Raw genomic sequence first — 72,089 nt, forward strand, 5'->3', positions numbered from 1 at the left:
TACTTATATACCTAAGTTCCAACCCCTGATCCAAGTGTATAAATACCACTCTATGCACTATATTACCTAGTTAAAAAAAAAAACAAAAAAACCCCAAAAAACAAAAAAACTGTTCTCCTCTCTATCCTTTTGTCATTGTTTGCGTGAATGTTGATTATTGTGAATTTTTATGCTTTTTAGGGAAATTGATATGCATATCCCTGTGTTGTTATTGTTCCTTTGTATTTTTTTTTTAAAAATCCTTTGTTTTTGTTTGTTTTTTACTTCTGTATATCATAGCCTTACTTAATAATAGTGAATATTGTAGTTTGTATTAATCTCCAAGTATTGTTGCTGGCATTGGCTGGGATTAGTGGTTGTTCTATGGCAATTTTCTCCATATATATATATATATATGGTTTGTTTCCCATTTCTCTCTTAGTCTGCTCTTTCTCTCTCTCTCTCTCTCTCTCTCTCTCTCTCTCTCTCTCTCTCTCTCTCTCTCTTCTTTTTTCCCTGTTTTCCAACTTCATTTTGCCATTACTTTTTTTCTTCTTTTTCTATCTCTTTATCCCTCTTTTTTTATTTATTTTTTTAAAAATTTTTCTTATTTTATTTTTACCTTTCTTTCTTCTCTCCTATCCCCTAACTTGCCTTTCTATGGTGGTCATCTTTATTAGAGGTTATTAATATCGTAAATACATTCCTGTTAAGTGCCTCTTGTGTTGTACCTGGTAGTGTTGTATTTTGTGCCTTTAAATTAACGCAGGAGATAGCCTACTTAAAATTAAGGACTACCACATAACCAGACATCCTGAAAAGAGAGACCATGGGGAGACAAAGAAATAACCCTCACATGAAAGAAAAGCAGGCATCACTAGAAAAGGAAGTAAATGAGTTAGAGGCAAGCAACCTACCAGAGAAGAATTCAGAGTAATGATCATAGGATGGCTAAAAAGAATGGAAGAGAAATTTGACAATAACCAAGAAGAAATGAGGAAGAACCATGAGGAATTGAAGAAGAACCAAGAGGAATTTAAGAAGAACCAAGAAGAAAAGAAAAATGACATCGCTACCATGAAGAACTCAATAGAAAGCATCAAGAGTAGACTAGAGGAAGCAGAGGACCACATCAGTGAGCTAGAAGACAAGATGGAAAAAAATACCCAATTAGAGCAGCTTCTAGAAAAAAAAAAATTAAAAAGCAGGAGGAGAGCCTATGGGAGCTTTGGGAAAATACAAAACAAAATAATATTTGAATAATAGGGGTTCCAGAAGGAAAGGAAAATGAGGTGGACATGGAAAAAGTATTTCAAGAAATAATGACAGAAAACTTTCCCGAGATAGAGAAGAAAAAACCCACACAAATCCAAGATGCTCACAGAGTCCCAAGCAAAATGAATCCCAGAAGACAGACGCCTAGGCACATTATAATTAAATTGGCAAACAACAACGACAAAGTAAGAATCTTAAAAGCAGCCAGAAAGGCAGAAAGTTACATACAAAGGAACCCCCATCAGACAAGCAACTGATTTCTCAACAGAAACTTATCAGGCCAGAAGGGAATGGGATGAAATATACAAAGTCATGCAAAAGAAGGGTCTGAATCCAAGAATACTGTACCCAGCAAGGCTATCAATCAAAATTGAAGGCGAAATCAGGAGCTTCACAGACAAAAAAAGACTGAAGAAATTTATCTCCACCAAACCAGCAATGCAAGAAATGCTAAAGGGTCTAATGTAAAAATAAAGAAATATCGATAGGAAGCAAAGAAGGAACACAGGGGTATAGAATAAAAATGGTGTCAAATGAGCACCTATCAATAATAACCTTAAATGTAAATGGATTAAATGCTCCAATCAAAAGACATAGGGTAACAGATTGGATAAGAAAACAAGACTGATACATCTGTTGTCTACAAGAAACCCACCTCAGAAAAATAAGACACATACAGACTGAGGGTGAAGGGATGGAAAAAGGTTTTCCAGGCGAACGTAAATGAAAAAAAAGCTGGAGTAGCAATACTTATATCTGACAAATTAGATCTCAGAGTGAAGGACATAACAAGAGATAATGAAGGCCACTTCATAATACTAAAGGGAGCAATTCAACAAGAAGAAATAACCCTGGTAAATATATATGCACCCATTACGGGAGCACCCAAATACATAAAAAAAACCTGCTGGAGGACATTAAGGGAGAGATTAATAGCAATACAATCATAGTAGGAGATTTTAATACCCCACTGTCACCCTTCAACAAATCAACTAAACAAAAAATCAGCAAAGAAATATCAATCCTAAATGACTCACTAGACCAGGTGGAATTAATCAACATCTTCAGAACATTCCACCCCAAAGCCACAGAATATACATTTTTAAATGTTAGTTTCTCATTTGTGGATGTGTCTCTGCACAGGTTTTCCAGCAATGTGAATCACCCCTGACCTCACTGTCAAGCTGTTGTGGATGTGCCTATGGTTCCAGCTCTTGTGGCATGGGTTGCCTGAACTCTCACTGATGTGTGGCTCACTGTGGGATTCCAGAGTTTCTTGGCTTCTCCTAATGTGCTGTGTTCTTTATTAGTGTTGTGTCATTCTTTATTTCTGACTGGTCTTTTTTTATAATTACTATATCTTTTCTATGCTATTGAGCTTCCTTTCCATCATTATTCTGAAATATATATATGATGAATTTCTTATCTCCATTTCATTTACCTTTTCTTCTGTAGAATTCTCTTATTATTTCTTTTGGGGCTTGTTTAGATATCTTCTAATTTTTGCTGCCTGTTTGGCTTTGTGTCTGTGTGTTATGTATATCTTCTATGACTCCCAATCTCTTGTGCAAGACAATCTACAAGCTTTTGTGACTGGCTTAGCTTACTTTGTTTGGAGTTATCAGTAATCCACAGCTTGTGGCTCCTTCTGCTGCAGCTGGGTGACTTTCTATTTTTAAAATATATTTATATTTATTTCAGAGAGGGAGGGAGAGGGAAAAGGAGATAGAAACATCAATGATGGGAGAAAATCATTGATCTGCTGCTTCCTTCATGCTCCCCACTGGTGATTGAGCCCACAATATGGGCATGGGCCCTTGACTGGAATCAAACCCAGAACCCTTCATTCCTCAGGCCAATACTCTATCCACTGAGCCAAACCAGCTAAGCTTGTGTGCCTTTTTAAAGAACCAAGATGTGCACTTGGTTCATAAAGGAGATCAGGCCAAGACTCAAAGCCTCCAGAGGTCTTTCTCTACCTTCAATGGGATTATCACTCAGTCTTGATTAGCCTCAGGCTATTTACCACAACTGCCTTCCCCCTCAGCAAAAACTTCCTGGGAAGTAGTGTGCTTCCAGAGAAAGATGTCTTCAACAACATGAAGAAATAGTTCAGGACAGGAAACTGGGTGGCTGCCCTTTGAGCTCCAATCTCAGAACTCTCAACCCTGGACTATCCTCACACAACTTCAGTCCACTCTGGCAGAGCCTAAGGCTGCACACAAACTTTCGTGCATTAGCACTTTAAGACAGTGCTTGCATTTCCAACCATCTTTCCCTGGCAGACAATAATTCTGTTGCTTTTCACAACCAGATGTTATGTGGGAACTTTTCTCAGTTCTCGTGCTCTGGGTTGGAGAGCTCAGCTTAGGGTTTAGACCCCAGAGTTCTAATTGGGAACCCCCCACAGCTGAGATATCCCTCTGGAACTTCAGTTGCTGTCTGTGGGAGCCCAGCTAGCCCTTTTGCATCTCCACACTTTCTACTGGTCTCTAAGCAGTCTCTACTTTCTGTCCTGGATTATAAGGGTTCTTTCCAGCTAGTCATCTGTTGATTTTACAGGGTGGTTTTCTGTATTTTAGTTGTATTTCTAGTTTGGTCCTGGAAGAGTGTCAGTGTAGCTTCCATTTCCTATGCTGTCATTTTGGACATACTCTCCCAAAGACTTTTAATGCTGGCTTGCTTTGCTTGTTTCCTCTTTGCCTCCTACAAATATTTGACTTTTCAACCTTTGTGTTAGTTCAAGCTCCCTTTTTTAATTATCTTTATAGTTGAATTTATTACAAATGTTCCTCCCCCTCCCCCACCCCTCTGATTAAGTCCCCTTTATCACAACAGTGAAAGTGACGTTGGCTGCAAAATGCATCATTTTATACATAATTGACAATAGAAATCAACAAAACCAGACAATTAATCTGGGAATTCCTTAAGATTTGCAGACCTTTTATTTTTTTTTAAATCAATCTTTATTGTTCATATTATTACAAAGGTTCCTCATTTCTTCCCCCCTCCACCAGGTTCCCACCCCACCCTCCGTCCCCTCCCCATCCCCCATTGTCCTCATCCATAGGTACACAGTTTATGTTCAGTCTCTTCCTCCCTCCCTTTCCCCGATAGTAAATCCCTTTTCAGATAGTAAATCAGTTACTTAGCATTTTCTCATATCAATAATACCTCCACATGCCCAATGATACACTTCACACAAAAGACATTTCCAAATAGGTCAACCAGCCTCATCCAGGCCCCACCCAAGGCACTCACAGATCAACACCCCAGTGCTATACTAACTAACACATCCAGATCTAAGACTTCATCACTTGATTAAGCAGACCTTCAAGTTCCCACAAAAGTTTCCAGCCACATCTGAGAGGCAGCTGTGGGGCAGGGGCAGGCGAGGAGTGAGCTGTTCCGGGCCTGGCTGCTCCGGGCCTGGCCTCTGTTGCTCTGGTTCGTTCCACAACCAACTGCTCCAGGTCTGGTCACTGCCGCTCCCGACCTAGTTGCTCTGGACTTGGCTGCTGCTGCTCCGGGCCTGGCTGCACCAGACCCGGCTGCTCCAGGCCTGGCCACTCCCAGCCTGGCAGCCGCTGCTCCGGGCCTGGCAGCACAAGACCCGGCTGCTCCGGGCCTGGCTGCTCCCAGGATTTGCAGACCTTTTAATAGGCCCAATGGAAAATGATAATTCTATTTTGAAAAATTACTTTATTTTTTCTACCTTTCAGACAATTTCATATTTCCCAAAGTAATTTAACCTGAAATATATCAGTAGTGCTCCCATATATTCTCTTACTAAAAAAAAAGACAATAGCATTCTCCAGCCTGCTGGCCAAGTGCACATTTAAAGAACATAGCCCAATGATTGCTACCCACCCTGTTTCTTTCAACAAGCTGGGGAAAACACTAAGTATGTGACTGTTAACAAAATCTTCATTAATTATAACTTTCAGAAACAGCTGTGCAATGTGGGAGGTTGGGGAGAGAGCACCTCTCTTCATAAGAAAGAGCTATAAACTAAAAGGGGTTTATAGATACAAAAGCATTCAAAAATAGAATGAGTTGTTTTTAAAGTAGAAAAATAGCATCAGAAAGAAGGATGCTTTTCCTGGAGATTGACTCCCAAACAACAACTAAAATAAACTGTCACCCTTTTAACACATATGAAATGGAGAGCTATAGTGGGCTTCATAACCAACTTATAGGGATATATGTTTTGATGAAGATAACTGGCTAAAGTATCTATAGTCTCAATTATTATCCTTTTGTGGCAAAGACCTGTTTGCCTGCTTAATGTAGGTCCTAATCTAAGGAAAAGAGCTATCAGAAACCACTTTTGGAGACTTTATTTTCTATTGGTGTTCATTATAACATCTAAACTCCAGCCTGAATGATATATGTTCTTTTAAAATATATATTTCAGAGAGGAAGGGAGAGGGAGGGATAGAAACATCAATAATGAGAATCATTAATCAGCTGTCTCCTTTATACCCTTGATTGGGGATCCAGCCTGCAACCCTGGCATGTGCCCTGACTGGGAATTAAACCATGACCTCCTGGTTCAAAGGTCAATGCTCAACCACTGAGAAATACCAGCTGGGCATGATGTCTATTATTATTCCACATAGACTATTCAAAATGCTTTGGTATCTCCCACCATTTCTAGATTTCCACAGAACATTTCTTCTATATTAGTGTTTTAGGATGGGGATGACATATAGTATCAGTACTAAAACAGAAGATTTAATATCTATTTAGAGAACTATCCTAAACTTTTTATGGTCATTCATATAATTTAAAATTAAACAATGATTAAGAGAAATAAACCAGAGCTATAAAGAATAATGTGACTCCCTAGCAAATACTGCTCCATTAAAATGTTGCAGATACAATAATGAGGTACCATCTCACACCTTCCAGAATGACGATCATCAACAAATCAACAAACAGCAAGTGCTGGAGAGGATGTGGAGAAAAAGGAACCTTCATGCACTGCTGGTGGTGAAACCATTGTGGAAAACAGTATGGCATTTCCTCAAAAAAAAAAAAAAATGGAACTGTCATTTGACCCAATAATACCACTTCTAGAAATATATCCCAAGAAAACATAAACACCAATCAGAAAGGACATGTGCACTCTATGTTCATAGCAGCACAATTTACAATAGCTAAAGATTTGGAAACAGCCTAAATGCCCATCAGCAGATGAATAGATTAGAAAACTGTGGTACATCTACACACTGGAATACTATGTTGCTATAAAAAAGAAGGGATTCTCACCATTTGCAACAGCATGGATGGAACTGAAGAGCATTATGCTAAGCAAAATAAACCAGTCAGTGGAAGATAAATACTACATGATCTCACTCATTTGTGGAATATAAAGACTATTATAGGGGAAAAACCAAATTGGCGGCATAGGTAAATACCTAAACTGCTGCCTCGCACAACAATATCAAAACTGCAACTAAAATACAAAATGGACACCATCCAGAACCACAGGAAATCTTGCTGAGTGGAAATTCTACAGCTAAAAGGAAAGAGGAAAGCACATTGAGACTCAGAGGAGCTGCAAAAGGCTGAGTGAAGTACAGAGATGCGCACACGGAGAGGGCGGGTGGATGACTGCATGGGCGGCTGAGTGTGCAGCTGGATTTATAAAGTGGGAGGGAGCTCTCAACTGTGCTGAACTCCAGTCCAAGGTGAGACTCTGGGAACCCAAACTCATTCAGGAGGAATCTGGACTATCAGGAAAAGAGAGAGTACATGGAGACTCAGGGGAGCTGTGGAAGGCAGAGATATGGAAACACACGAATGCAGAGAGTACTGACTGTTGAGTACATAGGTGGCTGAGTGTGTGGCTGACTTTCTAAAGTTGGAGGGAGACAGAAACTTCCAACTATGCTGAACTCCAGTTCCAGGCGAGTTTCTGGGAAACCAGACTCATTCAGGGAGAAAATGGACTTTCTGGCAGTGAGTGAAACTTGAGGGCAGCTTTCTCTCAGAGGTTCTTACAGCAATTACCTCATGAAACTGAGACACAGGGGCTTTATAGGGCAGGACTGACTGGAAGCCAGTGCTGTATGCCCCGCCCTGAGACTCTGTGACATCCAAGCTGAGCATAGAGGGTTTTGCAAGTCTTCTCCCATAAGGGTGTCTCCAGCACAGAAGTTGTCCCATCATAGACCCAGCTGGTCCTCACAGCCAATTGGCCTGAAGGTCAATTCCTCCCAGTGATACCAACAACAATCAAGACTTAATTACAACAAGGCTGTGCAAACAGTCCACAAAGGGGTGCACCAAAATTGTCCACCTCAGGTAACTGGGGGAGGCTGAGCCACTGGGCTCTATAGTACACCTACCACACAAAGCTACTCTACTAACACAGGGAAGCAACAAAAGTGTGGAGACAAAGAAACAGATCACAAATAAAAGAAATGGAGGAAAGCAAATGACTGGATATAGAGTTCAAAACCACAGTTATAAGGTTTTCAAGAATTTTCTAGAAAAAGCGGGTAAATTTAACAAGACCCTCGAGGATATGAAAAAGGACCAACTAGAAATTAAACATACACTGACTGAAATAAAAAATATATTATACAGAGACCTAACAGCAGACTAGAGGACCACAAAAATCAAGTCAAAGATTTGAAATACAAAAAAGCAAAAAACACTCAACCAGAAAAGCGAAAAGAAAAATGAATCCAAAAATTTGAAGATAGTGTAAGGAACCTCTGGGACAACCTCAAGCATACCAATATCCGAATTACGGGGATGCCAGAAGAAGAGAGAGAGCAAGATACTGAAAACCTATTTGAAGAAATGTTAACTGAAAACTTACCCCACCTGGTGAAAGAAATAGACTTACAAGTCTAGAAAGCGCACAGAACTCCAAATGAAAGGAATCCAAAGAGGACCACATCAAGACACATCATAATAAAAATGCCAAGAGCAAAAGACAAAGAGAGAACATTAAAAACAGCAAGAGAAAACAGTTAGTTACCTACAAGGGAGTCCCCATATGACTGCCAGCTGCTTTCTCAACAGAAACTATGCAGGTCAGAAGGGAGTGGCAAGAAATATTCAAAGTTATGAATAGCAAGAACCTACAATCAAGATCACTCTACCCAGCAAAGCTATCATTCAGAATTGAAGTTCAGATAAAGAGCTTCACAGAAAAAGAAAAAGCTAAAGGAGTTCATTACCACCAAACTAGTATTATATGAAATGTTGAAGGGTATTTTTTTAGAAGAGGAAGAAGAAGAAAAAAGGTAAAGATAAAAATTATAAAGAACAAATACATGTCTATCAACAAGTGAATCTGGACAAAAATTGTATACTTATGGATGAGGCTGGGGTGGGGGAGGGTAAGGGCAGAGGATGGGGTGGGAACCGGGTGGAGAGGAGCTATGAGGGGAAAAAAGCAGAAAAGTTGTGATAATCTGAACAATAAAGATTTATTAAATTTAAAAAAGAATATTATAAAATGATTAACAAAAATAGATACAGAGGCAAAGAAGCATAGAACAGATTGCCTTGGGATAGTTGGAGGGGAAGGGTTAAGAGATCAACCAAAGGACTTGTATGCATGCTTATAAGCGTAACCAATGGACACAAGACACTGGGGTGGGGAGGTGAAGGCATGTGAGGGCATGTAGGGGAGGCCAGAGGAGGTCAATAGAGAAAAAAGGAGACATATGTACTATTACTTGTAATGTTTTAAACAATAAAATAAAAATTTTAAAAGATTTTAACGAATAAAAAATGTTGCAGAATATATAACGTTACCATTTTATTCATTCTATAAATCATTAACTCCAATTCCTCCCCTGCTATTGTCTTCTTCAAACTCAGTCCAAGTAGCTCTTTAAATTCCCTGATTGCTCATATCAAATTACTAATAACTTCTATATTACTGAATTAAGTAATAACTTCTGTTCTCATCTGACTTAACCTATCAGCAATCTTTGATAAAGCTGATCACTCCTTCCTTCTTGAAACATTTTCTTCACTTGATTTCCTGGATACTATCCCCTCCTGAATTTCCTCCTTCCTCACTCATTGCTTCTCTTTTGTAGGTTCTCCCTTGTCTCTATGATCTCTAAACATAGGCATGTCCAAAGTTTGGATCTTATACTTATTCTCTATGATATTTACATTAAATTATAGGCAATCTCATTCATTCTCAAGCTTTTAAATATTATTATTATTATGATAACTCAAATCCAACTGTTTACTCAACCACTTAATGAAAATGTCTAAAGCTATCTTTAATTTAACATTTCCAAAACTGTTGTTTTGATTTTCACAGACAACACACACCATAAATAACTTCCCCTTCTACAATCTTCTTTACTCAGTTAATGAAAACTCCATTTTTCCAATTATTCAAGGTCAAAAGCTTGTCAACCTTGATTTCTCTTTTGCTCATATCAACATTTGATCCAGAAGAAATCTCTGGGTCAACCTTCAGAATCATTCAAGAATCTTGACCACTCACTACTTTTTGTCCTAGTTCTTGGCCCAAATAACTTGATCAATTGCCTGAATCAGAACCACACCATCCTAGCATCTGACTACTGCCAGCCTACTTCAGACTAATCTCAACACAGAAACTATAATGAACCTCATAAAATATGTAACATCAAGTTATTTTTTTCAAAACCTTACTATGTCTTCTACTTGTTGAAAGCATTAAACTTGTTAACAAGAACCTGAATAGTCATTCAACTCACAGCATCTCTTAAACTCTAATCTCAGCTCCTCTTCTTCTTCTTGTTTATTCTCCTTCAGACTCACAGAGCACCTTCATGTTCTTTGAATGTGCAGGTCACTTGCAGTTACCCCTGTTTATAATATAACTAGAGGCCTGGTACACGAAATTCATGCATGGAGGGTTGTGCTCAGTAGGATCAGCCTAAAGGGGCAGTAGGACATCCCTCTCACCCTCCCTTGCTGGCCTGATTGCCACAATTGCCCTCCCTTGCAGGCATGGTCCCTCCCAACTGCCCTGCCCTGCTGGCCATCTTGTGTGTTGGAGTGATGGTCAATTTGCATATTACTCTTTTATTAGATAGGATAGAGGCCTGGTGCATGGCGGGGGAGGCACGGGAGACCAGCTGGTTTGTCCTGAAAGGTGTCCTGGATCAGGGTGGAGGTTTCCTTGGAAAATACAAGAAAATATGCTCATTGTTAAATCCACTGCTTTTATTTTTAAAGTACAAGAAAGCTAAGATCAAAGCTGATCTACTTTTTTAAGAATATGTTTTACTGATTTTTTACAGAGAGGAGGGGAGAGGGATAGAGAGTTAGAAACATCAATGAGAGAGAAACATCAATCAGTCGCCTCCTGCACAGTCCTTACTGGGGATGTGCCTGCAACAAAGATACATGCCTTTAACCAGAATCAAACCTGGGACCCATCAGTCTGCAGGCTGGTGCTTTATTCACTGAGCCAAACCAGTGAAGGCAAAGCTGATCTACTTTTTCAGAATTGTTAAAATCTATATTAATTTTCATGCCCTCATAATTTGATTCTAAGTGTTATTGCTGTTAAAACTATTCATTGATATTTATTTAGCAAAAGCTCCTTAATTCTGCTATACATTCTCCTCAATTGAAACAGCTGTTTTTAGCCTGAGTATCCCAAATTCTTGGTGAGGAGAGTTGCATGAATATGCTACTATAATAAAACACATAAATTTATGAATCATTTCTCTTTTTCATTTCATTTTTGCTTCCTTGCATTCATCCGTGGAAGAGAAGTTGGTGGGGTTACAAGTGGATTTACAGGAATCATTTTCTGCAGCCTCTTTCACTATGTTCCAACCCATAATTTAAAATATCCAAGGGGAGTATGTAACACAAGTTTGAGCTTCATGTTGCCACCTTCCTATTATACAGGTCCTTACTTAGACATTCTCTGGCCCATCACTGAGCTAAGATGTACACACACACACACACACACACACACATACACACATACACAATCACATTATCACATTGCTCCATCTCATTTAGTATTAATTCATTTATTATTATCTGGTATTTTCTCCTCCTTATCCTTCTCCTTCTGCTCCTGCTCCTGCTTCTGCTTTTATATTTCTTACCCCCTCTAGAACATAATTCTATGAGAACTGCAAATGAAGATTTCTGTTTTGTTCATCACAATTTCCCCAACACCTTAGAATATGTTGTATCTGGCACAAAACAGGCACTCAGCAAATACTTGTGGAGAGAAATAGGTGGATGGTTTAATTAACATACCAAGCTAGTTCCCACTCTAACCCCTTTATATTTTCTTTCATCGGCCAAAAATCCCCTCCCCTTGTCTTCTAATGGGTGATTCCTTCACATCATTTAGGTCTCAGCTTAGAGTTAATTCTTCATAAAGGCCATTGATTACACCAGCCTCTCCACCTCTCAAGATTCTTTCTAACTCATCAAGCAATTTTAACTTAAGCACAATACAATGATATCAGAATTTCTCTTTTATGTGTATTTTTCCTTATTTATTATTGTCACTCATTCCCCCACTAGAATGTACATTCCATGAGGAACTTTGGCTTGCCTATCACTGCAACTTCAGAACCTAGATGAGGCCCTTAGAAGGCATTTAATAAATCTTTGTTAAGTGGGTGAATGGAATGTTAAAAATTGCATTTTAAAAATATATGTTCACTATTCTTCAGTGTTAGAGTACAGACACACTAGATTGCTAAATGTAAAAGTACTTTTTAACATTTAAAAATTCACAAAGAATATTGATCAAAAGATAGTCAAATTATATTTCCAGATGTAATTAGAATTCTGGTTGAGTGCAAATGCCTAATAAATAGGAGCTGGTTAAACTTTAACTATCCTCACTTGGTTTTCAAGAAAAAAATATCTCTTTTCTCATAAAGAATGGAAATAAAATTGCAAAGGAAACTTTACTACGATTAAACCACAACTATTCAGAGTTGGCAAATGTGTGCCACTGTTCAATGTACTTGTGTATGCAAACAGACACAATTCCTAAAGGAATAAAATTTTCAATTCCAAAAACTATTATATTTCCCATTCATAATAGTTTCTATAAAAAACTAGACTCTTGACTAAAGTGTAGGCATCAGGAAGTTTACAATTACAGCAATAGGTCTCTCCACTGTGCTGTATATCTAAAACTAATACAAAATAGTGTTAAATGCAAACTGTAACAGACAAAATAAGATAATTTCTTTTTTAAAACACAGTAATGGAAGCAAGAGGGGAAAAAAGAAAACTTGGGCCTAGAGAAAAACTTGAATCCAAGTGTAAAGTCAAGGGCTTCAGTCAATGATTTTTAAACTTCACTTTGATAAAATGCAGATTCCTAACTCAGACATTCTGATTTGTTAGACCTGAAGCAAAGCCTGAGAATATAATTTTTTATAATCATCCCCCTATTGATTATGATACAAGTCCTCTGAAAAACACTGGCCCAAAGAGAGCTTATATCACTGCACAGGTTGAGCAAGGATTGTCAATGAGTTCAATGAATGGCATCTACAGTTTGGCCTGTTCAGGAATGGTTTGGTTTCAGAGGTGTGTTATCATAGGCATACCACAGTGATAAGAAAAGCCATCATTGCTGAATGCTATCAGAAGAACCATTACTGCTGGAGTTGTACAGTTACATGGAGGAAAAAACTCTAGTTTCTCATGTCCTAGTCTCATGGTACAGTCTGGTTTGTACCTAGGGGAGACTTGGGGTCAGGCAGAAACATCTGGCATTAACAATAAATGAAAAATAAAAGAAAACAAAAAACTAAGACAGAATTCCAATCTGTAGGAAGGACAGGCTGAAAAGAAGACAATTTTGCCACATTGAAGATTATACTTGTTTTCCTTCCTAATATTCCAGATATGGTTAGAATATAGGAAAGGGTAATAAGCTAAAAATAAAGGCTTACTATAATAAAGCCCAAGTCTGAAAATCATGATTTAATCTCAAGTTCCATAATGAATTACAGCTAAGGATGTTGATTTGTTTTCTACCTCCAGCTGGAATGGTCCAGAAATGATGTCTGAAGGGCAGATATGTTATGAAAGAAGAAACAGTAAGTCAAGAATTAACCCTGGGTTTGGGAAGGTAATGGGGGGATGAAGACAAATATGTAATACCTTAATCAATTAAGAAATTAAAAAAAAAAAGTTAACCCTGAACTTCAAGAGTACATCTCTCACCAGGAAAATATATGACCCAGCATTATCCTTGTTCATTTTAAAACTTAATGCCAGCATTGTTTTCCCCACATCCTGAGAGAGGTTCTATCATAATCAACACACTTAACAACTACAAATAGAATATAACAACTAGATCTTCTCATAGATGGAAAGCATTCAATTAACTGCAAGTTTTTGCTTGCAAGGTGATAGGTACTAATATCTAATATATAAAAGTATCTGGAAAATATTGTCTACTTTATTTCAACCAAAGGAATAACTTCTTTCTTTTTTATTTTAAAGTTCATTTTCCAGAGGTGGGTGAGGATGGGCAATGAGGGGTGTGTGGAAGGACACATATGTAATACCTTCATCAATAAAGCAATTAAAATAAATTAAGTTCATTTTCATTCTGCCTTTTGACTTCTCTGCTGATAGATAAATGAATAGGTAGACATTTTAGTTAGATTTTTCCTAACTTTTATAAAATGTTATTAAGAAAAAATTAAAAATATATACAGAGTAAAATATTAGCATGAACCCAAGTACCAATTGCCCAGCAATGAAAATATTCATTCTTCTTTCATTCATTCATCCCTGCCTCAAGGTTATATGGAGCAAATTACAGACATCATATCATATATATCATATCATATCAATAATAGTTTGGTTCAGATCTCTAAAAGATCAATACTCTTTTTTTTAAAATTAACCACAACATATGGTTTCATATAACTTAATTAGATAAGAAAACATAGATATAAATCACAGTGCATTACTTCATGTTTATTATTTTATCAATAATTGGGGGATTTCCTTGGGTGGTATGAAGCTGAAATCCAAGGTGTTTTAGTGATAGTTTTTCAAGTGCAATTTTTATATTAGTTTAAGATCATGTGATTTTTTTTAAAATAAAAGGAATTCTTAGTCATCACATTTTCCAAAATTCAGAAACTTTTGAGTGAATTGTTCTGATTCCACTATGATTAGTGGGCTCTGGGAATTGTGAAAATCCTACTCTTCATTGATTGTGATGATAATTGACTGAACTATTGTTTCCCTTTTGAGAACTACAGAGCTTCTTGACTTCAGTGGCTAATAAAGGTTCTCGTATTGGAAGAATACTATTAAAAGATCGAGAACAGAAACCCAAACCTCAAACCAGGCAGTGTTTCAGAAAAATACACTAATTGCTTTGAAGAAAGTTACTCTGCTTTGTAGGAAACATAAACTATATATTAGTTAAACAATAAATATTCACATATTAATCTTGGGGGAGAAAAGTGAGTGAAAGTATAGATAAAACCAAATTGGCTCTAAGTTGATAAATGTTGAAGTTCAGTGATGGAAGTTTATTAAAGTCTCTCAATTTTTGTATCTTTAAAATTGTTCAGAATGAAAACTTTTAATAAAGAGGATAAGAATCATGTGGAAATGACAAAACAAAGTCCTCAAACACACGTTGCAACCTCTCCTGTCTGCATCAACTTACCCAAACAGCCAGCAAGTACTAATAAGACTAGTCTGTGTTGGATCACTTTACAATCGACCCAAAGAGCAACAACAAAGAAGAACAAACAAGAATCTAATAATATATAAACTGGTCAGTTATTCCTACATCTTTGATTAATTACAGATCAGCCCTATTTAGAGTTTCTAAAGAACTTGAATGTAACCCATTTCAGAGAACATGAATTATTTATTCTTTGGTTTTATAGGGTGACTACCAAATATTATAAGAAGAACTTAAATTTCCTAGGAAAATAATACCAGAAAATCAAGTCAGCCTCAGGGAAAAGAGAAACACGGCTTGCTATTTCAGAACAGTTAAAAAATCCACACACAAAAAAATGGTATTCTGATACTTTTAAAGTAAATAGTTTTAAAACTGGGTAAAAAAAAAAAATAAATGAACCCTATTAAAAACAATAAAAAGGATTACTTGTTAGTAACAAGGGAATCTGTATTTAAATAAAATAAATAATAAATGAGAGTGAAATTGTGCATAATTCTGCAAAGTATAAATGTCCTGCTGAACAATCACTGTCATCTTCCCTGCTGGAGGTGTCAGAACTTGGTTACTCGATGGTCTGACTCACCTCAACCATAAAAATGAACACCTGGTTGCTGAAAAGTTCTGACCAGCCTCAAGGCACAGAATTCACAGAGCTCTGAGAGCCCAGGCTAACTGACTGCAGGTGGGCATTCTGCGAAAACTACCCCCAAACAACAAAGGCCTAGCGAGCATTCAGGCAGCCAGCTCTTAACACCATTGCCATCACCCTGAGAAAGTCCTTTTGAAAATTTCATATTCCCTTAGGTTCCAAATCAAGGGAGAAGAGAAGAGAAAAGGATGGAACTGAGGGGAAGGAAAAGGAGGAAAGGAAAGCATAAAAAAGGAGAAGGAAACTTTGTGATATGATATTTTGTTCTGATTTTCTAAATCAGCAATTGACATCTAATATCTTTTTAAGAGAATAAAAAAGTTAAATATTGCCCAATCAAATTTTGTTTATGCCTCTCTTATGACCAAAACCATATTTTACCTTGTCTTTGAACTGTTTGTGTCTCTCCTTTTAAATTTCTGAAAGGAAGAAAGCACTTAGAATTCATCTTTAAAATACATAGTCTCTATAAAAATTACCGTATTTGTCTTAAATGTTTGTTGCATCAATTAATTAATCTGTCTACTCAAATGGTATCAGCTGATAGGTAAGTAACTAACATCAGCTGAAGAAAGAACCTGTAGTTGAATATTACATTCAATATATTTAGCTCTTCACATTGATCCAGCAATGAGAGAGTGTAGAAGGATTGTGTTTTCATCTTCTTGTTACTTTATATAATGGGTTTGTGTAGCTGTCAGTAAAGTAATACATATAACAAATATATTTTATATATATTTACATATGACCAGAACTTAGAGTTCATACTTCCCAAATGCATGCCCTTAAACAATTGAATTTAATGGTGTTTCCATCTCTTAAGCACCCTTTGCCCCAGTTTATGAAAATATTCTTTATATTCAATATAAATCAAACAATAGGAATGTACTTTATTTACTTTTCAAACTAAAATGCATGTTTCCTATATCTTTCCTTGTTTCAAAGGATGCATATTTTTTAATAGGACTTGAAGAAAAGAAAAAATTTTTAATTAAATTTTACAATGGAAATTGTTAGTCTAATCAGTGCATTCACAGCCAAATTAATTAAGTAGATTTCCCAATTTAATTTTTCACAAATAAAATCTACCTTTAAAGATTTTGATTTTTATCTATAGGCAATAAAAAGAAAACCACTGCTTTCAGAACTATATAAAACTTTAGTGAGCACTGTCTATGGTACTGATGCCCACAACTGAAAAAGTAAGGAGCCAAAGATGTCAACTTACCAGGTCAGTTGATGGAGTGAAATTATGACCAAAAATCACATAATTTCCATAGAATATTGTTTCAATTGTACAAATCACTTATTTTAAGATATATACATAAACATGATAATCTTGGAACTTGGCACTTCCATTTAATTATTGCCTTAATTCTGTAAATATTTAGTCAGAAACTATAATAATATTAGCTAAGTTTTAAATCTAATGAGTTTCCTGGGATTTTTTTCTCAGCCACAGCATTAATACATATTCTGGAATATATCTTAGAACCATAAATTTTACCCTGCTGTACCAAAAATAGAAGAGCCCTCTGTAAAGATTTATAGTATATAATAGAAGTAGCACATACAATAGAAACACAGCACTAAAATTGTTGAATACTGATTAACTGTTGTCCTTAACTCTAAATATTTTTATTGCAGTTAAGACACATTTTTGGAATTTTAAATAAATGTAGCTATTCCAAGTCATAAAAATAGGTAATAATCATCAAAGAAAAAAAAATGTGGAACCTATACCTCTGTTTGTTTTTATTTGAGGTTATTTTTCAAAGTATGAGGTTATTTTTCAATTATCTTTTGTGTATAGATAAATGGGGTTATTTTTCAATTATCTTTTTGCGTGTAGGTATCTCTTTTCTTATTTTTTTAAACAGACAATTTCTAGAAATATTTATTGGTGCATGTTTGTAGAATTTTGTATATTTATTCATGTGACCTTTTAAATTTCCAATTTCTCCTTCATTATTATTTCAATACTACAAATATATTTATACTTTGCATTAAAAGTGAACTCCGTTTTTACTCATACTTTACAAACTAATTACCACACACTTCTGGGGCATGGATACTTGTTTTTCATTGCTTACCATATAATTATTGGTTAAAATAAAATTTAATTTCAGAATGAAATCGTCACCATCACAGTTCTAAATCAAAAGCTTTCTAAAGGGCTCTAAAGTTCCAAAAGAAAAATTAAACTTCAGTTAGTTGGTTTTGTTGTTGTTGTGAAATATTGAAAAACTATTTAATGTACTCTTCAGGGTATTTCCATCTCCCATAGATATAACTAGAAAGGCTTTTTATTCTGATCTTGTAGGTATTGACAAACACATTTTACGTTCATATGTATGGAGAAAATTTTGTATTTTTGATAGCTGCTATTTACGGATTATGCTGTGATACATGTGTTTTATTTTTATATATGGATCTTCCAAATGGCTGATTTAATTAAGGAATTTCATGGAAATTACTCATGACAAATAATATTCAAGACATTTGAATTTGAGGATGATTGTTTCTACTCACATAAAAATTGCCTTAATTTGGATGCATTTTTAGTTTAATTCTATTTCATTTTCTTCTTTTTCCAAAAAACCACTTCACCTTTACCTGTGGAATTCTGTCTTATATGGCATGATTTCCCTCCCCACCTCTTGCAGGGAAGAGCCCAAGAGACAATTCTCACAATGACCTGCTGTGCCCTGTTTACTTCACAGTGATACTCAGAGAAAGGAGTTTAAAAACATATTAGAGCTAGAACCAAGAACTGGTGTGATTTTGAAGAAGTCATTGATGCTTAAAATTCTATTTTAAACCATATATAAAAATAATTCCTTTTCAAACAAAAGGAAAAAAAAAGAAAGCTACTTTTGATGTTACAAATGAAAGATTTTGTTCTTGACACCAGATTGCACTGTTCATTTATTTTGGCCCTATCTGTGTGAGAAGAGTTTTTTCCCCTTCCTTTTTACTCAACAACAATAACAATAATAGTAGATCTTTTGGATCTGAACAAACAGAAAGGTGGCATAAACACACTGGATCCAGCTTTATAAAGCAATGTCCATCCTCCTTAATTGATAAAGATGGTAAAGCTCCTCAAGCTTGAATCTCTAGGGAAGTTGTATCGATTTCGGTTCCTATATGAACAAATATTGACACTTCCACCAACGATCCCCCAGACTAGGTACACAGTGAGAAGCTCAGACTTACAAATGAGTGGACCCAGAAAGCAAACTTGGCCGAAGAAGGGTGCAAAGTTATAACTATGCTTTAAGAAACCTAATCGCTGTTTCTGATTCTACTTATACTTTTTTCCCCCTCTCCCTACTGAAATATATATATCAGCTCCTACCTAAATTTGAATAGCTTCAGCTTACTTTTCAGCATTTAGTGCCTAATAATAATGATGTCCACGCCAGGTGCCTTGTGGCCAGGGCTTGGGGTTCTGGTCTCACGAAGCACCAGACGTTAGCGCCACTCCCTGCTTCCGTCAGTCCGCCCCTCTCACACCCCTCCCCCACCCCCCAGCCCTAGTCCCCTCCTTCCTGTTGCCCCGGGTTGGCCAAGACCACATGACCAGGACAGTTGGGGCTGCGGGGAGGGAGCCCGGAGCAGGGCTGAATGAAACCCCAAAAGGTGAGAAAGGGGCTTCCTTCACGCCCGCCAGAGAGTCCAACCTCAGAACCGCAAAGTTCTCGCAGTCACTCCAGACTGGAGACCGAGTCTGAAGGTCCAAACCCAGGTGTAGTTCCCGGGGTTAGACAAAGGTGGGGTTCTAGAGAAGAGAGCCAAAAAATTCAGGGTAACCCTGAAAGCGGCGAGCGTTTTCTTCCTTCCACTCTTTTAAGAATCAACGTAGTATTGTTTCCACTGGCTCCAAAAGTGAACCATAAATAGAAAGAAACCTATGCTCTACCTCAGCCACAGCACTTGGAAGTCGGTGATCCTGGGAGTTCCCGCCCGTGCACTGGCCCCTGGTGATCACAACGTGGGGATAGAATGCTGGGACCTGCCCCAGCGGAAAATGAACGCGATCTCAGCACAATTTTTACTCTTTCCTTCCTCTCCCAAACTTTTCCTTCTTTCCCCACTCTCCTCCACACCCTCAGAACAGCTTTTGCAAACCCTTCAAGTCTGGGGAGTTCTCACAATTATGGAAAGGTGTGTTGTTGAATTTATTTTATTTTATTTTTTTTCCCAGAGGTGGCTGGCCACTTGTCTTCCAGAAAAGTGTTCAACCCTCCCACTTGACCTTGTCCTAAGGGTAAGGGACAGTATTTGGCAAGAGATGGTCCTATGCATAGGACAGAGTCTACAGAACTGGGTCTGGAACAAATCCTGTTGTTCTCCTGGGTCTGTCTGGATTTCTTCAACCCTTGAAGAAATATTTCTTTCCCCTAGAACCCTTGTTGTTGTTGTTGTTGTTGTTATTGTTGTTTGTTTTGTGTGTGTGTGTGCGCTTTTTGTTGTTGTTGTTGTTTGTTTGTTTTTAACTATCTTTTTCATTATATTAGACGCTGTCCTCCTGTAATTTTCCAGGTTTTCATCTATAATCAAAGGACAGAGGGGAGTCTCCTTGAAAAAGATTCGAGGCCAAAAACTGTTTCCTGTTCAAAAACTGTTTTCTGTTTTAGCCTGGAATAAATTCGGGTTCTGGTAACAGCCCCTGTGTAGCCCCAACAAAACCGGGCAGCGGATGCCAACACTCAGGTGCACAAAACTGTCACTGTCGCTGCTACCCTTCTCCAGGACAGAAGCAGAAAGAATCAGCAGTTACTGTGCTGCGGGACATAGGCCAATAACTTTGCTTTCTCTTCCCTTTTGCACTTTGAAAGTGGATGGGCACTCGATCAGGAGAGAATTTCTACCCATCTCCAATTGAGAACAGCTAGCGGGTTCAGTTATTGAAAGAAAAAGAAGAAAAGCAGTTTCTGGTTGGTTTGGGTTTTTGGTTGTTATTTTGTTTTTGGGGTTTTTGCTAGAACTTTAATATCAACTTAAATAAAATGACACCTTTCCAGAATCAGACAAATACCGAGGGAGCTGCCGCACCACCAGAGTGGCCTCCCAGGCCATGGCCACAGCGAAATCCCCAACTCCAGCCTCCTAGATGAGGTCTGAAAGCTGCATGTTCAGCCACCCACTCAGCAGGCCAGGGTCCTTGTGGCCAACCTGCCTTCCTTTCTGAGCTCCAAAGTCTGAAGACAAGCTGAAACGTTAAATTGAGAGGGGTAAAATTTGAACTGGCTTTAGTATCTGTGACACTTCCCTCTATATGCGCCCCACTGCCTAGCGGATATAAATTGTCACATTCTAGTGTCTACAGAAAGTGAGTTTGTGTGTGTGTGAGTGTGGTATGTTATTTTTTAAATTATATTATTATCATTATTATTATTTCCATATTGTGACACTGCCTTCATAGACTTTCCTGGCATTAGGAATTAAGACAATGTAATTCTTTAGAGAAGTGGTCAGCAAAATCATTAGTCAACAAAGCCAAATATCAACAGCACAAGGACTGAAATTTCTTTTGAGAGCCAATTTTTTTAAACTTAAACTTCTTCTAGCACCACTTCTTCAAAATAGACTCGCCCAGGCCATGGTATTTTATGGAAGAGTCACACTCAAGAGGCCAAAGAGCCGAATGTGGTGCAAGAGCCGCAGTTTGCCCACCACGCCTATAGAGCAAGATGATCAGCCTTATTTATAAGCCATTGCCTTGAAGTGGCAATTTGTAGGATTTCAGGATTTTTTTTGTTTGATTTGTTTGTTTGTTTGTTTGTTTGTTTTATAAGGAGCTAGGAATGTGCCTTTCCCAGTGTCCATCATCGCTACTCTTTACAGGTAGCCATTGGCTGGCCTGACACTTGGTTAAGCCTCAGGACTTAAAAAAGATCACTTCCTTGTACACTAATTTGAGCAAAATCTGGAGTCAGAGTGTGGGTTTACACACCCAGCTCGCATGTCTAATGTATCAAATCCTCGTTAAGGAGCGGCCAGCTCTGTGGCCGTGTCAGCCAAAGGTCAGCCCTGTGCAACAGGGCGTCCAGGTTCAAAGCACTCTTCCAGCGTCCTGCCTCACTCCCACCTAACCCTCAATCCATCTTTCACATTTCAATAATAGAGCACACGGAGTTTCAACAAGAAATCCCAAGGTTGTTTTTCTTTCCTTCATTACTCACATTAGTGACCTATAAACCACGTTGTCCTAAGGCAACTACTGAAAAATTAATTTTTTTTCCAGTGGGAAAGGAGTGGAGTTAGTGGACAAAGTAATTGTCAAAACGACATCAAGAATTATGAATACTTGAGAAGCTGTGGCTTTTAGAAATCTTCACTTAAAATAATAATAACAATAACTTCACAGAATTGAAATGAAAACCAACAAAAGCTTTGTTGAAGATCTTAGGGATTAGAAACTACTCAGAGAAAGAGGCAATTCCCCTTTCCCTGCTCTTCTTCCCCACTCCACCTCCCCAAAAACAACAACAACAACAACAACAACAAAAAACCATACACACACACTTTATAGCCTAACAGAAAGCTTATTTTTTAAAGGCAGCTTTGTTATCCACAGGGACAAAGAGGATTCAGGAGAGCGAAGCAGGACCCTTTGCGCTCTCGCCTCAATGGGAGCCCTGCGACATTTCTGACTGCCTTGGGCTCCTTGATGTTCAGACACACCAGCCCCGCAGATCGAATTGGCACGGCAGCTACACATCAGCCCAGGGTCTCAGTGCGCGCCTCAGACAACTCACAGGCACGCAGTCACAGGCAGAGTCGACTGGGAAGGTGGCTGGGCGGGGTGAGGAGAGAACAAGACTTACCGCGTCTGGGGTCTAGATTTCAGGCAAGGTAGAGAGAGAAGCTGAAGATAATCAGTCCTACTGTAGACACACAATTTAGGGAAGAACGAAGGCGCTAGCAGGGAGAAGGAAAGTGTCTGTTTGCTTTGGGGTCCTTCTTCCCTTGGCCCGGGCCCACAGCCCAGCTGTCGCCTTGGCAGACTAAACTCAGCTTGACCTGAGGAGGTTCCAGAGCCCACCTCGCGGCCATCAAACCTTAGCCTCCGGGACTCATGGCTCTGGCGCCGAGGCTGGTAGCACCAGGGAGGGAGCCGGGGCCCAAAAGGGGCGTCCTCACTCTCTGGCCTGGAAGAGTGCCACCGCACAGCCAGCACTGACCCTGGCGGCAGAGTCTGTGCGACAAGCCCTGGACAGACCCTGGCCTCTCCCATCCCGCCCCTCCCTTTCCGCAAACCCCTCGCCAAAAGAAAAGGGTGCTTAGAGCCTTGACTTTTGGAGGAAGACTGCAGGAACCTGAGATCATTTTGTTCTTTCTGCCCAGACACAGCTCCACTCAGGTTATTCTCCTTAGCATGGAGTCCTTGAATCTAGACCACACACCCCTCAACACATTCAAACAAAAAAGGACCCAAATTGGGAAGAGATTTGGTGAATGGGGCGCCCTGACCAGACGCTTGGTGGTCCCAAGCTGGGACTAGAGAACTCATGCTCCCTCCCCTTTCCAGCCAGTCCCCAGGAGTGAGCAGCTTCTGCCAAGCTCTCTTGAGCCCAGGTGGTCCCAATGGGTCTTCTGGCACCATTCTCATGTTAGTGTGTGAGCTCTGAGGCTGTATAGGAGGAAACACTTTGTCCTTACAGGAACATTTCTGAAAGTCCTCTGCCTTATCCTTTGGTTCCAAACTGAAAACTTTGAGAGTGGTGGTATCAGGTGAAATGATGCTCTGACTCCCAAAACCGGCAGGATTGGAGCTGGCCCTAGGTTAGACTGAAGTGTGACACAATGCCTTTCCTGTTCGCAAAGGGAAAGAAAAAAAGTGGGCAACATGGAATAAGTCTACCCATTCAGCTGAAAGTAATATCTAGAGGAGGATTGGAATCTGCCAGCAGACATTTTCTAATGTCCTGGTACCTAGAATTTTGACTAAAATATCTAAAGGCAAAACCAGAGTTACCCCAGGGCCCTCCACTATTCCTCCCCTTTGTTTACAAATGTTGTTCACTTCATCAGACAGGTTATGCACTGCTCTGAAAATGTCAGTACATTGGTCACAAAATACCCTGCATTGTATAGATATTCCAAGAATATCACCAGAAGAGGAAGGCAAAAAGCCCCATATCACACCTGAACTTCTTCAAATGCATTTTGCAGCCTCTGGGACAGGACCATTCATTCCTCTACCAGTTATCATGGTTGCACCACACAAGTACCTTTGAGCTTAACAGAAGTATACCAGTTCAAAAGCTTGAGATCTGACAAATATTATTTGGGAAGGATTGAGTAAAAACCCTAGAGAAGCCATTGAAACAAGCAGGAGTTAATTTGGAACATGGAAAGAAAAAGTAAAAGGAGAGAGAGAGAGATGCATGAGTAAATAGGTAATATGATAGATGATAGATAGCTAGATAGAGGATGATGATAGATAGAGATAGATAGAATAGATAGATAGATAAGAGACAAAGACAGGTGGCAACTCAGCTCAGGCCTGAATCTGCAAGGAAAGAGGGTGGGCACTAGGAAAACCTCTAGTGTGCACCCTCCACCTCCTCCACTCCTACCCCCTCGTCCCTCCCCCCAACCCCACAAACTACTCAAGCTACTCAGGCTTGAGCTCTGTCTAGGTTCCAGATGAGAAGAAGGGGATGTCCTTTCCATGGAGCTAAAAGATATGAAAATAGCTAGGGTGCCAGTTTTCAACTTGGAAGGGGACAAGAGGAAGAGGAATTTTCAGTGGTGTTGCTTGTGGTCCACTGGGGCTCTCACACTTCGCAGCCAGCCGCCCTTGGGATAAGGGGGTCAGCAGGGCCCTCTCCACTAGCGGTTCAGATGGCAGGAGCCACAGATTTTTCCAGCCTACGCTGTCTGCCATGCTTCGTGAATTCACATAAATGAGCGCGGTTTGGAAACAAACACATGCAGCTTCATTGCCACACTATTTTGGCAGCAGGACCCGCGTATTTCACAGACCAGAGCCTCTGAGCAGCTCCCTCTGCTGCCCTCGTGGAAGGGGCGCCTCCTGAATAGCAATAAGAAGATAGGGTCCCGAACCGCGCATGCGCACTGCCCTCCAGCAGCCGCTCCAGCCTTTGGCAGGCACTTGGAAAGTTCACTGCAGGAGCGCAGGGTGTCCTAGAGGGCCCCTCAAAAGCTGACCTTCCGGCCTTCTCTGGAGGTGATTTGGTGAACTCCTGCTATTCCCCTCACCACACTCAGACTCGAAACCTGAGTTTATGTATTTTCAAGAAATTCTCCAGGACAAAAGCCTCCTTTGATGCACAGGCTCACTAACCTGGACCCTTTCTCCTGGTTTTATCTTCCTCCACAACTTTTAGTTCTCTTTTCCAGAGGCTAGGGTGTTCCCAGAAAAACAGAAAAAAACTTTTAAAAAGAATCCTATGTGAACTTCTCTCACCCTAGCTAGGTCCTATATTTTCTGTAGCTTAATGGGAATAGTTACACAAAAGACAGATGTGTTTTATTTTATTTTGGGGGGGAGGATGCTTTTTTAAAAAAAATATATGATTTACATATGTTTATATTCATACTTAATAGTTGTTGTATATGCTATAGATGAAAATGTCACTGTGTAAGTTTCACAGCCTGTGAATTCTCTGATATATACCTAAAAAGATGCCCCACAAACCATCACAGGCAGCCAAAATATTTTTGACAATCTTAAGACTCTAGCAAATTTCCTGTCAATCTAAATTCCACTAGATTGATAAGTCTGATTTCTTATTCTTTAAAAACCCACATCCAGTATAGCATCAATTGGAAATTCATACTATTTTAGCTCCTTGCTCTAAAGTAGAAATAAATGTTAGGAACTAATGCCAGGATTCAGCTTGCATGGTAAAAATAGTCCTTGTTTAGCTTTCTCGTATTTCCTCTTGCTCAGGCATAGACTTTGGAGCAAACCAGCCTTGCACAGATTAATGGAGAACATTGCCCATATTTTGTGTGTATTATGCCATTATATTTGCAATAAACTTTGAGGAAAAGACTCAACTGTGATGTGTTATAGGAAGTTGACATGTTTCTTATTTCTTCTCCTAAATTAGAGAATCTTATTTGAAAACATTGATAAAGTCTTACTCTCTATATCCAACCAGTTTAAATGGGTACGCATTACTGAGGGTGAGATAGATGGTAAAAGCTGATAGAGAACACCATGAATAATGTGAACTTTTACTGACTGGATGAGTATAGAAGGGATATATCTTTCCATTGCCACTCTATTTCAAAGAATTTTAAGACCAAAGAATATCAGCTGTGACCATCTTTATGAAAACAACATGCCCCCATATAATTTGAATACATAGTTCTAAGATCTACATTTGATGCTAGAGTAGGCAAGAATTCTGTATAGAGAGAGAAGATAAATTTCTAACCAGCATTTTGAGTTGGATGCATATATATATGAAATTTCTAAAATCTGATGGCTTTATATCTATTTTACAGATAATCAGTGTCTTCATTTTGAGTTTGCCAGACCACATACAGTTATTTCCCAACCCATCATAAACAGATGCTGTTTTTTCCAAGCTACTTTCTGGAAGGCAGTGTGTTCAGGTACCAACTCTATCAGCACTGATTCACAAGGGGTCCAAGACACTGATTACATCTTGGCCTCAAAAAGGGAACATCTTAGAAGGTTTTGGGGCTGAGCAAGTTATTTGGGGAGTATAATTCTGTTGCCAGCTCTTTAAAGGTTCTGAGGAAACATCAAAATCAACAAATAAATAAAAACATTTAAAGGCCAGGCCCATCAGCAAAGAAGGTTAGTGCTATTTTCATTGTCAGCTGAAGAAAAAAAAGAGGATAAGCATATGGGGCAATTGAAAGGTTATATCTTTCTTTTGGAGGTGGTTTGCTTTTTAAAGGTTAACTTGAATGCTTGACTTTAAAAAATCAAAATCATCAGCTGCAAATGCTTAAAGCAGTTGGGGGTACCTTTTGAAGAAGAAAACAAAGGGTCTGAAATGTTTGAAAAATCATAGAAATGGTGCTTATATATTTATATGCTTACTCTATAAATATACACACACACCACAATTCATTCCTCTTCAGTTCTCAAATATGATTGCTTATACTCAGGCATTTTTTTTGTTGATACAATATAACTTTTTAATAACTTGTTAGGTACTCTAATCATTAGATAGTATCCAGAAACAATACAGTCGAAATATGAACCAGGGTAGCTTTCTGCCTAAATCAAAATCCACAGCTACACACAGAAACCAGTCATTTGCAGCATCTTCAGCTTCAGCTAAATAGGGTCTAACTATATTTTGCTGTTCACATTCGTGTATTTCAGAATCTAATAGTCCATGAAGAAAAGTATGAAAAATAAATCTCAAGAAGCAGACATTAAAGGTACCAGCAAAAATAATAGACTACATTTAAGTTTGAAGCATTATTTTAGGCAATCTACATCATTAATGACTTTTTCTTTGTGGTGGGTGTTACAGAAAAGAATGCATAAGGTCGGTTGGCATAAATATTGACTTCTACTATAAAAGTTCCTTTAATGTGAGATTATTTACATATACACACACACATACACACGCAGCACTTCTCAAATGCCTTTAAAAATTATTTGGCTTTCAAAATCTAAAAAATATGTTTAAAATATGGAGTATTTTTGAAGTACATATTTATTTACCCCTAAATTTATCTTTGAAATAACCTACTTAAGTAATATACCATAGTATGATATCTAATTATTATACCATGGTATTAAAATAAAAAGAACACCAGGTATATAAAAAATAATGAGACATTCATATTTTCAAATTTGAAAATAACTGCATTTAGAAAAAATGCATTCATTTATTATCTTCCTAAATGCACCAACAAAGATACAAAAGTACTATTGTTGTTGTTGTTATTGTTGTTATTATTATTATTGTTGTTATTATTATCATACTCATATCATGTTCCCACACATTCTGATCTCTGATGGGAAAGGGAAGTATTATTAATTGAGGTGTTTTTCTTTCCTAGAGAAGTGAGCTATATTTAATTTCTCCAAATGTTACACTATAAATTTCACCTCCAAAGCCAGTTGGAGACAGCTTTGGTCTCACAAATTTTTGAAGTGAGCAGCAATTCCTGTTTAGGTATTCAATTTCCTTAAATTTTGCAAGGTGGCACTCTTCATAAAAGGTAAATATTTGCTCTTGTAATCACAATAACATTCTTTTAAAAGTTAAATACCACCATTTGATGTTCTAAATACAGAAAGTTTACCAAATGCAGAGCCAGTAAAACTTTGTTGACTAAAAGTGACAAATACAAATAGCAAGAAATTAAGGAACAAATCAACTTTTTAAAAGAGAATTTAATGTTTTGATTTTTTATATTCTGAAATTTTGTCACTGTTAAGTAGATGTGAGTTTCTTAAGGGGTTGTCATACTTTAGAGGGATTTTCCCACTTGTTTTTCTCCTCAGTCATTTCCTGAACTCACATAGTATATTAATGAAGCAGATCAAAGTTCCTCCTTGCCCATAGTGAGGTCAGTCTCTGCCTCCTGCTTGAACAAATCCATACCCTTGCATCTACAGCCAAGGCCCTGATTTGTAATCTCCTGCTACGTGGTCTACTTAATGGAGCGATCATGCAAGCTACAACCAGAGACAAAGAATCTCATGTTCCTACCAGGGCAGCTAACTTGGAGGAAGCAACATAGCTTGCAAATCTATCAAACTAAACTGCAAGAAAGACAATCTGATTTAGAGAAAAGGCGTTCCGCTACAGTCATTAAGCACAAGTAATTTAGATTTTTTATATTGTCTCCTCATTTACAAATTTACTGTATCAACGCCAACCAATGGAACAAATTTCTTAAGTAAATGAGAAATAAATAAAAGAGATAGAAAGATAATAAGATTACATAAAATAATTCTCTTCCCTAGATGTATTTTGAGAGAACTAATAACAGTAGTAAAATTATAGTGATAATAACATATTGTACAAAGTAATTAATTTAAATTAACATCATGTATAAAGAAATATAAGTAAAACACTTTATGGACATTTACTTTTGTACAAAGAAGTAAGGCCTGGAAAAGCATGCACTGACAACCTGAAAATTAGTCATAGCTATAAATGGTTTAATTGAAGATGGCAGTTTAAAAATATATTGTAAATCTGCAACTTGGTTTCAGCCTGGGGAATTTAATTTCGGGGCAGTGGAACCTTTGGCTGCAAGTTTACTTGCAACGCTATAGAGTGAGCATTGAGCTTCTGACAATTCGTCTACATTAATATTGATGTCGCTTGTGCAATCTATTTCTGTTATTTTTATGGTTGTTGTTCTACATCTGCAAAGGTCATTTAAATTATATTGCGGCCTGAAATTTGTTTCATAAATTTTGATATAAATACTAATTACACCCTCTCAGAGAGCCAGCAGGGTAGCATTCATTTATCATGTTTATACAACCTGCAATGACAGAAAGGGAAGGATAGGGAGACCAGAGAGCTTTTCCCAAGAATTGCTAAGAGTGGCAGAAGAGGCAGCAGGTTGCTGGGGTGAGGGCAAGGAAAAAGAAATTCCTACCACAATCACTGAGATTTAAGAATCTTTAATAAGGTACGAAAAATTACCAAACATTTCTGGAAACTAAAGTGTACATAACGAGTTCTTCTAGCCATAAATATTGAATAGCTGTAACATGAATAGTCCGGCCCTTTACATGCGGGTAAATATGGTAAATATGGAAACTAGGAATTATATACATTACATGTTGTTTTTGCCAAAAGCAACTGACAGTTATAGTTTATATCTTTTTTAATATCACTTTACATAAACAATGGGCCAGTTTTGACACGCAGATTCAGGCTCCTACTATACGAATTCTTGACAGGACGTGAAACAACATTTTACTGCACTTAAGTACTTAGACTTTGGGACAAAATGTTTGCACTTTATACCAAAACAAAACAAAACAAAACAAAAACACACACACACATCAATACCAATAATATTCTTTTAGGTCGACGTGGAGACTGTAATCGTACAAATTCACATTTTGGTACACATTTACTAGAACAATCTTGCCATTCAGTACAAATAGTTGGCTTTCACCAGCCCCCTAACCTTTCCCCCCCCCCTGCCCTCCCAGCCCTTCCCCGCCCCAATGCAAAGACCACAACGCCACGATCCCACCCGCCCGCTCAAAACCGAGATATAACTATTTACAGAATCCAACGAACAGTTTTAAGCTAATAATTCTGTATTTACAAGAATGCAAAGTCAAAAAACAAACAAACAAAAACAAATAAACACGCGGAAGCCCACAGAGCCTGTTCCAATTCTGTTGGGAAACTGGACCCCCGGGGTTGTCAGCATTTGGTCAGGCAGTAGCCTGGTCCTCGACCCCCTTCCCTCCTCTTAGCTACCAAGCCTTTGCCAAAAAAGAAAAAGAAAAAGAAAAAGAAAAAGAAAAAGAAAAAGAAAAAGAAAAAGGAAAAGAAAAAGAAAAAGAAAAAGAAAAAGGAAAAGAAAAAGAAAAAGGGGGACGGGTAACGAAAGGTTTAATGCTTTCTCTCTCTCTTACTCGAACCTGGGTCTACAAGCAAGTTCAAAAAAAAAAAATAGAATTGCGGAGTAAGGTAGCAGTGTTGATTCGCAGGGATCTTTCAGTTATATTTTGCATACGGTTATGTTCGGTCTCTTAAATAGGATTTTGATCGGTGTTTTGCTTCTGATTTTAAACGTACCATTCATTAAAATTAGAAGAGAGCGCGCTGTGACCGGCTGTGTGGTGGATCGCAGAGGAGGAGGGCGACAGGGAACTGGTGGTGGGGTTGTCTGTGGAGGGAGACACGATTGTGGGTGGCGTGGAGGACTCGTAGCCTGAGCTGGCGGCCGGCGAAGGCTGTGAGCCCTGGGAGGAGGATTCGTGGACCTGCGGAAATAAAGTCGAGTTTTTAAGGAGATAGAGAGCGAAAGCAGCAGGAGCAGCGACCGCCGAGGATGGGTGAAGGCAGCGCGCCGCCTCGCTCAGGAGCCCAGCATTCACTGGACCTCTAGGGAGGCTTCACCAGGGGCACTTGGGCTCGATTGTCCCCGCCACGCCCTGCAACAGCAGTTCTCCAGTGAGGGATAGCGACCCCGGGGTCACAAAAGAAAGATCTGGGAACCTGGAGACTGGATATGAGGCTAGAGCCCCAGAGGGCTCCCCACACCCTGCCCCCGCCACTCGACTTTGCTTGCTCAGGTCTACATACAAGACCTCAACTCTTCTGCAAACTCTTCCAGCCCCAATTGCGGCAACTTCGTCAGCGTCACCCAGGTAGAATAGCCCCCACTCCCTATCTGGGCCAAATTACTTTTCACTTTTCTTGTTAAAAAATAAATTTAAACAGTTTGGGGTTCACCCACCCCTTTTTCCACTCTCTGCCCAATCCGACACAGCTGGCTGCCACTAGCCGTGCACCCAGTCTAAGGGCAGAGCGGGCTCCTGTCTCGAGGCAATTACCTTCATGTGTTTGCGCAGCGAGCTGGGGTGCGTGTAGGACTTGTCGCACATCTTGCAAAGATAGGGCTTGTCGCTCGTGTGCACGTGCATGTGCTTCTTGCGGTCGCTGCTATTGGCAAAGCGTCTGTCGCAGCCCTCGAACTCGCACTTGAAGGGCTTCTCCCCTAGTGTGAAGGGTGTTAAGGAGAAAAGTCTCATTAGAACAAATTCTGTGGTTGTATTTTTAAACGTAAACAAATAAAAAAAATAAAAACAAAATAAAAAAAGATTGCAAGTGAAAAAACCCGGCTCTTCAATAAAGTCACATATATTCAGTGGTTTTATAAATATTTTAATTAATTTATTATTAATCTAATTAGGTCCAGATTCTATTGTTGTTGCTATTATTATTATTATTCGATTTTTTTATTTTTTTTATTTTTTTTTTTAGATCACAGAGCAGTAGCAGGTTTTTCTGCCTGGGACTATACAAATGACTTAAGGCAGCAATACCTGCCTCAAAGTTTTTAATTTTCACTTTAGGGGCTGATTCTCCTGCTGTTTTGCACCTATCTCTTCCCCCCACTTTTTCCCTGAGGCTCTGCAACCCCTTTTTAATTTCTCCCACCACACCCCCTACATGTAGTCACATTTTATAAGGTAATCTGAGTGGAGAGGTTGGCACCACAAATTCTTCCCTGACTGTGGCCATAAACTTAAAATTCCAAAAGCAGTTCTCAGAAATTACTGGGGATATAAGAATAGGGAAACAGAGTGGATTCCTGGCTTTGTTGGAGCAAGAGGCCCAGAATGGCCTATCTGACCCACACTACAACTATGAGCTCAACTGCAACTTTTCTTATAACTGTTCAGACCAGTTTCTATTTTAAAGGCCAATGTAGGGAGATTCCGTGTTTTGAAAACCACCTCGTAGAATCTGATTGATGACGAGAGAGAGAGAGAGAGAGAGAGAGAGAGAGAGAGAGAGAGAGAGAGAGAGAACCTTCCTCTAACTCCTCAAGCTTACAAACAAGTCACAACTAAAATTCTATTCTTTAAATATGAGTAACCTCCAAAAAGCCTCCTCTGATCAGACTTGTTTTCACCACTCCCTCCCTCCTTTCTGTCTTTCTGTTTTTATTTCTTTCTATGCATCTTCATTCGACATCCTTCAATTTCCTCAATCCCATCCTTTGGGAAAGTCCTCACTAAGGTGTCTAGAGAAGGATAAGGATGTTGGTGGGAAGCAAACATTTAGACTTAAATTGTCTGCTGCTGGTGCAGCTGGAGCCTCTGCCATCAGGAAGAGCTGGCCACCTCTCCCTGTTTCGCGCTCACGTCAATTATTCAAAGCCAGGTCTCTGCTCTCCCAGCCTTTTTTATTCCTCATTTTAAAATCTATATCCCAGGATCCTTCCCGTCTGATCGTCTTATACTTTTTTCATCGTTTCAAACCTGAAACCAAAAACCAGCGTACACTTTTGCTGCCTGCCTGCTGGAACCTGAGGCCCAGACTCAACCAAGGCCCAGTTTGTGCCTGACCGCTGACATTTGGATTTCCGGTCCCAGGCCCAGGATGAAGCGGGAGTGGGGCACAGGTGGTGGGTCAAAGAAAGAGGTTTCCATACCTGTGTGTGTTCTTTTGTGGATCTTTAAGTTCTCGGAACGAGCGAACACCTTGCCACAGCCAGGGAAGGGGCAGGGAAACGGCTTCTCTCCCGTGTGCACGCGGATGTGGTTGACCAGTTTGTATTTGGCTTTGAAAGGCTTGCCCTCGCGAGGGCACTCCTCCCAGAAGCAGATGTGGTTACTCTGTTCAGGTCCGCCGACGTGCTCCACAGTGACGTGCGTAACCAGCTCATGCATGGTGCTGAAAGTTTTGTTGCAGGACTTTTTGGGGTTGGCCAGCTGCTCCGGCTCGATCCACTTGCAGATAAGCTCCTGCTTGATGGGTTGGCGCATGTAGCGGAAGAAGGCTCCGGCGCCGTGATGCGCGGCCATGTTCACGTTCATGGGCCCGTAGCCGTGAAGCTGAGGCGCGGCATAGTGCTCCGAACGTGGGCTTGTCACCTGGCCGTATTGCTCGGGCCGCGGGTACATGTCCCCAGAGAAGCCAAGCCTCATCTGCCCATTGACCACGTTGGACGATGCGTGGCCCGTAGCCTGCTCATGAAGGCCAGGGAAAAGGAGGTGGCCCGCAGCGTCCGTGTGGCCGTGTGGGCCCCCGAAACCCCCTGCCGAAGCAGCAAACAGGCTGTGCTGAGCGCTGGCTGCTGCTGCCGCGTCTCCAAAGCCCCGGTTGCGGAACAGAAAGTCCCGCGTGGAGTTGAAGGCTGCGCTGGAATAGGAGCCGACGTGGCCCGGGTGGTGGTGATGGCCAAGGGCAGCGGCAGCCGCGTAGCTAGGCGCCTGAGATGTGAAGGCTGTCTGGCCCGCAGAGGCCAGCTCGTGCGAGCTGGGGTTGAGCTTGAAGGCTCCCATGCCGTCGGCGAACGGGTTGATGCCCAGGCCAACGTCGCGCTCAGACACGTCGCCCGCGGAGTGGTGGCGGGACGTGCCAAAGGTGGTCACGCCGATCGCGGGGTACTGGGGGCCGGCGTCCAGGAGCATCGTGGCTGCTCCGGGCGAGCTCCGGCCTCCCCCACCCCCACCCTTGCCTACAGAGGAGGGAAAATTGGAAGGAGGAGGAGGAATGGGAGGTGGAGGAAAAGGAGGAAGAAGATGAGGAGGGAGGGGGAGTCGACCCACCTCTCGAAGTCCTAGCCTGCAGGCAGCCGCTCCGCGCGCCGGGGAGCCCGCCTGGCCGACTTCGGAGAAGCCAGACGGCTACCGGCAGTGGGCAAGGCGGGCTCCGGAGCCCTCAGAGCAACCCCGCTGGCCGGGCTCGCACTTTCTCGCCGCTCAGTCTCTGTTGAGAAGAGCCCGCGTCAAGCCTGCCCAGGGAAAGCCGTGGAGCATCTCGACCCACCCTCCCAACCCCCCCTCCAAAAAAAAACCTTCCTCCCAGATTTGTAGCATAGAGGAATGTGAGCACAGGAGCCGAAATTGCTCACTCTCCGCCTCGCACCGGATGCCCCTCCTCACTTCTCCACTAGACCCTCGCTCTTGCTCTCTTTTCTCTCAGGTTCACCTTTTCGCTCCTTCACTCTCCTTTTTCCCTTCTGCCTTTTGCAATAATAATAATAATAATAATAATAATAATAATAATAAGCGGGGAGCAAAAAAGAAAAAAAAAGCCAAAGAAAAGGTGCAAATAATGCACAATATTGTCTTTTGCGGTTTATCTTCCTGGGGAGAAACTTTCACCTCCTCAGCCGGGCGGTGAGCGCGAGACTGATAGCAGTAATCATTCCTGCAGATAAATGAATTGAAAGGACGACACCGTCTCCCCCCTCTTCCCCCCCCTCCCTTGATGAATGGGAGCAGGGGGGAGGTGTCACGTGCGGCTGACGCCAGCTCCCATTGGTGCGTCCGCATTCACGCCGTCTGCAGCCGCCGAGTCAACTGAGGGCGCGCCTAGGCGCCTTGCGCTGTTCATTGGCCCTCCAGCCTCATCAATCCCAGGTATTGTAAAGCGCTTGACATCCCCTTTTGACAACCTCGGCTGCCTAGAGAAGCAACTTTTTCCCCCCCAACATTTTTACCCTCTTCTCACGGAAAAAAAAAATGGAGGGGGGGCATGATTTCTTTTTCTTCTCGCAGTCATACAGATTTTTTTTACCCTGATTCCTCTTGCTTGTTGCTTGTCCTCTCCCATTCTTCTCTCTCTCTCTCTCTCTCTCTCTCTCTCTCTCTCTCTCTCTCTCTCTCTCTCTCTCTCTCTCTCTCTCTCTCTCCTCTCTATCTATCTCTAATCTCTTCTTCTTAGTCTTGTCCTTTTTCAAACCTGGTTTTAGCTGAGAGATTAGGGACTTCGGGTGTGTGGGAGAGCAGGAGACAGGGCTAGGGCTAGTAAACACAGCTAAATCACTTCTAGAATGTCCGGATTCAGCAACTTTCTTTTCTTTCCCTCATCTTCCCTCCCTTCAAGGGCAGCAAAGGAAGCTTTTGTTATTTGCTCTTTTTGAAGTTTTCTTTCTTCTTGCATTGCCCCCCCCCCCACCACTCCTGTTTATAATTTAAGGTCCCAGGAACACACGGACATTCCACTCTCTCTTTACAAAATATCAGGATAACCGATTCCCTTGGTTTTCTTGTTTTTATCAAATCCATCAGGTTTCCTGCCTCAGTTTCCTCAGTTTCCTCACCACAACCACCACCTCAAATAAGCATAGGTAGGTGAGTGCTCTTAACTTTCTAGTTTATTGAGGTTTGGAGTTTTTTTTTTTAATAGCAAATTGGGAACATTGCTGCTCAGTTCCCCCCCCCCCCCCCATGTTATTCTTCTCTTTTCTCCCTTTTCTCTAGTCTCCCTCATCTGCCCCCATGACCCCATCCTTCTGCACTACTGTTTCCAATGGGAGCCCCTTTCATTCAGGTAAAACTGTAAATTTCCCAATGTGCCATTGTTCTTCAGAACTGTCCAAAGCTCCCTAGAAATCCTCAAATACCTTTTTGGTATTTAAATCCCTGATAGATAGAACCAATGTAAATTTTGTGACATTCAAACCTTTTTGACTTCACAAATCAGTCACCCTTGTCACAGTTATTGAAATTCTGCAACTTGCCACACCAGGACTGTGGAAAAAACGGGCGCTGTCTTTGTTGCTGACCAGGCTTTTGATCGCCAAAGAAAATTTACTTACCTTCAGATGAGTGAGCAGAAAAAGAAATAACACTCCCTTTGATTTAGTTAGGAAAATGCAGACATTTGGATTCAGTGCAAACATACAACACTTGCTTGTTTTCGCGATGCGGCCCTCGATTAACCTGTCTTTGCCCAGCGCAAAGTCTATTCAACAACTGCCCGTAGTTGCTTTTTGTCCTGTCCACAAAGAGCCATTGACCATATATTAAAATGATTGTTGAAAGGTAGAAGAATATGGCACTTAAAAGTAGAAGAAAAATCCCTGTGACTCAATCAATTAAGGCCAGTAACATTTATGCATTTCAAAAAAAATGCACAGGGATGCTCGGGCGGTGGTGGAAGATAAAGGTTGCGTTTCTCCCCAGCTCTGTTTAAAACCCAGCAGTCTGGGCTGAGGATTTAGCTCAAATGTCTGCATACTCATTAGATCTAATTATTTTCTAGTAAGGAAAACACAAAAAGCCAAGAGTCGGAATCTTTCAATTTGCCCTTTGTTTCTAACTTCATTTGGCTTATTTGCAGCTGAATCAGAGCCCTAAACTCTCTTCGCAAACAAAGAAACCTCAACTCATCCTTTCACAGCTAGGAAACTCTCCAGTGCTTGGGAGAAAGGAAAATGAAAATGAATTTGTTTTGCCCAGTCTCCAGCCTTAGCGGCAAAGGCAGGAGGAAGACAGAATCAGCACTAGCCATTCCTTGCCTTTCTGGTTTTCTGGTCTTTTCGTCGACTAGATTTTCACTTGGATTTGGCAAACTGAGCTGCCCTTTTCCTGCACTCTCCCCTCTCAAAACCGGACTTGTGTAACTGGAATGGTTTCCCAGAGTCTAAAGAAACCCGGCGCAGAGTATTTGTGCTTGGACTGGGAAATAGAAATTTGAGAGAGAAAAAAAATCAAATATACTGTCCCCAGCAACAAGTCTGAGCGCAGCAGCCCAGTACTAACTTTGACTGGACCTGTTTGAGAAATGGAAAGAAAGGGCACAGCTTGAGAAGTCGTTTTTGTTTGTTTGTTTGTTTGTTTGTTTTTTAAGTATACACTTTTAATTGCTCTGATATATCTATTTTGAACAAGGGGTTTTCTACTGTCTACAGGGGAGTTTGGACCTTACCTGCAGCTTTTCTCTGGAGGCTAAACTGCTATCCTAAGGAGAACAAATATTGAACCCGTCTCTCCCGCCTTTCCAAAAAAAACAAAAAAACAAAACACAAACAAACAAAAAAAACAAACAAACAAGGAGGGAACGTGAAGGGGAAGGTAACCATTAAAAAAGGTTCTTCAAAAAAGAAAAGTCTTCTCTCCAGTCTGTGGAAAATCCAATGGGGACTTTGAAAAGAGTATATTTAGGAAACGTGTCCAAATATACAGGGTAAGAGTGACTGTATAGGGAGGGGATAAAGAAGTTGTGGGTTGTAGAAGTTATCAATTGGGATTTGCTGCGCTCTCTGCAGGAAACGAAAGAGGCTCCAGTTCAAAGCCACATGCACCAACGTGACATATAAGCCATTAAAATATCCTGACGGCTCATTTCTGCTTCATCATACATTCTCTAACTGCTTCCCGAAAGCTGGAAAAAGAGAAATGAAGGATGACCGCCTCGCTGGAACCACAAAGAGAGGCTTGGAGGGGTTTGTGGTTCCCCTTCCGCACCCCAAAGTGATGTGCAGAAATGAGGAGACCCCAGCAACAGGTGAAATGGGGTAAGTGCATGAATCCAGGGGGTAGACAGAAGAGACTTGTATCCCCAAGCAGTTGGGTAGCAAGCTCCCTTATGGGAGCCATTGGCACCCAAACACCTCTGGGGGGGAAAGCCCATCTAGACTTTCTCCCCAACCAAATGCCTCTCTAGCCCCCCCCCCCGCCGCCCCCCAACCATGGGTATTGGCCCTATCTCACTGACACTAAAGGGGGAGGAGGGCCCTTCTATCAAGGGGCAGTGATCGTGGATGAGTGCAATCCTTCTCCCCAGGAAAGAGGGAGCTGTAAGGGGACCAGATGGAGCACCAACTGGAAAGGGGACCTAGAGCAGCTTGTTGCCCACCCGCCCTCCCTACCTCTCTCCTTGTAAATTGCCTGGGTGTCCAGGTGGGCACAAGATGGGGAATTGTGGTCCTGAACTTCCCTCTCAAGGAGTGACCAGAAGGGACCCCTGCGAGTAGCTTCTCTGCTTTGCCCCCAGGAGGATTGCTGGAGGGACTCCGCTGCTCCTCCCCAGGGTCAAGGAGCCTAGTTATCCAGGCTGGCAGCAAGATGATGGAACTTCTCCGCCCCAACCTGAAGGCGGATGCTGGCTGGGTCAGCCGCGGGGCTGGATCACTGCTCTCATGCGTCCTGTGGTCCTGCTTCAAGACGCTGACCGCTGAGATCCGCTCTCTGCCCCGCTGCCTGCCATGGGTTTGGGACTTAACTTTCTTTCTCTCAGATACATATGAGGGCTAACACTAGCTCTCTGGGGAGCAGGCCGAAGCCACCTCGGATTCTGGGCACTATGCTAGACACCTATGGACACTGTATGTAAATTAGGGACAAGAGGAGTGGAACTGTGGGGCAGTGCAAGAAAGTAGGTCTGCCTCAAAGCTTTGACCATGGGAATAGCTGGAATCTAGTGAGGTCTTGGGAATGGAGAAGGGGCATTGGAAGGTTGCAATTTGGTTGGCACCATCTGCAGGAGAGCACCTTTGGATTTCTGGTCAGCATTGGCGGCACAGCAACCCATGGAAAGGCACCACCTTACTTTCTCCCATCTAAGCCATGGGCAGATTTAGGGACGATGGTGGTTCAAAGGCATAGTTAAATATCCTTCAAGGGACTTATTAATGCAAACTCTAAGATGGACACAAGAATGTCACCCAGCCTTCAGCCATGGGCTGAGGAAAGCCCAGCTCTTCCCTCTAGGGAACAAAAGAATTAAAAAAAAAAAAAAAAAAAAAAAAAAAAAAAAAAAAAAAGGTTGTCGCACAGCCCAGACTCACATCCCAACTTCCTGTATTCAAAGATCCAGTGGAGGGGAGCCAGGGAGGTGCCTGGTGCAGCTGATTACAGCAGGCCATTAGCAAAGGTGAAGAGGGGTTTTGGATTTGGAGCTCTGAGGCAGTCTATAGGATCCCTGCTCTGCATCCACACTGGCTGAACTGAGGCAGACAGGATAGCATGCCTTCTTCTTAGGAAAGTCTCCAGGTTAATCAGTGTGGAGCAGTGTTGCAGTCTTGGGGACTAGAGGCCCTAGCTTGAGAATCAGACTGCAAATGACTTCTGACCTTGAATAGGACCACACAGGCTAGGGTGAGCCCACAAAATAGTGCCCTTTGCATGTACACCCCCCCCCCATCCTACCTTCTTGGCTCTCCCCCAGCACAATTAACTATATAGGGTTTGCTGGCTCCTCTTCTCAGGGTATGGAAATTCAGGCAGACTTCAATAATTTCCAGATTGTGCTCCTGACTGGTGATTCATTGGTCAGAGCTGATGTGAGAAGAGGAGTCAATAGCAATCATTCAGGGAGGAAATCAAACTTAGCAATTTCAGAGTTTTTAAATCCTTGGATTGGTGGAGATCACAGGTCCCAGGACCCAGGGACTGCTCCTCCTTTCTCTCACTCCTCCTTTAAAAGATGACCAGCTTGCTAAGTGGGGTCAGAGTTTGAACCAAAGAATATATTTACTTTTGTTTCCTGCACTGGAGGGTTATGAAGCTGCTACAGAGAGCAGCTTAAGGTCCCAGTTGCCTGCCTGAAGTCCAGATTCTGCAGCAATTGTTTGCATGCCTGTGGGTTTGTAACATACAAAAGACTGCCAAGACCTGGGAGTGGAAGTGGCCTGGGCCTCTTAAATGGAGGGCTTGGGCAGCATTGTGGGTGAACAGAGTTCTCCAGGGAAATTCACACCCATTTTCTTCAGAAGCTAAATAGTAAATTCTATTATTTCCAACCAACCAGAACTTTTCTCATGCCAGATATCCTGCCACGAAGAAATTTTAAAGTCATCCAGCAGGCCACTCTTCTGAAGGAATGCAAAGTTGGGTCTGCTTTCTTTTCTGATTTGTGTTTATTACTTTTGGAGATGGAAGCCTTTTGGTTAGGAAAAATTGAAAATAAATAAAACCATCTAGGAAATGGTGAGTCTACCCCTACACCGCCCCCCTCCCACACACACACATCTCAGGCTTGAAACTAGAAAAGAAAGGAGAGGGAAGGGTGAAAACACCCAAACTAATTCAAGTTCCAATTGGGGGTTGAGCGAAAGAGAAAGAGATCTTTGAACATAGAGAACTAGAAAGCCTTTGAAATAGCAGAGCCTCACTTGGATTTAGCCTGCAGTTCAACAATTTAAACAACTGCTTGTTCTGTGGACTGGAGTGTTAAGACAAGCAGACTTCTTCATTGATAGAGGGTTTGTTGTGTTTGTCCAGCCTGAGACCTTTTCAATGACTGTCTTTCTAGGCCAAACTGAGGGCCGGTGTTGGGTGGATTGCCTCTGTTTGGCTGCTCTACTGCCTTTCCTTGCCTGACAGATGCAGAAGTCCCCAGGGTGGGTTTTAGAATTTAAGATGGCCAATGGTTTACTAATTCTATTGACAAAGTGAATTTGATCTGCAATTATATTGTGGGGGTTGAGGGGAGCATGTTATTTCTTACTTTCTTTTTTATTATTATTAATTTTAGAAAACATTTTTATTGAGAGAGGGGGAGAGAGAGAGAGAGAGAGAGAGAGAGAGAGAGAGAGAGAGAGAGAGAGAGAGAGAGAGAAACACCCATGATGAGAATCATTGATTGGCTGCCTCCTGCATGCCACTACTGGGGATCCAGCCCCAAACCAGGGCATGTGCCCTTGACCTGAATCAAACCTGGAACGCTTCAGTCCACAGGCCCAATGCTCCATCCACTGAGTCAAACCTGCTAGGGCTGTTTCTGACTTTCTTAAATAAGAAGTGGGACAATTAGGACCAGATGATAGAAATGAGACCCCCTTTCCCCCTCCAAAAAAAAAAACATCAGGGAAATTTTATATTGACTTTGAAAAATCAACCAATGATGGATTCTAAAAAGTTTTGGGGGAAGAAACCATGTAAGGGACTCCACACCAACAGACCAGAACAGGATCTAGAAATTTGCAAAGTAATTCCTCTCTTCCCAGTTTCAAGAGTTACAACTCAGTTTTTCATCTGCTAATGTCCCAGGCCTCCTCATTCCATTTTACTAAACTCAGTTAATACACTTAAAGAAAATAATGGCAGCTTCTCATATAATAAATTCAAATTCTAAAAGTTAGAGATGTTTGAACACTGACTGGCTGAACTGGGTGCTTAATTCTACCTGAAAAACAGAATAACATGAGTTTGAGATAAAAAGAATACAACTTGTTGGGGAATGATGATTTTAATATTTTTTATCTTCAAGGGTATGTTGTTTTGCAATAAATACAGGAAGTTCCTAGCAGAGTTATTTTATTTTCACTGTCAAATTTGAAAATGGTCAAAGAAAGACTAAGACTTTTCAGATCCATAGATCCACACTTTTTTTTTTTTTTTTTTTTTTTTAATCACACATTCAGGCTGCAAGACTGTTCCTTACAAACATGTGTGAAAATATTTAACTAGTAACTGTTTCTCTTCCTTACCCCATCTCCGCCAACAGGCTCAAAGTCAGGAAATGAGATACAAGACATCCTTGGGGATGAGGAAACGATTGAGACTTCACCAAATGTCTCTGAAAGAGTGGAGTAAGTTTGAATATTGGTTTGCTGAAGTTATTTCTCTTTTAAGTAGAAAATTTTGTTTTGTCTTTTGCTTATGTTGTTTGTGAGTTTGGGGATGTTTCTTGAGTTCAAGTGCAATTTAGAGCAACACCTTGCTGTTTAATAAATTTGCACACAAATCAGCAACTCAATGTCCCACCAGCAGCTGACTAATCCCTCAAAGCCTACTCATCTGGATGTTCTAGAATTAATATTTGACGACTCTCTCATTGAAACAACCACCCCTGACCTTTTGCAGTTCCACTGTCACATTATTCTATGACATATTCATCTTGAATTCATTTCCAGATAATTTGATTGGAATAAGGTTTGACATGTATTGGCTTCCATGAAAGAAGCATACTTTGATCTTGGTGATGGGGTTTACATGATATGCATCATCTTTACCAGGGACACCAGCCTTCTGCAATGTGGTGGTGATGATCTTCCCACAATGTGGTGTCTGAACAGGGAGTGACTGACAGGAATACCTTCAATGTGAAAAATTTAATTCAATATTCCATTTAGAATAAGCATATGATTTAGGGTTGGGAGTTTCTCCTTCCAGGCATCTAGTTTTCCTCATTTGAACTATACCTCTAACTGATGGTTGCCTCCAAGAGATTTTTTGTTTGTTTGTTTGTTTGTTTGATTGTAGTTTTTGTTGTTGTTGTTGCTGTTGGTAGAAAAAGCAACCTTCTTAACAAAAGTTAAATGACAAATCAGGAAATTATTATCGTCTATTATTTTGGGATGATTTGATGACAGAATTCTCAAGAGAGATGTGGTTATTATGGAAATTCTGTTGTTTCAGTTTTTCAATGCTGTTCTGTAAAATCCTTTAGCTATGTTTCTTAATTTTTTGTTGAAAGATTTTTGCAGAACCATTATTTGAAAATTAAATTCTATCTAAGTATATTTTCTTTCATACTTAGTTCCATTAATGATAACTAAAGCCCAAACTGGCATAGCAAAGGGGAGGAATATCTCCAAAATCCTCAGAGATCTCATCTCCTTTGTACACTTTGGACCTGTACATATGGTGGCCTCCTGGGGCTTAAGTTATTTAATTACTTTCCCATAAGAATAGAGACAATCTCTCACTGCAGGAATCCTCAAGTCTGTCAGTGACCAGGATCTGAAGAGATTTGTTCCTAGTTTGGGTTGGTAACCTGGGCAGAAGTGAGGAAGAAAAGAATGAACAAATGAATGCAGATTTAGATGCATAATATCCAGGCAACAAGGCTTATACTTAACCAGGCTCTGTGCAGTGGCCCTTGGCTCCTAGGATACTGCTGGGTAATCATCATTTAGCATTGTTTAAGAGAGCAAAATTGGAAAATAGCCCAGTTATGCATCTGAAATTCACCTGATGTTTTTCTTTCCTGAGGGAGAGATCAGACATTTCCCCATTTGAGCCAATGATGTGAGGAGCTCTGGCAGATGATGGCATCATCAAATGTCAAATTTTTATACAGCAGGATTAGAAAATCAGTTTAGTTCATGCTGTTGCATTGGTTTGGCTCAGGTAAAGAAGGGTATGTAGGGCATGATTCTGGGCATTGAAGAGATGTATAGGGTCTATTGTGCTCCAAACAGTCTCCCATCCATGAAGGCATCCAGAGCTTCTCTGGCACTTGCTGAAAGATCTCTGGACTTCAGAATATTCTTTTTTCCTACAGATGAAGCAGGAAAGTGGAATCAGTAATGCTATAAACTACATGATGGTTAGGAAAAGAATATTCCAGCCACACATTTGGTATTGGAAACAAGTGTGATGAAATAAAGTTCTGAAAGAAAAATTCTAATAACTATTGAGAGGGATAATACTCCTCAGCCTGCCCAAACAATAATCAATGATACCTGAACTCCTTGCTATCTGGGCACTAGAAGACCCTAATGAATGTCCCTGAAAACTGAAGTACACCTGCCTACATTGGTGTTCCACCTGTCTTTTGTGATTAGCTGGATACTGCTTTGTTGGTGATTTAAGAGATAAGCCTTGAAGGCCTTTATGTAATTGCCCAAAATTTTCGGCTTATAAATATTAGTGGGTGAAATCAATTTTTTCCTACTTACCTCTGTCTCTTGGGAAATGTCCAGATGTTTTTTGTGTTTCAAGAGAAGGCTGCATCTGGGAGGGAGCTTCACAAGGCCAGGTAACTGTCAGTGAATTTGACTGAATCAGATAAATCTGCCCTTTTGCTGTTGGCACAAAAAGCCATACACATGTTTGAAGCATTTCAAGGTGAAGTTAGTAAGTGAGACTGTGTATAAAACCTATGCTTCTTATCTCTAGAGTCGATGAAGTAGTCTGCAAACATGGATGGGGAAAAAAGAATCTTTATTTTCACCACCTTCTAATAGAAAGTTATTCTTTTCTTCTTTACAAGCATGGGCAACCACACAGTACTATTAGAATGCACTAGTTCAAAAGGGTTCCAGTAGGTTCCAAAGCATAAAACAACTTAAATACCTTTGTTCTATACAATTACTCAATGCTTTTGATTCAGGTGGGATCACCATGCATATATTAAGAGATACATTTTTGTGCAAATCAGAGTTTTAATGGAAGTCAAAATGGATGATGAGTTTGACAAACATCCTGAACAGTAGATTGTAGATGGCCCATGATCAGGTGGGAAAGAAAATGCTTTAATTGCTGAACTACTGCAAAAGCACCCTGCACTTAGGTCTGAATGCTACCGGAGGAGGTGACTAAATTCTGTGTTGAGGGATGCTTAGGAGAAATAGTGAGGGATCCTAGGGAGGGACACACACCTTTGGGTTTTTGGTTTTGGTCTTTATTATTTTCTGAGTTTTACTTGGGTTCAGCCCAGACTTGTCTAGTAAGCTGCATCACTCAAAGGACACCTGTACAAAGGGGAGCTTTAAAATCACTCACAGAGACTGGAATACCTCAATACTATGGCTAGAGACAGAGATCTTTTCTGACCAGGTTTAGAGGAAGAGAAAACAGATGGGAGACCAGAGGAGATGCCTGCAGTCAGAGGGATAAGTCCAAAAAAGTGAGACTGTAGGAAAATGTGAAAGCCAGGAAAGGAGACAAATCTTATAAGTCTAATCTCAACACTGTTGTGGAAACCCTTGGTTTCCAGAGCAGACAGGGTTAGGCTGTCAAATGCTTTTCTTTAACTTTTTAAAAAATATATTTTTTCATTGATTTCAGAGAGGAAGGGGAAGGAAGAGGGAGATAGAAACATCAAAGATGAAAGAGAATCATTATTTGGCTGCCTCCTACATGCCCCACACTGGGGATCAAGCCTGCAATCAGAGCATGTGCCCTGACCAGGAATAGAACTGTGACCTCCTGGTTCACAGGTCAACGCTTAACCATTGAGCCATGCCAGGCCCAATTTTTTTTTTCAATGTTAACCATAGCACCTTGGTTGTGTTGTGTTGCTTAAGCTCTTCCAGCTGGAGGAGCAGAAAAACCTGCACTTGCCAAAACCAGGGGAAATTGTTGTGAAAGCTCAATAAAATGCACCCAGAGCAGGAACAATGTATTAAATGAAGAAAGTCTGAAAGAACCTGCCAACCATTATAAATAAGTAAATTGTTTTTAAAATTTAAAAGAAATCCTTATTTATACTGACTAGAGAATGTATAATTGTTCTTACTGCTAGGAATGGGTGGGACAACTCAAAAACCCTGCATCAGAGTTCATAGAAGTCTGTCCAAACTTCTCACCTTTGCTGTGGGTATGGAGATTTTTATGAAATCTCTAAAATATCCCTTAAAAACCCTTTCATCAGCCTTTGGGTGCTATCTATGGCCATCAGAGAAGCCCAAGTACTTAAGCTGGCATTTTGGGCTGGAGACCAAGGCATGGGTAGAAGCCAGCAGCCCTTTGCATCACCAGGTGATGTAGCTCATCCTAGTTAGTGGGTTGACACAAACAAAGGATACCCTCAGCCTCTTTGTCCAGACCTGAAGGTGTTTGTTTGTTTGTTTGTTTGTTTTTACCCCATGCCCCCACCCCAAGACTGTACAACCTGAAGACCAGGAAGCAACAGTCCTCTCATAGCCTGGCCTCTACTCTTAACATGGCCTCCACTCTTATCAGAACCCTAAAGACAGGCAACAGGTGGGAGCTGAGAGTGGAATTGATCCCTAAATCTACCCTTTCTCAAAGGCTCCTTTTGGTGTCAGGGTCTACAGAGCTCAAGGAAGAAGACCTGGGAGAGTAAGGAAATGGAAGAGAGAAGAAATGTTCCTTTTTGCTATGCTAGCCTTTGTTTCTTTGGCCAGTCCACCTGTGGGATGCTGTGATTTATGGCTGAGAAGTTCCTTAGCCCCTCTCAGGAGGGCTGTGTGGGTTTGAAGTCAGCCTCTCCAGGTCATCAACCTCCCCTGTTTACTCCTGGCTCTGGCCACAACTGGATTCTGGGGTTTATCAGTCTTTGAGAGCATCAGGCACCAGATTAAGTGGGAAGAAGGGAGACAGGGAGGGGAGAAGGAAGGGTACATGTTGGAAGGCATAGTGTGGTTTGGGCATGGGAGAGAGAGAGAGACAGAGAGAGAGAGAGAGAGAGAGAGAGAGAGAGAGAGAGAGAGAGACTTTCCCTCCCTAGATCTCTGCCTTCCATTTCACATGACTCCTGGGACAAAGTGCTGAAGCTGTGTGAGAGTGCTCAGGGTGCTGCCTATCAGTTCTGGCAAGACTGGGTACAGTAGGTCTGCCCCGAGGACATGTGCAAAGCAATACTCCTCCCCAAAGTTGTGGAGAACAGAGGCATTATCTCGCTGCGCTCACTTTCAAGAGCATATCCATCCAGCTTTGGGGAGATAAGGTGGAGGCTCTAGAGGAGAGAATTGGTGCCTGGGTCAGAGTGCAGGAGCAGAAGTGGGAGCTGATAGGGGGCAAGGGAGGGTGATGGGGGAAGGGAGGGAAGAGGAGGAGCTAGAGCAGGTGTGTGTGTGTGTGTGTGTGTGTCCAGGAACAGCGAGACCTGTCATCTCTGACGTTGGGCCCAGGCAGCAGGCCAATGGGTGACCTAGGCGATTGTTCCTCTCTGTGAGACCGGCTGGGCCCCAATCTCTATTCACTTCCTCTTGCGCTCTGCTGCCGCCTCTTTAGCATGCGGGTTTCAAGTAGGCTTTAAAGATCCAGGGTGGTGGTGGTGGGGGTGGGGGGTGGGTGGGTGGGGGGAGGAGTAGAAAAGTCACAATCCAAAACTTAAGGGGGGAAAATACCTCTTCAGAAGTTGCTTTGTGATTCTTCTTTCCCCTCCACGCTGTCAGGTGACAGTGGCCTGGCAACTCTGGGGAGTCTGAGTCCAGATGCAGGCTGCCCACTCCCAGCGGACCTGGAAGCTGAAATTAATGCATATGGCTGGGCACTTCAGCAGCACCCCCACCACTTACAACATCCCCACTGCCCTTATCCTCAATCACCCTCAGGGTGGGCGTTGTTGACCGCCAAAGTGTACTTGGGGAGCAGGTCGTGCTTCCCTTGTAGCAGAGCTTAAGGGCTCCTGACTGCCCACAGACGACTCAGCATTGTGTGTCCCACTATCCCTTCCACAAACAGAGCTGCCATAATCCATCTCATCCACCTAAGGCTCTTGGAAAGGCTGGGGGCTCTACCTCGCGTGGCCTATTGGGTTTGCTGCTGACACTACCTGGCTCCAGGTCTGGGCTCTGAAGGCAGAGGCTGTAGACCTGCTTCTTTGCTGCTGTCCCCCCACCCCCCACCCCCGTCAGGTGGAACGCTCAGCTCATGCCACCTGATCTCACGCTCGCTATTTTTCTTGACAACAGGTAGTAGCTCCGGACATTATGACCCCCACCTCATTGCTGCCTCCAGCCCCTCGGTGTTCCCTGGCCTTCCTGAGCAGACTTCCGAGACCTCCGCCAATGGCACTTTGAAAGGACTCCTGCGACTGGGGCTCCCCAGAGAAATGAATGCGCGTCCCGGAGCCTTCTCGCCAGGACCAGTCGCCCACCGCAACGCCCTAGCAGCTGCTGGGGCCCTGCATGGCTATGGGGGCATGAACTTGACGGTGAACCTCGCTGTGCCCCAGGGTCCCAGTGCCTTCTTCCGTTACATGCGCCAGCCCATCAAACAGGAGCTCATCTGCAAGTGGCAGGCGGTTGATGGCCCCGAACTCCCGCACCTCTGCTCCAAAACTTTCAGCACTATGCACGAGCTGGTCACTCACGTCACTGTGGAGCACGTCGGCGGCCCAGAGCAGGCCAACCACATCTGCTTCTGGGAGGAGTGTCCACGCCAGGGCAAGCCCTTCAAAGCCAAATACAAACTTGTAAATCACATCCGCGTTCATACAGGCGAGAAGCCCTTCCCTTGTCCTTTCCCCGGGTGTGGGAAGGTCTTTGCTAGATCAGAAAATCTCAAAATACACAAAAGAACTCACACAGGTCAGTATTCGCACTACCTCGTTTAGATCCTCTGGGGAAGCAGGGGCCTCTTCCTGGCCATAGGGCTGGATTTCCTCAAGTTTCATCCTGGAGTGTGTATGTGTGTGTGTGTGTGTGGGGAGGGGCGAGTATTTGGTGTTTCCATGAGCCAAGCCCATAAAATATTAATTATACTCTTCTATTAGAGTCACAGAAGTTATCAAGGCTGAGTGTGGGAAAGACAGTAGAGGATTTCTGCTCTGGGAGGCCAGGGTGAAGGTTTTTGGGTCTCCAAGTATGTGAATGTGTGCTCCCTGCCCATTTAGTTTGCTTTTAAGGTATTTAAATAGTACTGTTTCTCAGTCTTAAAATATATAGGGACAATTTAATTTTTCCCAGTTTTTTTGGCCAACAATTACAACCTGACCACCACCTGCACTGAGGGGTAATCAGGCCTTTGGCTATTTCTTTAGGATTTGGGGTCTCTAGGCTAACTTTTGGAGCCTTGATAACTGGACACTTGGGACAATTGACAAACTTCTCTTCTGCTTTAGTAGAGATCCAAGGAGACTCATCTGCCTTAAATGTCATTTACTGAGCTGTTAAGTGAAATGGGGACATGTGTCACCACATCTGTCAGTTCTAGTTAACAGAAAGGAAAGGAACCAGGGCAAGAGCCTGCAAAGTCGAACTTCTCTGGCCAGAAGCATCTATAATTAGTGCAATTGCAAGGAGAAAGTTTTCACACTTTCCAGAACAGCCTGTGAAGTTACATTAATAAGTTTAGCAGTCATGTTTATATTCCAGTTAGGATTTTCTTGCCCACTCTCCAAATTTAAGAAATCGACATTCCCCCTCCCGTGTTTGTTTTTGTTTGTTTGTTTCCTGGGGGTGGCGGAAGGAGAGAATTGGACCGGTGGCCAGACCAGGGTATGAAATAAGTTCCAGCTTGGTGCTCCACTTCTCCTCCCTGGCGCTTTGTTTTACTCACCTCTATTATTGGTAGAAACAATGGTAATTATTAGAGTCAAAGTCAAATAACTCTCCCAGGCTGGCAATACCCAGGACAGAATCTTGCTAAATCCCACCTTCTCTAGCAAACCCTGCAATGTTGAAGAAGGTCCGTGGCTAGGAAAATGGCACACGCGGAGGCCAGACCACCAAAGTCCTTTTAGTCTCCTACTTTATTTCTGGAGCACATCTGGAAATGTATGATTTTCTGAAGCTGTTTCCAGGGTGCTTCCTCCTCATCAGAGTTTCATCCCGGTGTGAGGCAGAAAGAAATGAGGTACTATTCACCGCCTCCAGGCTGGCTACTCCAGAAGCTGGCAGTCTACACTGCAGAGGTAGACACGAAGTCCTGAGCCAGAGGAGGAACTGATTTTTAATGACTGGGGAGTTCTAAACAAACACACTTTGCCGGCCTACTGTTTGAAGGCCCTGAAGTAGAAAACGGTTAAATTCTTAGTTTATTGACCTACAGCAGCGAAACAAGTTCCATGCATTTGGGCTGGTTCAGGTTTCTTCTACCCAGGTCTAAATTCTAAGTGCGTCCTTTCCGATGGCAGTCCCAATTCTTTGCCGCTGGAGTTAAAAAAAACAAAAAAACACACACACACACAACCCCCCCCCAAAAAAAAAAAAAAAAAAAAAACCAAACAAACCTGCAGGGCCTGGTCTCAGCCCGCTCCTTAGTAATGAAAAGAGGGGGGAAAACAACAAAATGCTTCTCAAATGGCAATTGACCTCAAGACAATTTTTTCATGAAGACAGTTAAACAGGAAAATAATTGCCTTTTCAAATATTAATGCCGTTTCATTTTCTCGACTCGCGGGGGCGAATGATTATTTCTAGGGCGTTAAAATTCTCCGGATCTGAATCCCAGGCCTGGCCTCGGGTGCGGCTGCCGGGAGCCCACGCCGAAAGGTTTCACTTGGTGGCGGTCCCGCAGTCCCAGAACAAAGGTGCCGCCGCAAGAGAAACGCGGGCGCGCTGCCGCTGGGCGCCCTTTTCCGGGCCCCTGGGCCCCGGGGCCGGGGCCTCGCCCCGCCGCCGCAGGCGCTGGGCAGGGAGAGGCAGGGCTGGGGCTGAGGTAGAGACCCAGCCTGGGCGGAGACGCTCGGCACAGCCACAAGTGCGAGAAAAATGGCTCTAGCGCACCGCCCTGCCGCTGCCAAACTTTGCCGGGCGGGCCCGGCGCGGGGCTGGGAAGGAGCCTCTCCCGGTAGTTGAGCTTCTGGAAGGAGACTGCGGGCCTTTCGCGACTCAGCCCATGGACCCGCTGCTGGAGAAGGGCTGCAAGGCCCTGGACCAACCCTGCCTCTCCACACCCACCCGCCCGGGGCCCAGAGCACAGCCCGGGTGGGAGGGAGGCGGTGGATGGGGGTGGGAGTGTTCGACGGAGAAGCCGGGGCGGCTCCAGCAACTGGGGAGAGGCCGCGAAGGCAGGAGGCAGGAGGGCGCGCGGGCGCTGCTTCTCTTGGCCTCCCAGCGGCCTCGGACCTTCCAGGCCCGTATCACCTTCAGTGTCCTGCTTTTTCCCGCCTCTGCTCTTCGTCTGGGACGAAATCATTATTTCTGTTTTACGTGAATGTCCAACAAAGCGCTCACAAGATGGGATAAGTGTGTGTGTGTGTGTGTGTGTGTGTGGTGGGGGACGGGGCGGGGGGGAGCAGTGAAGCTTAAATTCTACACCTCTTCCGTTTTCTCAGCAAATCTTGTTTCCTTTGGCGGGTACTAAATTGCATGGTTCTTGTTAGATATTTTTTTGGTGGGTTGTGGGGAGAAAATGAAGAAAAGTTTTAGTTTGGCAAATACTAACAGAAATTTAAGGAAAGAAAACGAAGGCACTAATTTATTTTGCATGTCTCTTTATTCATATTTGTAATACGGTACCGGTGTCCTGAGAAATAGCAGATTCTAGCACCGTTCACTGTTACACTGTAATTGCAATAATCCTGCTGGGGGAGGACGCAATGGCCGGGCTGGGACCAAGACCTGGGTTCACAATCCTCCGCAGCCTTAAGGCGAGGGTTGTGCGCAAACCTCTGTCTCAGCGTGAGCATGGGCGGACACCATAAAAGGTGCTTTGTTTAAACCTAACCCCAAAGCTCTCCCTCTTTTCCGGGAGTCACTGGAGAAGCGACCTCAAGGCAACAGTCCTGCAGCCGCGCACCTTTCTTCTCAACCAGAAGCTTGGGAGCGGATCCCTTTATCCAGCGAGCACGGCGGCATCTAATTATTTAAAGCGCCTATACACTTTCTCACCTCCTTCCCGCAGCACCTATGCTTCAGGCTTCTCGGGGCTCTTTCCTCCCCCACCGGCCAGCGAATCCAGTCCGCGGAGAGCTCCCGGATTGGAGCTTGGTCCACCGCAGTATTTCCAACCTAATGCGCACTCGCGCCTTCCCGCGGCTCTACGGGGCATCGCACCAGGGAGCCTAGCCCCTCGTGGGTCTACCCCGGCTGCCCTCTAGCCTTCCGTCCGCGGGGACTGACCAGGCGTGACCGCAGCAGCTGTGCTCACACCGAAGCTTCCATGCTCAAGGGTTCGATTGGGAGATAGGCCGCGGATCCCACTGGGCCCGGGCAGATTCTGCAGCAGGGGCCTTTCGCCTCAGGTTTGCTAGGTCCAACTTTCGGGCGTGGTGGTCTGGGGAGGGTCCGTTGAACACATAGCTAACTGGGACTGGGAGAGCTGGCTGCCTGCAGCAGCATCTCCTGGAAACCTCAGGAGCAGCGTAATAAAGTAGTATCGTCGGTGCTCTTAGGTAGCGGGATCCGGAGCAGTGGCGGTAAGATTTGAAGAATGCTGCTAAACGTTTGCCCTCAGGGGATCGAAGGGAAGAGGGAGGAAATTCCCATTTCCTGTAAAAATAGCTTGTGAAGTGAATCATTGCTCAGAATATCTTTTCCTACAGCACGAATACGCACTGTGCACATGTCATGTGCATCGGGTGTGTACTACTAAATTATCCCATCGCCTTGACATTTATACAAAACCTTTTTTAGGAAACAGTTTGGGCCAGGATGGGGTGTGTGCGGGATGGTCCTCTGAGTGGGGAACCTTTGACTGGAACAGCAATTGTAAATTGAGCAGATAAAACCTCCTCAGTCAACTCTGTTTTCTAGGTAGAGGAGCTTCTGCTCCGAATGGAGAAAATTTGGAGGAAAACAATCGAAGTAGATCACGATTTTCCAGGATGGAAACTAAGATGGATTCTTTATCTCCCCTCCTCCTCCTCCTCCTCCTCCTCCTCTTCCTCTCTCTTCCTACCCTCCCCCAGGCTCAGGCAGGAGAGGGGGGTGGGGGAGGGCTTCAGGAGGCAGCTTGGAGGGCGCACTCAGAGCTGGGAGGGAAGAAAGTACCAGGCCTAAAGGGCCGAACACAAAAGTTTCTGAAAATCTTTACTGGTTCTTTCCCAAATAATGGGGGGGAAAAATTAGGGAGGTTTGTGAGGCCGAGCCAGACCTGGGTCACAAGCACTAATGTCTCTGCAATTGCCTCCATCAGGGGAAAAGCCCTTCAGGTGCGAGTTCGAGGGCTGCGAGCGACGCTTTGCCAACAGCAGCGACCGCAAGAAGCACTCGCATGTGCACACGAGCGACAAGCCGTACACATGCAAAGTACGCGGTTGCGACAAGTGCTACACGCACCCCAGCTCGCTGCGTAAGCACATGAAGGTGCATGGGCGCTCACCGCCGTCTCTTAGCTCTGGCTACGTCTCTGCCACGCAGTCTGCTGTTGTGTCGCGTTCTCCCAACTTAGGCCGTGAGCCCCTGGTGGCCTCCTCGGCGGCAGTAGTGGCTCGTGGCATCGAATTGAGAGAATGGTATGTGTGTCAAGTTACTGGCGGTGTTGTAACTGTCCCTGCCGCGCCAAGTCGGGCGTCAGCATCTGGCCCTGCCGCTGCCGCCCCCTGCTTATGGTATTAGGGTTACTGCTGTGGTTGCTGCTCTGCGAGCAATGACTGCTAGTCTAGATCTGGTTCTTGAGGCTTGAAGAGAAGGAAGGAAGGAAGGAAGGAAGGAAGGAAGGAAGGAAGGAAGGAAGGAAGGAAGGAAGGAAGGAAGTTAAATAATTGCTTATGGTTTTTAGAGGTCAGTGAATAAAATGTAAATATGCTACTTATTTATTCTACAGTCATACCCAGTAACACCCCCCCCCCCACACACACACACATATACACCTTCATGACCTGGTAGCATGAAAACAGTGTTGGGGTAAAGAAGGTAGATAAACAGATGGACAAAAAGAAAAATATATTAGTAGAGTTTATGTGCAATCTTGGCAACTTCATGTGACAATACTAAGACCACAAAGTCTTCCGAAGGTTCAGATAAGGGAAATATTTTCCTCCAGGATTAGACCACTTGGATTGTCAGGCACCACTTCTTTCTCAGTTCCCAGTTGCAGTCTCCACCAAAGTTTGGATCACTTATATCTTACCTCCTATTTCCTTCCTTTTCTGCTTCTTTACAATTTCACCTTACAGCTGTCTTTTGAAACAAAAGTACACAAATTTCAGATCTCAAAATTTTCCAACACTTCTATAAAAGAGTTAAGAGAGTTTTAGCACCACTGCTGGAACTCACATGCCTCTCTCCAGCAAACTGACCCAAGCACACAGACACATCTGTCTGCTAGTCTGCTTCATATATACATTATATACTTGGGGTGGGGGATGAGTTCAAACAATGGGAAATTCAAACAAAAGAGTGCTAGAGGGGCTTTAAGATTCATTGCTCAGAGGTCTCCCCAGACCAATCATCTCCTCTCACCTTCTACCCTTGTCTAGCCTTGGCTTATGGGATCTTGTGGCTGCTTGGCACTAGGAGTGCAGTGAGCCAATGACATCACTGAGCCTAGGTCTCCACTGGACAGGTATCTGACCTAGACCACAGTGTCTGGATAAATTCAGTCAATTCCATGATGAACTTTCAAAAATCACACAATGTTGGTCTCTGTCTCTCTCTTTTTAAGGTGAAGAAGGGTATACAAGAGGAACTGCAAGAACAAATGTTTAAACGCAAATACCTAAATGGGTTTAGATTGAATGTGTATTATTTATTTTAGAGAAAGAGAAGAAGAGAGAAAAACATCAATTTGTTGTTGTACTTATTTATGCATTCATTGGTTGATGCTTGTATGTGCCCTGACTAGAGATAAAACCCATTACCTTGTTGCATCAGGATGATGTTCCAACCAACTGAGTTAACCAACCAGGGCTGAATGCATATTTTATGTGCTGGGTATTAAGTCCCCAGAAAGAGGACCAGATGCTGGTGGCAGGAAAAGGGAAAGTCTTTGAAACTGTTTCCAAGGGGCGCAGGAGGGGAAATTGGGGCCCATTTTCCAGTCTAACAACCTGGAAGAATGGTATTTCCCAGAAATCCTTGTTGAGATTTAGGGGGGGGGGGGAGAAGAAGGAAAAACGGAGGGAAATCTTGGACAAACCCATTCCAGACCCCTAAAAGTACACCTAATAAAAACCAGAATCTTCTCAATACATCCTTAGTGAATCTCTCCTTGTGGAAAGAGAACTACAATCCCCACCCCCAATACAAAGGGCCCGGATGATTCCTGGTCAAGGGCTGTGTTGGCAGCAAACTTTGTTTCCCTTTGAGAAACACCTGTCCCATGGCCAACGTGCAGAGGGCATCTGGGGAATTTGTGTCTTTTGACAATGTTTAAAAATTCTTCCATCCCCAAATTGGACTAGGTTCTTTCTCTTGTGTTTCTAAACTCATTGGCTTCCACCCATATCCAAAACAATAAAATAAAAACAACAATGTTTGGTAGGCTACTAATCGCCTATAATTTTTCATTTGCTTGTTACAGATGTCCACTGCTTTGCTCCTAAGGTAATCTCGCCCAGTGCAGCTGAGAGCCCGAATCTCACGCCTGCGACATCAAAGGGCCGGCGCACAAAGCAATGTTTCTTCGCCACGGTGCATCTTCATGGTAAGTTAGGATTTCTATGGCAATGGGCAAGTCTCACTGAAATCCTGAAAGGCCAAGCCTGGAGCCCGTCCAGGCTTTTCATTAAGGACATAATATTTACGTCTAACAGGCCTTTCCCCCTGTATATACAAGTATATATTTTTGTTTGACGCAGACTAAATCATTTTCATTTAATTTCCGGTAAACAAAACCCACGCGAATGGGCACTTGTTCTCAATCATAATAAAAATGGATAATAATGGGAAAGAAGAAAAAGGCCGCTTGAATCACTGCTCAGCCTTCTTTGTTTCTGCTTTCTGCGGTGATCAGAGGGCGCATTTGGGTTTGATGGCGAGTTTCTAAAGGCGAGGAAATGGTTTTTAAGAGGGGAAAGAAAAGGAGAAAGGTCTAATCAAGCTCGGGTTGTTCAAAGAGTTGAGTTTTGGGGCTGAAAAGTGTGAGTTTGACATTGCATCATCACGCCAAGTTGGGCTTGCCATGGAAATGCGCTCAGGGAGCGGCCCCTTCAAAGGCGGCACACTTCATTGCAGACACTCTAAGAAGATACATTTGTGCTGACCTTTGCTTTCATGCCATTTGATACTGTCACTACGTTCTCCAATATATACTTGCCCCTTAGGACCTGCCTCGCTGACGTTTAGAGGTTCACCTTGCATTCTAACATAGGTGGGTGCTTTGACACCAGGGACCCTTTCAGAAAAGGGAAGAACTTGACTCAGCAAACAGACTATGCACATCTTGGCTGTCCCTCAAAGAGGCTCCAAGATCAGGAGTAAATAACTTTAGGGCAACCCACAAGCTAAACAAGTAAGCATGCCAACCTCAGTTCTGTGCAATGCACCTCTCTGCATCTTGAACAAGGTGGAGGCTTGAATTTGAGTGAGACTTGCGGTCCAGTGGAGCCACCCTGGATGAGTCTGAGAAGTTCAGACTGCGGCTTTCAGTCATTTCCGCTTTGGCCCCAGCACAGCACATTCTGCCCCTCTATCCCAGAAGTCTCTTGCAGCCACCCCAAACTTACTTTTCCCTAGTGTGCTGTGTATGGTATTCCTCAGGTCTGGGCTGGCCCTGGGCATGAGCTTAAGAGTGCAAGGCCAAGGAGATAAGGAAGATGGCAGGAAAGTAAGAAGTCCATGTTCTCTTAATTGTCATGTTGTTTATTTTATCCAAGTACCCTAGAGAATAGGGGAAAAATAAACAAGGTGGAAAAAAAAATCAAACAGTGGAGTCTTCTTTAGTGCCAGTCCTTGTGGTTGAATAAAAAGGATGGTTCACTTTCTATTGAGCTGAGAAATCTTTGAAGTGAGAGTTATTATCTGAGACATTCTTTCTTGTCGTCCTAACAACGCTGATGAAATGTAAAAGGTTCTTTGTCAGCGATTTGTTCTCCTCTCTGTCAAACTCTCTTTGCCTGTTAGTTTCAAACCGTTTCTAAAGAGATAAAAATCAAACTTCATTAAAAAAAGAAAAGACATGCACACTAACTGGTAACTTTAGAGCTAAGTCCTGCTTACAGGAAAACAAAAGTAATGCAGAGACAACAGGTCTAAGGAGGTGTGCAGATGTTGAGGGCTCTGACAGGCTCTGACACAGGCATGTAGGCTTCTCCAAGCTCTGGCATGGCACTCAATCAGTGCAAGTCAGGTCACTTGAGCCTCCTTTGGGGACCCCTCAAGATACCAATATTCTTGTTTGGGATCCTAAGGCTACAGTCAAGTTATGGTTAATATTTCCTGTTCCTTCAAAGACAACCTCTTGAAAAAAAAATAGACCCATTTTGTGTTTCTTCTCATTAGCAGCAATCAGCAAGCCTTTTCAGTCATTAATAGAAAGGAAAGTGGCTTGAGGGAGAGAGACATTTTTATAATTTCCTATTTTCTTCAGAATCTTGGCAATTGGAGTTCAGAAGATTCAGTTTACAACATAGTGATCCCAGAATGCATGCAACCCCCCCTCCCATCCACAAATGCAGTTCTTCATGGAAAAAAACTTTCACCATGTCCAGCTTTCCCCAAACCTCCTTCATGTGTTTTTAAAGGTGGCTTAAACAAACAAGATGTCACAGTCTCTCCACTATGTGTGTGCTGACTAAACTATTTGTGAAGTAGTTTTCCCTGAGCTGTAACCCATGCTATTATTATAGTTGCAACAAAATTTTGTCTCTTGTATTGATTTTTATTTGCTTACTCAAGACCTCCATATGTTTATTTATATTGTTAATTTATGGGAAAATATAATGATTACAGTAAATGTTAATTATACAGTCAGGCAAATATTTTGTAATCATAATTCACACATATACAATTCTGACTGAAGCTCCAGACTGTTTAGTACCCTTTCTACCCACACTGTTTGTGATTTATCATCTGTTCCCTTAGCATCCTAAATTATGAACTAACTTGAAATAAAATGTTGTTATATAGTACTTGACTGAAAGTGATAGTTAAATGAAAACACAGTTGAAAGAGATGACTTAATTCTGCTATAAATATGTAAAACTGAATTAAAATCTGTGATTGTTTTCCCTCCAAATACCTTTATGTACATGGAGCTTCATTTGGCTATTTTTTATTTTTATTTTTGGAAATAAAGGATGTGATGTTTTCCTTCCTCTTTTGAATCTGAGTTTCTTGTTATTGCTTCATCATCCTGGGAAAGATTTGGGACTTTTCCACAGCCTCCAGTTCTCTTCCCTGCCTTCCTCATGGCTTCACAGGCGCATCTCTGAAGCCTAGTTGTTCAGGATAGAAAAACAAAGGGACCAACCAAAGGTACCATCCTGGAAGAAACCTCCCTCACCCCCAATTTCATCCCAGTGACATTAGTACTCATTAACCGATTTCCATTATGGAAGGAGAAAAGGTAAAATTGTCTCATTGTCTCTCTGGAAAGGCTGTCTTCTCTGTGGCTACACAAGGCTTACCCTCTCACCAACTATCTACTATCTCTGCCTTTCTAGAGAAAAGTCTAGCAATTTGGAGGGAATAAAAATAAGGAAAGAAAACCAAACCACAAGAGAGGGTGGCTCCAATCCTGCCTAAGCCCTGATGGGGTACATGGGTACACCGTTGACTGCAAGTCTCAGCTGGTTTCCACTCCCTGCAGAAATAGCCAATGCTCAGAGAACAGCGAAAGGCCTTCAGAATGTGTGCCTGCGCCGCCGGCCCGCACGACTCTTTCCTGGCCCCGATTGTAATCCTCAATGGGGTTTAGCATGCAGGGGCCCTTTATGTGGCCCTGCCACTGGGGAAATGATTTCAGATTTTTCAGGACCACAGGAATCTCTATCGCCTTCCCCACCTACCCTTCAGACAGGGAGCCTCCGGCCCCCGCGTCCTCACAGTTCCCCACCCACTGCGCAGGCGCGGGCCGGCGCCCGCCCCGGGGGAGCGGAGGAGGCTCCCGCCGCCGGCGGCGGCCGCTCTGAGGAAGGGGCGGCTGCTTTGGGGCCTGGCTGCTAGGTCTCCTGATGGGACACTTTGGAGACCCAGCTCCTAGCCCAAGGATGGCGGTGCTGAAGACAAGGTTGGGGGAGAGACCCCAGGGCAAAAGGGCGACACACGTGTGGGTGTGAAATAAGCGGCCACAGGGGGAAGGCCCTTGGAGCGGCCGTGACGCTCGGATCGGTGGGAGCCTCCGGGGAGGAGGCCCGGGACAGCAGGCTGGGGTTGGCGCCCCCGCCCCGGCCTCTCGCGGAAGGATCCCCCTCCCCGGCTCCGGGACGAGTTGGAGGGGTCTCTCCCGTTGCGCGTCTTCTCCCCCAACCCCTCTCCTCTTTGCGAGGGCGTGCGCCTTGGGGCCCGCTCGCCGACAGAACCCGTGTGGCGGGGAGCCGGCGGGGAGCCGGGCTGCCCAGAGCCCGCCGGGGAGAGCCCAGTCCGCCCGCCCGACTCCGCGTCCCGCCCGGGACGGGACGGCGCCGGCGCCCGCGCACGGGTGTGGCGGCCGTCACCTCGGGGAGTGGATTGAAAAGTCATCCTGGACGGCTGCCCCTGGCATCCCGTGCCGGTCGCTCGGAGAGGGAAAGGCCTGCCTTTGATTCTTTTTAGTCAGAATTGGGGCGGAGGAATCCAGGGATTAGGAGGAGACAAAACGGGCAGTGCTCTGGGACACCTCAGGGCCCTGCCACTAGGACAGCTCATACTTCTTGGCGGAGAATTGAATTCACTGCCTCTCCAGTATCTGTGGCTAGCCTCACACTAAATCCCTTGTCCTCTGGGGAAGTTACTTTCTCCCACCCTGAACGTAGGCCCGAGGGCAGTTTGGGGAAATCTTGTACGGTTAATGATTTCTACTGGGTCTCTTGTCTTCCCTACGTGGAATAAGAGCACCAGGCAAAAACTGTGGGCACGGTGGCAAGACTTTGGCTAGAGGCCAGTCTCTCAGGGTTCTCCACCTATGGCTCTCTGCCCGCCCAATAAGTGATGAAACATTCCCCTGGTTATTTTCTCATCTACTAAAATAGAATTTTAAAATTTGTTTTTAAAAACTACTTTATTTTTTTAAATTGTTTTCAGAAAGGAAGGGAGAGAAAGAGACAGAAACATCAATAATGAGAAGGAATCATTGACTGGCTGCCTCCTGCATCTTGGACTGAGTCTGCAGCCCAGGCATGTGCCCTTGACCAGAATCGAACCTGGGACCTTTGGTCTGAGGGCCAACGACTCTATCCACTGAGCCAAACCGGTTAGGGCTTAAAAATTGTTTTGAGTAATAAATAAGTTAATCTTTGAAATATTTAAATTCTACATGTTAAATGCTTATTATTATTGTTATTTACATTACTCCACCTTTCAGACACATTCCCTAGCATCTTACTGAATCAGATCTCCAGACCCTCCTATAAAATGTGGCATTGGCAGGGGCCTTGAACCCTAAAGTAGGGGGTACTTCTCCTGGGAGCCCAGGGCTCCTGAGGCTAGTTGAAGGTTCTGAGTTTCAGAGCCCTATGCAACAGGGCATGGAGGCAGAGACAATAATTTATTTTTTAAATGTTCAAGAAAAAGTGAAGGGAATAAAGTGTATCTGGGTGCAGAAAGAAGCTGGAGAAACCTGATTGTATTATTACCTCTCGCCTTCCCCCTCCCGCTTGACTTGTTAAAACACTAGCACTGCAGTAAATCCTAGGGCCTGGCCAGCATTTTATTAGGAGTTTCTATGGTTAGTTCGAGTCCCATATTGGGCATTTCAAGACCCAGGTGTGGAGGGTGGGAATATACAAGTGGGGATGGGTGGGTGACCAAGTACAGAGTATTTGGGTGTGCAAAAGTCACACAAAAGCACATTTTTTCTAGGAAGGCATCAGGATCTGTTTCATAGTAAAAGTTTTCTGATACTGAATCCTCATTCTGGGAAAATTAATAATGTCTTAGTTACCAACTGGTCAGTGGTCTAGGATCCCACAATAACATGATTCACTTTGTCACTTACTTTCTGTCTGAGTATCAGGGTGGCCTTGCCTTTTTACCCAACTATTTTCAATGAGGAAAATGTCTTGAGACATAGGAACTTTATCAAGTTTGAACCCCTAAACCATTCAGAAAAAGAAAAAAAAAGAAAAGAGAGAGAAACTCAATGGACAATTTAGGGGAGGTTTGGTGGTTTGCCTCTGAATCTTCCAGTGCCTTTGCAAACATCCAAACAGCTGGAAATATACATATATATATATATATGGAAAAAAATATATATATATGGAAAAAATTAAAATAGGATGCAAATTAACCAATGTAAATGTGACCAGGGAGGAGGACTTGAAATCTGTTCTTCATTTTTGACTTCCTTAGTGCCAGTAGAGACCCTGTATGAACCACCAGGGAGGACAAAAATATTGATTCATTCAAAACAAGTAGAACAGGAACGTGCATGATTTTGTATCTCAGTGAACTGGCAACTTAGGAAAATGCATAGAAAAGAAAGCAATATTGTGCCAAATTCTTCGTGGCTTTCATTGGACTAGGAAGTTGTAGAATAATGGCAAAAAAAAAAAAAAAAAAAAAGAGGGGGGGGGGGAACAACAAGAATATTATGAGATGATTTATGCAACATCAGAAGGATGATCCAGTTTCTTCTTATCTGTGACTGAAGGGTGGCCCAATGCAAGATTAAATTAGCCAGATGAGGATAAAATTTTTTGCCAGAACTGGAGAGAAACTGCAGAGAGCTCAAGTTTCCTGGCTTGGGCAACTGCAAAGTCTAGTTCAAGGTATAATGATGTTTTTAGTTTTTGTACTCATCAATGTATTCATTAAGTATTTTTTAAAATACACCCAGAATCTTAGTGAAAATTGTTTTGCCTGAAATATGCATATTTTTAAGTTATGAGAAACAGGTATCTATCCCCCAAAGCTTTGCTTATTTATTTCCCCTGAGAAAAATGAGGAGAGTCACCTGATGAATGATGCACATAAACAATTCTGAATCACAATATACTCACTTTCACCTGAGAAATTTTAAGTGTTCCAAACATGCCATAAAAATTTCCTCTACATTTTCTGCCACTGCATTTAGTAAGCAAGGATTCTATGATCAGATTCTTTTCATCATTAAAAAAACAACATGCCAACTTTCTCATTTGAAAAAAAAAAAAGTGTTGTAGAAAAATGGAACTTCCTTTAAATGTGAAATATCATTTCATTGTAAAAAGTGAGAAAGGGGCGTTGGGGGAGCAGTAATCCAACTTCCAGATACTATTCTGAACTATTTCACCAAACCCTTTTAAAAAGGGATTAGCAGGGCTTTGGAAGCAAAATCCTGTCTTATTCAATCTCTGATTTTATGTTATAATACTGCTTGTAAAGGGTCTGGAATTAGTATGCAGGCACTGTCAGGACATAATGCAGGTACTATTCTAATGGTTCAGCTTTTTAATTAAGAGATAAGAAAATTGAATCATAGAAACACTTTTGTGAGAGCTGGGAACATAACAAAGACTGCATAAATAAATCCTTTATACCTTCTCCTGACAGGTCAGCTACCAGGGCATTGATTGAGAACCTTTTCAGTGTCGGACAATAGTTAATAGCTTTCTCACCTTGTTCCTAGTGAACCTTTCCTTCTTGGATAGATCTTATGGAAATTGCCTTAAGTAGCTTGACTTCCATAAAAGATATTGCAGTTAAAATAGATATATATCCATATTGAAATGCCTATTCTTAGCTCCCAAGCACAGATCTCTTGTTTTCTGGATCTCTTCTCCTGGATGGGGTGAGGGGGTGTCTGGAAGACTTGGATAGTGTATGGGGAATGGTATCTGCCCTAAAATACCCACACAGAGGAAACAGAACCAAGACCAAGGTGGACCTCTCTCTATTCTTGGGAAAACAAAATAGGGAAGGTGTGAAAGAGAGGCAGGGACAAGTAGTTCTGAATTTCTCTGAAATGGGCTCTTCTTGAAGATTTGGCCTGAATGGCTTTCTTGGAGGCAAGGCAGATCAAGTCAGTGGGTGTGGCATGGATCTTTGAATGTTTTTTCAGCTCTCTAGGTACCCTCAAATAATCGCCACCTGTGGGTAAAATTGTTCCTGTCTAGGACACTTAAAGATAAATCCTCCAGCTCTTCCACATACTCCCCCACAAAAGTTATACTGGAGCCACTCCCACCTAAAGACACTAAATCATTGGTGATGAGGGCCTGGATCCTCCATGATTCTCCTATCTCAGGCTTCAATAAAGCTGGGATTCCAGATCTGGAGTCTCAGGGAAAACTCCACTCTATCTTTCTTAGGCCGCAGTAAAATTCCCAGACATCACCTTTTCTTCCAAAATCCGGTTGGGTGTGTGATTAGGGACCTGGTCCATGACCAGCAACCAAGACCTTGCCCTTGTGCAAGAGACCAGGGCACCCCTGGGCCCAGCTGAGAACAATGTATTAGGATATCATCCTCCCTCACAATGATCACGCATTCAACGATTTTGTTCTCATGGCTGAGGAGGCTTCCCCCCCCACCCCATGTAAATCAAGTGCTTTAGTTATTAAGGCTGAACACTAATCTCCAACAACTTTAACATAATGTGGCTAAGCGAGCTGGCCCACTTCGCACCTGCAGTCTGAATAGGGCTCCTTGTCAACAGGGGACACGCTTGTTGCCCTGGCTTGCAAAGGAGGGGAGTGAATAAGTCAAGCTTTGTGAATGTCCATGCAGGCTCTCCCTCCTGCCTTTGATAACAGAAAATGTCTTCTAATTTGTCCCTTTTTCATTGTAACAATGTTTTCAAGACTCTATTTTTCCAAACCACATTTTTTTCTTTTTATATACAGAACATAAATTGCCCCCTGAAAACAAAAGGGGCGCCATCACGCTTTAGTGTTCCGTGGCTCTGGAAAGTTCATTGTTCCTTGAAGTTGTCCTCACAGTAGACATTGGGCTGGAAGACCCCAAGTCTAGATATCCAGAGTCCGACTTCTGTGGTAACAGGAAGCGAGAGGCAACCCATACAAGGCACTCCTTTTTTGGGGAAGAGAGAAGGACCCAGCCTAGGGTACGTGATCTGAAAGGTCATGGGTCTAAGATTTTTATGATTGGAACTAGGGGCAGACGTGTCCCTCAGTAATGCTATTTCGCTGCTTCACTCTCCAGAACTCAGCAGAAGCTCAGACCTCGGAAGGTATAGAAATGGGTGATCCACCTGTTTTTACACAAGGCAGATTCTGGTGCTCATTTCTCTCTAACCACAGCATTTCAAAACCGCTTTTCTCTCCTTCTTACTCCAGCACTCCATTGCAGTGGTCCCGAGTCCTCTATAGAACCTGGAAAATTGGGGGTGGGAGGTATCTGGAGAGGCTTCCTGTCTGCACACAATACCCCAGATCATTTATGGGGTGCCAGAACATTTAAAAAAGAAAATAATGCTGCAGAATTGCTGTCATTTTATCAGGGGCTATGAAGCAACCTCTTTGCAGAATATGGATTGCAATTCATCCAAATTCTCTCTTCAAGACAACACAGACATTAATGACTTTGATGTCTTGTTTGTTGGGATATGAATTATCACGTTTTAGGGGAACTCTTTCTAGAAACACTTTTATCCTAGCATTTTAAATTTCTCCTCTTCTTCTAGAAGGTCACATACTTTTTTCAATGATAGAGGCAGGCTAGATTTTTTTTCTTCCATTAGTTATTACTTTAGTGCAGGCTGTGGGTAAGAAAACTAACATAATACACTAATACAGTTTAAAACATTTTGATATCTTACAAAAAAACACACTTCCTTCAGGAGAGAAGTCAACATTTGTTTTTCACATTAAATGGCATTTAGTTGCTAGTGGAAAAAGAATAATTCTAAAGACCACTTTTTAATTCAATGGATAACAACCACAGGGGTCTAAAAGAAAATAACACGACAGCTATAGACACAAATAACTAAATTACCAAAACGTTAGTATATCTCCCAGCTTCATTAATATGTAACAGACTCCCCAGTTAATCTCCAAAAGCTAGTGTTTCCCCTGTAAAATAGCACTCTGGGACAAATTGTACATGAGATCAATCACTGCTAACGCAGGAAGGCTTACTGCAGGAAAGAAGAAAAAAAGCTATTTACACCTTCAAATAGAAGCTTTTCAGGTTTAAGAGTAAGAGCCATACATCACCAAGAATAAATGATTATGAATTGGTAAACGCGCCCTCCAGCGATTAGCTATGCTATACTATTTATCATTTCTTGGGTGGTGATGGTGGTGGAGGTTTTTTTTTCTATCTCTCCTTTGCCTTCTTTTTAAATTTACCTGACTGTTTGGAAAGACAAGCTTGATTAGCAGAGGAGAATTAACACACACACACACACACACACAGAAAGTTTGTTTTTACATATACTGTAAGTCATCAAAATATAACCCTGTAGATATATATGGGGTTATGCACAGAGAGCTTAAGAGGAAACAATGCAGCCTTTTCATTGTTTCATTTGTTATTTCCATTGCAGTCAACACATCAGTAGGTATTCTTTTGTAGTCACCCCCCTCTCTTAATTAATCCTCTCTTTCATTATATTTCTCCCTCATCTAGTTCACCTATTCAGATAGTTCAACATCAGTGTAGATGCAACTTTCTATCTCTTTCCTCTTATCTCTTCCTCTCTTTTCGAACTTTCTTTGTATGTGTTTTTTGGTGGCAGGGGTGTATTGGGGAGAGTGGGGGGAATCGCTTGGTGTCTGCACTGGCTCCTGAGGTGTGTGGCAGCCTGCCGCCTGGAGGCCTGCTCAGCCACAGTTGTCCTGGGAAACCATGCTCCCATTAAGATAGGAGGTCAGAGACTCCTGAGGACCCTGCTTGCTGTTTGCAACACAAAAGCATATGCAGCCCCTAAACTTTCCAACAGAGACAAAAGCTGGAGCGGGAGACTGACTTAACCCTGGTTAAAACTAACCCACAGCCCAGTCTAGAGCTGGAGGTGAGGGGGAGGCGCTGAGACCCTGTTAGGGCCAGGGACTAGTAGAATTAAGTCACAGCTTTCTCTGGGTAAAGATGGGCAGTGGAGCAGATTCCAGGCATTAAAGCCAGATATTAAGTAGAGCGAACCATGCCTCTGAAGGAGTAGGGGAGGGGTGAGTGAACCGTCTTGGAGCCAAAACCCATTGAATGGCTGGCTTGACTGCCAGCAATGTGGATCTGAGGGACCTTTGGTGGGAGAACAGTGGTGCTAGGAGTGTCAGCCCTTTGGTCAGTTATGACAACAAATATTTATCAGAAGAAGGGGAAGTGCAAAAGTTCTTGGGCAGGGACTTCAGAAGTCTGCCTCACTAGATGCTCACCTGCCCACTGTTGTAAGCAAGTTGGCCACGTTTGTGATAGCCCTCCTTTGGCAGCTGGGGTAGGCCCTATGGGCACACTTTAAGGGCCTCAGTGCCTCTACATTCAGTTGGAGTGCTGGGCATTAGAACCAGTTAAGAGCGGGAAAAGCAGACACATGTAATACTATAAACAATAGAAAAAAGAAAAGAAAAAGAAAAAAAGAGTGGGAAGTTTTGGACCAGTTATTATGGGCTGCTAGGACCCCAACTGAAAGAGAAGGTGCCAGGGCAATTATTTCATGCTCCCTATGGCCCACAAATACAGATTTGAGTTGTGTCCAAGGCATTTTTTCTTAGTTTGGATACATTTAACGGGGTTGGGAGGGGAGTTGTGTCTGTAAGTCTGAACACTCCTTAAATGATCTTTCAAGCAAACATACAGAAGGCCTTTCATTTAGTCACGGGGTGTGGAATAAACCTAGGGCACATACCCAATAGGCAGGGAAAGGACCCGTTTCATGAATGCTTTATGATTGACTGTAAAAGCTAAAGCATTTGCAAAGCATTGTTTTATAACTACAGAAGGAAGGTTCTTGTCCACCCTCAAAGTTGATTAGAATAGTTGGAGTCTGAATCTAATGTATCTAATCATGCAATTCTCAGTTTCAAAACATATTATGAAGTTATTACAAAATTAATTAACATCTGGGGAATGGGAGGAGAAATGAAATATTCCTCATTTTTATATGATTCTCTGTTATGTAAACTTTTTCTCCCCTTTCCCCATGGACTTTTCTCCCATTTTGATAACTCATGATAGGCTGGTGTAGAAAACCTGCTTATAGGATATGTTCAGACAGTATTGAACCTTCTGATAATGAATTTCTCTTTTAATTTGAAAGGCTGGCACAGTACTGGCTTTAGAAAACAGATATGGAGAAAAGGAATGAGATAAGAACTTTGAAAGATGAAGTGTACATTCATTCCTTTTATATCTCCCTTCCAAGATACCTTTAATACTTTCACCTAACATTGACTTCAGAAGGGGAAAAATAGTCATAAAAATATTTAATTTTGAAACTCCAACAAAGAGTTTCTATTGTTTAAGATTTTATTCTTAATTTTATATCTTAATTCCATTATTTTATTCAGTACAATCCTTGTTTGAAATAAAGAGTTTCCTTTATGGTATGTTTTCAATAGTGAAACTCTCTGAGGATCTATAATATTATTTATCAGATTTTTTTTGTAGCTATGAGCGCTGTACACACGCTGTAATTGCTTTAACATGTTTTCATAAATTACATTCAGAAATGTGTCATAGTAAATTACCTTTGTAATAAAATCTAAAAAATGCAAATGGCTGTTGTCTTTATTACGTTTTAAACCATTGGTTTATCTGCCCTATTTCACTTGTCACTTGCACAATATGTTGGCTAAAGGGGCGGCACAGTTTGATAACAGGGAGCTGGGTCCTGTGTGTAATCTTGCAGGAGTGTACAGTTTGGGTCATTTCCTCATCTCCCGCAGGAAAGACATTATCCCACTCATATTTACATACTTTTCAATATTTGTCAAACAATCATAAATTATAAATTAATGAAATGTTTGACAGTCTTCAGAGATCAGACTAATGAAGACATTTACCTTTTTGGTGATTTTGAGTCTCATTTTTGTAAACTTAATGACATTTTGATGCTCATGCTTTATTAGGCTTTATTAGATTTGCCCTTCACTCCTGCTGTCATTCAGATGTCTTTGTAGAAACATCACCTGCTTTAGGTATGAGAACAAATCGACTTCCACCAGGTAACCTTCAAAACAGGTTCTCTGCAACCTTAGTTTTAAGAATTAATGTGGAATTGGGTTTAAAAGATCACTGGACATGTTTACCTTTTTAAATTTTGTAATGAGTCTGCTAACAGGTAAAAACATGGATAATCTGATAGAGGTGCAGGTGAGATGCAATGTAAGTTCTATGTGATTTACAGTAGCACTATCAAGGAGAGGAGCAGCTCTGATCAAGATTTCACCTTTTGGAATTTTATGAAATTTTCTTTGATTAAGGCTAGGCTCACAGTTTATAAACCATTTGAGTCCAAAGGCAAAGGGCTCATTTAGAACTTTGCCTAAAGGAGAGGGTAAGTCCTATGCAAGCAAAGGACTCCTTTTCCAAAATGTAACTACCCATTCATTGGATGCTGCACTGAAACTAGATTCTCAGAGGGAACCCCACGTATGTGCCTGCTCAGCCCAGGACAGGACAATGACAGTGAAAATACCTTGTATTAGTGAGGGTGACACATTTTCCTGAAAAATATTGGTTCCTCGTGCTCTCATTATGATTGATAGCCATGGGGCTTTTAAATAAAATTATAGGTGATGAATTTAGTTCAATCTAGAAAGGCCAAGTGATCAGCCTTGACTTAAGATTCAACTGGTAAATCACATGGAAAAATGCACATCTTTGTCACTCAACCCCAACCACAGTTTAAGTGATCTGGGGCTTTGGTACCATATTATTCTAAACAAAAGGCAAGAAGCGGGAATGTCAATGTCTCTGCCATCAGGTTGGGTAATTTCATTATCCCTTTTGCAAATTGTATCAACCTGTGGTGGTACACATTACCCCATGTGTCCAGCAGAAGTCTTACTTTTCTTAGCCTTGCCTATGAGGAACATGTATCCTTTGAGAAATAGTGACATTTGTGGAAGTGGGAAGGGGCTGCTGGAGAGAGGGGGCACTCTTAGTGGCCCTGGATTATCTTTAAGTGAAAGGAAATGTATGTGTAGGTGTGTGTGTGTGTGTGTGTGTGTGTGTGTGTGTGTGTGTGTGTAGGGAGCAGAGATATATTATTTTAGAGGCAGCTGGCTGTTCTGCTACAAGCCTTTAAACTGGTCCTCTTCAGATAACTTATCTGGAGCATAAAGGAGAGGCATTCTCTGGGAGGGTTATGGACTTAGAGTTTAGCTTTTGCACTTTTATGAAATATACATCAAGAATAAATTGGCTGCCCACTAAAGGCCACCTACAAAAATATTGAGAGTGATTTCAAAATATTTCTAAATACCACTTTTTAAATACATAACAGAGAATTATTAAGAGGCTTCTTGATCAAGTGAGCATTGCTTCCACAATCATAAAAATTTGATAGGTACTGCTAGTAATTATGCACCATTCTGAAGATAGGGAGTGAATAATTGTCAATCTACTTGCACACTCATTGACTAGCAGCAACAAGCTGTAAATAGCTTAATTAAGTCATACACATGAACTATAATCATATTGCTCCGTTGCATTATGCACACTATATCTCAATTTATTGGGACAATTAATGAGAGAACTCCATCTCATCCACCCTGTGTCCATGTTCCCTTCAAATGTTATTTGCCCAACCTAGAAAGCCAAGAACAAGGGAGAATTAAGAGAGAAAGAGAGATGTCTGGATGGAAGTGGGGGTGAGATTTTCCTGTGGTAAACTTTGGTCCAAAAAAGTTGTCTGAATGGGGTGCCTTAAAAACTGAGGCAAAACGAGTGCTTTGGACAGATTACAATTTATGTCACATATTTAAGTGGGTAAAATCCCCATTAGATTAATGATAATTGTAAAGTGCAAAGCCAACCTCATTCATTGATCATAAGAAATCTTCAACCCAGAAGGTCAGGGGCCTGTTTAGACATCTATTTAAATCAGGGCTGTTTTACTGCCCCTTCCTTTCATCCCCCCACTTCCACCCCAACACACACACATCTCTACTAGCCACGGGCAGTTTGTTTTTTATAAAACTACAGAAACCTTCACGTGAAACCCAATCAATTTCTCCCCATTTACAAACCACCAAGACAATTTATGTCTAGGAATTCTTCTCTCTTTCATCTTCATTGTTGAGGATTGTAATTATCCCAGGTGATGGTAAGGAGCTTTGGAGGCAGGGGGAGTCATCACTCTGGACTCCAGTTCCCAGTGCAGGTGGGAGAGGACTTTTGGTGTCCCCCTTCTCTTGAGGACAAGGGTATCTGCCCTATTTGGGAGCCAGGCAGTGTTCTAATTTGGTTCTGAGATGTGAGGTGTCCAAGATAGGCAAAATAGTGACAAAAAAATCTGGTCCTCAGACAGGTGGAGAGCAGGCATCCTTTCTGAATTTCAAACATCTCAAATAACTGGGTAACTCTGGCAGTCAAAGGACTTCTCATATATGTGCCAGTAAATGCTGGTTCACATGGGTCAGCTCCTGTCTTGTAAGATTTTTATTTTGTTTGCCCCACAAAATGGGGCATTAATTTTGACAGCAGATTTCAGAGGTCTGTCTTAGATTTGGAGCTGCTGTTGTATCTTCTCCCTTCAAGGTCTTAGAGCAGTTGGGGGTCAGCAACTCTCACTCCAGGGCCACCTCTGCTCCCTCTTCTTCCCCACTTCCTGAAGGTCAGCTGGGGAGAGAGCAGAAATTTCCTCCTAGAATCCTATGCAAAAAATACTTGAGCTGGAAAACCCTAAATGTGAATTTGGAGTGTGCTGGATAGCTGGTCTGACCCTCTCAGCTGCCAGGGCATCTTTCTCCGATTCCCCTCAAGTTGCTTTTTTCTTTGCTTCAAAAAAGTATACAAGTGAGCACCTTCTCCCAAAAGGTATTTTCCAACCCAGCTTTAGAGTCTTCAGGGTCTGGGCATCTATGAGAGACCAGGTTGGGGATACTCTACGCCTTCCTGGAGATACTTTGGATTCTGCAGCCTCACACAGGGAGAACAGGGGAGTGACCAGGCACCCACTGATCCAGGCTGATGTGCTGATGTGAGCAGCGAGAGCTATTCCAGTCCTAGAACCGTTGGGATCTCTGTCGGTCTTCAAGGGTCCCAATCTGAAAACACTTTTGAATCTCCAGAGCCTAGGAAATGAGGGCATGGGCCAGAAAACGGCTTGTTGGGAACATATATTTCAGGGTACTATGATGGCAGAGCCTTCACCAGCATTTATAGTAAAAGCAACAGCAGCAGTAATACCAAAAGCAGATCAGTAAATAGTTATTGCTCACATTCTATACCTTCTTTGCATTCAGTCTTATTTAAAATGATCAAACAAACAAAAAATCTCTTGAAATGTTCTATTTTTGTGTGTCCATTTTAGAGATAAGCAAACAAAGGGTTGGGGTAATTTAAAGGGCTTTGTTTAGGGTCCCTCAGTCAAGAAGTGGCAGGGCAGGTACTTAAAGCAACATGCCATCAAAGCTTCCACTCTTCTCTTTCATTGAGCTGCATTTCCTTTCCAGAAGATTGGGGCAATTTAGACATTGCCTCCCCCCTTTTCATCCACCACAAGTTGATCCACACCCAACACTAATCCTTGCTTTCATGGATCTCTTGGTCCTCTTTCCTAAGCATGTTTCAAAATCCCTGCATGTGGGCAGGGGTATTCTGGATTTAGACCTGAGTCTTTGAAACTCAAATCTCCAAATCCTTCTAAAACTCCACCCCTCCACTGAACCCAGTTCCCAAGACTGGAGAACTATAGTTCCAGAGGCCTTCCTGGAGGTGGTGGCCAAACTCTCAGACCTCACTAAATTTTGTCAGTTTAACTCCAATCTCCAGGGGCAGAGCCTCAGGCACTGTTTTACTTCCATTCCAAAGTTGGAATGGAGCAGTTGTGGACATCCCAGTTGGTGTCTCTCTGACTCGTAAGTATGTTACTGGGGACTCCTAGGATACAATAAATTCGGTTTGAAATTAGAGATCCGAAGGGAGGGAGCCATGTATGTCCAAGACTGAGGGGTGAGCCATGCCCTTCTGATTTTCTACAGCTGCATTGGGGGAAGAGCCGGGAAGGGGATGGTGGTGGCGAGAACATATTTGTTTTTATATTCAAAAGCTTTAGCTGCCAGGAGATGGCAAAGGCCCATACATTTCAACCAAGAACCTAAAGGTAGCCCACAAAGAACTAGCCTACTGCTTTCAGAGTTAGTTTCACACCCGGCTACGCTGCCAGCTTGAAAGTTTAAGTCTACTATCAAATGGGAAATTGAGAAGTGACTCCTGCAAATCCCAAGGCAATGTGCCACCTGGGACTTCTGGGTTGGGGAGCTGGGTAGAGGACCAAAAGAGAGGTGTAAAAAAGATTGGGGATGGGGGTGGGGAGGAGGAAATCAATAGGAAAAAAAATAAAGATACACGTAGGATTAAATAAATTAAGAAGCTAACTGGTGAAATTCTAGATCTGGGTTTTGAAGTACAGAAGGTCCCTCTACCTTTCGCCATCTGACTGTTTAAACTCTGCTCCATGCTGTATGATTTTAGCTGAAAATCTCTTTTGTTGCAGCTTTGATTTTATTTAATTCATCAAAGCAAACTTTCCCTGAGATTTTTTTTATTAAGGCTAAAACAACATGCTAACCACTGTCACATTCTTCTTGTCTAGGCCATTTTTCATAATCAGGTTTTGTGCCT

At 42.4% G+C, this 72,089-nt stretch overlaps 2 protein-coding genes across 2 annotated transcripts; one reads left to right on the plus strand and one right to left on the minus strand.

The window, feature by feature from the left end:
* Window positions 1-30,145: 30,145 nt before the first annotated feature.
* On the minus strand, window positions 30,146-34,739 carry ZIC1 (Zic family member 1). Its single transcript, XM_036444304.2, has 3 exons — window positions 32,730-34,739; window positions 31,123-31,286; window positions 30,146-30,549 (listed from the first exon to the last, which is right to left on the minus strand). Exons 1-3 carry the CDS (start codon window positions 33,709-33,711, stop codon window positions 30,352-30,354), a joined length of 1,344 nt encoding a protein of 447 aa, XP_036300197.1. The 5' UTR covers window positions 33,712-34,739; the 3' UTR covers window positions 30,146-30,351.
* A 6,746-nt stretch (window positions 34,740-41,485) lies between these two features.
* ZIC4 (Zic family member 4) lies at window positions 41,486-57,544 on the plus strand. The gene is made up of 4 exons (XM_045584110.1): window positions 41,486-41,564; window positions 47,364-47,981; window positions 52,474-52,792; window positions 54,802-57,544. Coding segments are annotated over exons 1-4 (1,008 nt in total). The 5' UTR covers window positions 41,486-41,494; the 3' UTR covers window positions 54,803-57,544.
* The last annotated feature ends 14,545 nt before the right edge of the window (window positions 57,545-72,089 follow it).

Source organism: Pipistrellus kuhlii, unplaced genomic scaffold (assembly GCF_014108245.1).
Source record: "Pipistrellus kuhlii isolate mPipKuh1 unplaced genomic scaffold, mPipKuh1.p scaffold_m20_p_2, whole genome shotgun sequence".
NCBI classification, from domain to species: domain Eukaryota; kingdom Metazoa; phylum Chordata; class Mammalia; order Chiroptera; family Vespertilionidae; genus Pipistrellus; species Pipistrellus kuhlii.

Coding starts and splice junctions, on each gene's coding strand:
- ZIC4 (XM_045584110.1), top strand. CDS start 41,495: ATGAGATACAAGACATCCTTGGGGATGAGGAAACGATTGAGACTTCAC. Junction 41,565..47,363: donor AATGTCTCTGAAAGAGTGGA/GTAAGTTTGAAT, acceptor TCTTGACAACAG/GTAGTAGCTCCGGACATTAT. Junction 47,982..52,473: donor ACACAAAAGAACTCACACAG/GTCAGTATTCGC, acceptor TGCCTCCATCAG/GGGAAAAGCCCTTCAGGTGC.
- ZIC1 (XM_036444304.2), bottom strand. CDS start 33,711: ATGCTCCTGGACGCCGGCCCCCAGTACCCCGCGATCGGCGTGACCACC. Junction 31,287..32,729: donor CCACAAAAGAACACACACAG/GTATGGAAACCT, acceptor CCTTCACACTAG/GGGAGAAGCCCTTCAAGTGC. Junction 30,550..31,122: donor CGCTGCGCAAACACATGAAG/GTAATTGCCTCG, acceptor TTATTTCCGCAG/GTCCACGAATCCTCCTCCCA.